Here is a 72089-nt window from a genome sequence, read left to right as displayed (position 1 = left end):
ACCTGCCAGGGCGCATGGCTGTCGTAAAAGCCCATCAAAGCTGTCAGATCCAGAGCACAGATCAGAGAAACGAGAGCTTTTCCCAAAAGATGGTAGTCGCCACACCACAATGGTCCACCCTTAATGCTTTAAGCAGTAGAAGCAAGAAGGCTTCATGGCTGGATGGAGCACAGGGTTTCTTACTGTAGAACATGCAGAAAGTATCTGGAAGCTCAAGCAAGAAACTCTATGGGGTTTTTGGGGGACTAGAAGCAGGATGGTGCAAAGGAAAAGTCAGGCTTTCCTCCTCTTCAGGACACAAGACTAATCTTAACCACATCTGGAAATGGGTCTGGGCCTGCATTGCCCAGGACTGAACTCAATGAAATTCTGAGGCCCCCCACTGTAAGTTGTTCCCAGGACAATGGGCCCGTCGAGCTCATTTTTTCTCTATGGTTCTCTTTGGGACAATGGTTCCAATAAAATGGGTAGTTAATTCTTGTCAAATAAAAATAAATGAATGTTTTAACTCCAGAAATTAAGTAGAATTTCAGAGTTATATTAGATAAAACAAGTGGATAAGTGACTTTAGGTAGAAACCTAACAATTACGTGGCTCAAATAGCAAAGGAATCTGTTCTTTTATGTACAACTCTAAGGTCAGCATTTCAGGCCACAGGTAGTTCTCATCCACTTAGTCATTCAGAAATCCATGCTGATGGCAGCTCTGCCATCTTCCAAATGAGGCCAAGATCACAATTCCTGGAGGAATGGGGAAAGGGTAGAAGTTCAAGGCCAGGGAGTTCCTCACAAGCAAGAGAGGCAGAAGTTGTACACTTCACTTCTGCTCATATTCCATTGTCAAGAGCAAAAATCCTTAGCCACCCCTGGCTACAAGGGGTGCTGGCAAATGCTGCCCTGACTGGGTGGTCACAGGCCACCCAGAATCACTACAGAAAACGATGAGACCATAGATCAGAAGGACAATTAGCTGCTCCCGTCCCAAATGCATTCTTTACCATAAGGTGAACTGGAAAACATGCACCAGGCTACAACAAAGGAAAAGCATTTGTCTGAAGAAATACCAACTCTCAGCTCTGTAAAACAGACCTTGTGAAACCACTACCACCCCAACTCCTCCAACCAAGACAGAATTAGAGAAAGGGCAGGCATTCTCTGAAATTCTCTATGGTGAGATTTCAGATTATCAGTAAGTTTAAGAGCTTGGCCTCAAACCCTCTGGCTCAAGTACACACCCTTAGACCTTAGGATGCCAGGATGAAAGTTTTGTTTAGACACTTAGCCAGTGTCAATATCTATAGTCTGGGTAGCCAACTTAGTTAGGTATATCTGGGGAAACAAATACACACCCACAGCACTAACAAATATAACCAGTAACAGTTGTATGGGGAAAACTTTCTCTTACATACTACTTAAATACACAACAGGTCACCTGACCATGTACTATTAACAAGAGAAGACACTAGTTAAACCAACTGTCTCAGATTAAACTAGGTTATCAAAATACTTGGCCCCTTTACAAGTAACGAGTTTAACTTGCAATAATAGCTCATCTTTATTGAGTGCCCACTACATGCTAACATTTTATATGTATCATCTCATCCTGACCCTCAGAACTGACCTGCAAAATCCTTCTGCAGATGTGGAAACTGACACCCAGAGAAGTGGAGTAACTTCCCTCAGATCTCATAAGTAATAAGTGATTGGGCCAGAATTTGAACAGACTTTTTCACTGTAAAACTCAGGCTCTTTCTTCTATTCTACGCTGCTTCTAACTATGCCAGAAACAATTTGTGTCTGAGTCACATGGGGAGACCAGAGTGTACATGATAAATTGGGATTATCTTGTGGAGCAGAGGTTAGATTATTCTGAGTGGTTTTAGCAGAGCCAGAAAAAGTGGAAGGTAGGCACTGGAAAGGAGATTTATGCTGAGAAGGAACAAGAGCTTTTCGACAGTCCCAGCTGTCTGATAGTGGTGTCAGCTTCCACACATGGTAGTGAGTTTGCAGCACCAGGGTTACTCATGCAGACGCTTGGCAGACCTTCATCTGAGTTTCTTGCAGTGGAATGAAAATTCATTGCTTTCTAAGGTCCCTTTCAATGCCGTGGTCCCTCTTCTCTAACTTCACATGTATAAGATGTCATTTTATCTTCTTTGAAAACTTTTTATTTAGGATAATCCAGCTGGGTTATAGAGAGTTAAATAATTGCTTATCTGCTTTCTGAATGTATTTTAAGTATGTCAATGACTATAGAATATAATTGAGAAGTATTAAAGCACATAAGTTGAGAACTCATCTTTGGATTCAGATAATGACTACAAAACTTACTAGCTGTATCATTTAAGCTCTGCAGGCTTCAGTTTTATTGGTTATAAGTGGGATTAATCCCATGGGTTTCTCTTACAGTGCTATTGTAGTACATAACATATTATTTATAAGATTTCTAGCATAGCATCTGGGACATAGTAAGGGCTCAATAAATGACCATTACTTTTGTAAACAATAATTATCTAGAATTCAGATTGCAATGAAAAATCTTGACCACACCTCTAGTCCCAAAATTCTTACCCTTCTCTTGGAGGACAACTATTTGTAAATGTAACCTGACCACATACATGACACACCACTACCCACCAATGCTTGATTCCCTGGTTGGTTGTTCTCCTGGGTGACTTTACTGCCTTCTGCCCATGAGAAGCAGGATTGTGGTAGTGACAATGGAGAGGGAGGAGGGTTGTCATCCTCACTGCCACCAGTGAGTATTGAAGATGATCTTTCTCATTTATTGCCCCTCTCAGGGGAGAAGATGTGCAGAATCATCTGGCGTAGAGTGACTAGCACCCACAGCTGACTCCCAAGGTTTACCTGGAATAAGCTACAACCTTTGGAGATCTGTGAAACCTGCTCTAAATTTTCAGAGACAAGTTTAAATAAACATCAAGCAGATGGCAAGATTTCAGTTTTTGATTGCTACATAATATTCCATTGCTTATATTTACCACATACTTTCTATCCACTCATCTACTGATGGACACCTAGGTTGTTTCCATATCTTGGCTATTGTAAATATGCTTTTGCAGCAGCACAGATGAATCTAGATGGTATTATGCAAAGTGAAATAAATCAGGTAGGCAAAGATAAACACCATATGATTTCATCTATAGGTAGAATCTAAAAACCAAAAACAAAACAAATAAACAATCAAAACAAAACAAAAACAGACTCATAGAAACAGAGACCAAAGGAATGGTTACAGAAGGGAGGGGTGAGAACTTGGGTAAAAGGGGGAAGGGAAATATAGTCAATAATATTATGGTAAGTTTACATGGTGAAAGATGATTGATCACTAAAATTAGTGGGCTGATCACATTATAAGCTATAAAAATGTCCAATCACTCTATTGTGCACCTGAAACTAATATAACCAATATAAAATTGTATACCAGCTACACTTAACTAAAAAATAAATTTTTTAAAAGTCAAGCAGAAATTTTAAAATGCCAAGGAAGACTAATAGAACATTGTAATCTCGTTGAAAGTTTAAGAATATGCTTTTATATGTAGGCATATTTGAAAGTTGCCCTTAAACCATGTTTTTTTTTGTTTGCTTAAGAATTTTACATGCACAAGTTGCATAATTTGATGTTAAATGTATTTGTTCTGTAGGTGTACATGCATCTGAATCACTGGAAACTTCAAAGAACAGAGCATTTCCTAGGTGCCATTCCTGATGTGTGATTTGTCTCTGTCAATTGAAATAAAATAATATTTAACACTTACTAAGAATTTGCTGTATTCTAGGAACTATTTCAGTACTTGAGAATCATTGATTCATTTACTCCTCATTTATGAGAAAGATACTCTCATAATCCCCATTTTATAGATGAGGAAGGAAGGATGCACAGGAGGTTAAGTAATTTGCCTCAGGTCATAGAGCTGCTGCCAGAGATAGGCTGTGAACCCAGGCAATCTGGCTCCCGAGATCGTTCCAATCCTTATTCTGGTTATCTGACCCTGGCCAGCTCACAGGGGAATCTCCTGCAACATGGGCCAGGCTTGAGATGAGCAGCTGGACAGAGGTCCTGGAGGACCTCAGCTGCAGCCCTGGCTTTGGAGCAGGTTGACTTCCAGCATGCACTGACCATTCCTCATGGCACCTTATGGATGACTCTTGATAAATTGACTCTATTATTTATCTATTTGGTCTCTTCAACTGCAAATCACACTTGCTTATCTATCAGTTACATTAGTAATATGTTCATGAATGTCAGCCCCTGTTGCTATATTGAGCCCTAATCAGGCTTACCTCTCTCTTTGATTGTAGCAGTAGGAGACCTGGGTTCAAACTCATTTCTATAACTAATCACCCATGTGACTTTGGCCAAATGACCCTACTCCCTAAACCCATAGTATTCACATCTCTAGCCTGAAGGTAGTACTTACTGATAGGATAATAAAGGTTTAAGATAATAAATATGAAGCATACTAACAATTTTCTTTCCCCCAGTGCCTAATATTTGAACTCTATTTCCTTATTTCTGAACTGGATTTACTTCTTGCCACATGAGCATGTTGGAAACACAAAGAAAACAGAAATTTTACTTTCAACATTATTTCCTAATGTTGAAATACTAATATTTTTGATAATCATCACTTTTCAGGAAAGACATGCCATGATAATACTAAAGTCTCTTTATGAGCACACAAAGCTGGTAAGAATCTCTGTTATGTAAACCGATTTTTAAAAATTATAGTAAAATACATACAGCATAAAATCTACTGTCTTAGCCATTTTTAAGTATATAGTTCACTAAGGTTAAATACATTCACAGTGTTGTGCAACTAATCTCTAGAACAATTTTTATCTTTCAAAACTGAAACTCTACATCCACAAGACATCAACTTCCCATTCTCTTTCCCCACCCCCACCGGCAACCAGCATTCTACTTTATGTTTCTATGAATATGACCACTCTAAGTGCATCATGTAAGTAAAATCATAGAGTATTTTGTCTTGTTGTGACTGGTTTGTATCACTTAACATAACATCCTCAACATTCATCTACATTGCAGCATGCATCAGATTTTCTTTCCTTTTTAAGGCTGAATAATATTAAATCATGTATATATTAGTATATCACATTTTGCCTATCCATTCATCTCTGAATGAATGAATACTTGAGTTGCTTCCACTTTGGGCTATTGTGAATAACGTTGCTATGAACATAGGTATAAAAATATGTGAGATCCTGCTTTTAGTTCTTTTGTGCACATACTCAGAAATGGAATTGCAAGTTATACGGTAATTCCATTTTTAATTTTTAAAAAAACTGCCATACTTTATTCCATAGCAAGTACATCATTCTGCATCCCCACCATCAGTCACAAGCATTCCAGTTCCTCCACATCCCCACCAACAGTTATTATTTTCTGGTTTCGTTGATCGCATCCATCCCAGTGTTGATAGTAATCCTCCCCATGGATGCTAGATAGTGCCTCATTGTGGTTTTGATTGACAGTTACCTAATGATTAGTGATGTTGACCATCTTTTCATATGCTTGTTGACCATTTGTGCATCTTCTTTGGAGAACTGTCTATTCAAGTTATTTGTCCATTTTTAATCAGATTGAGGTTTTGTGTGTTGTTGAATTGTAGGAGTTCTTTACATTCTGAATATTAACTTCTTTTCAGATAAATGATTTGCAAATATTTCCCCCCAACACACTGCGGATTGCCTTTTCCCTCCATTGACTGTGTCCTTTAAATTTTGATGTAGTCCAGTTTATCTATTTTTTCTTGGTTGCCTGTGTTTTTGGTGTCATATCCATGTGTAAACCAATATTTTATGCACAAGGCTAATAAGACAAAAATCACTACCTCTTTACAGACTGTCTGGGAACCTGAAAACTTAGCTTCAAGCATTGCCTAGGGATGTTTGTGGAACTGCAAGTAAGCAAACAGAATGAACCCTGTTGCAGGAACACCACCAAGGCTACGAGGCATACAATTGGAACTCCTTGTTTGTTTACTTGGCAGCCTACGTGCGGAAGCCAGAGGGCGTTGAGATGCTGGGATCCTGCTTGAGAAGGGCCTGCAGCTCAGCCGTGCCTGCTGTCACACTCGGGACAGACAGCCCATGTGGAGGGTCATGTGTCGGTGAGTAATCACTAAGAAAGGCAACTCTCTGAAAGACTGGTCAACACGTCAGGGTCAGGATGCATCACACGGACATGTGGATGCCTCTGAGTGTGTGCTCGCATTTTAAGTACCTATTAAGATCTGTCAAACATGATCAAGTGTCTTTAATTAAGTGCCTGGGACAGTCTGTGTGCACACATACGCAACCGTTTGTTCATTTCTTACCCACTGGTAACTGGATAAACATTTTCTATGGAATTTCATGTTAACTAATTTACCTAAGCACATAAATAAAAACACATTGAAAGAATTTTTCTCTTTTGCCCACTCTTGGTATTGCAGTAAACATTTTTATATTTCATATACATAAAACTCCAACTATTCATGCAGCCAAATTAGAATTTAAAATCCATAAATGAGTGAGCACTTAACTGTCAAATATCTCTAGTGATTTTTTGTTTGTTTGTTTAAAATGTTCCAGCTAATATTTGAAACAATGCATTGTGTCTAGAACTGCTTCTCTTAATTTTAAATCCTGTGTGTATTTCAAGGGGAATTTAATCCATCTGGTTCTGATTCACTTACTCTTAATTCATCAAAGTGGTACTTTGTAATTGATGTTTGATGTCCAGAATGCCTTGTGGGTTTCTAGGTCATTATAAAGATCCCCCCCCCACTTGCCCATCTGCCCCTCCAGAGCACTGGCCTAAATCAAGAAGTTCCATTTTATTTACCCGCCATCGTTTCAAATGGCCAGAAACGAGCCCTTGACCAAATGTCAAAGCTCTCAGCCCTCTGCAGTCATGGTTTGGGAATGTGATAAAGTGCATGGCTCTAGGTGGCAGGTTGCAGGGGGCTGAGCATGCTCAGTGGAGCCTGGCTGCTCAGGAGGCAAGGCCACACACTCTGTGTTGTCCTCCAGCCTGGAGTCTGTGTCCTCAGTGAATGTCCCTAGGTGCTGTGAGCAGAGTTCTGAAACCTTTCATCTAGCACTCACACGCACAATGCCACAACCACTCCGAGGCCTGTAATGTGCACAGACATAAACGAGCCCCAAGAGAAAGCTTTCTCGTCATGTATACAGTCTCTTTATGATGACTTCAAACAAGCTCTAAACTCAATAGAGCCCCGTTGTATCAGGAAAAGGACACGCTCCACTGCTCATGCTCTCCCAAATTCTAGCAATAGGAAACTTTCTACCAGCTTCTTAAGGCTTGGTGCCTTTCTAAGTCTTACAAAGGAGACCACAGAATGCTTAAATGTCTCTCAGGGTAGGAAGAAAATCCAATCTATCATTTCAAAAATGTTGCAGGATTTTAGCACTGGAAGTGGTCTTTAGGGTCACATAATCTTTAAAATATCAACTATTCATAACTTGCATATGGCAAATTGTCCATTTTATATCTGCATTTGTTCTTTTTTTGAAATGTTTAGTGACTTGTGGCCATGGCTTTAGTTGACTTCTCCATTCACTAGTCACTCAATAAACGTTTACTGACCACCCACATTGTGTGGGACACTCTGCTAGGCCCCGAGGCTTCGGGAAGGCAAACCTAGTATTGCAAGAGTGAATGCATGCATCCCTGCCCACTGAAAGCCCACAGTCCTTCCCTGAAGCACGTCCTCGTGAACCAGCTTCAGGTGTGTACACACAGGGGCAAAGCAGATGAGAAGTAAAGGCTGCCTGCTCATGAGCCACAAATTCTTTTTGCTCCCTCTTAAAAAGTCACCTAAGCTTAAAATCATTCTTCTTTTACAACATCAAAGACCTAATGTATGAACATTTATGTAAACTCTAGTAGTCCAGCTATCACAGCGCTTCATTATATCTGAACCCTCTAAATGTTAGAGACTTTACTTTTACATCTTCATGTGAATGTGGAATTCTTTGAAGTGAAAAGGGAACTTCACCCTTGTGTTATTTACTTTCATCAATTTATAGAAATAGAAACTTTCTTCTTTTTGAACTGACTTTTGCTAGCTTTTTCAGCGCCCTTAACAACTGCAGTTTACTATTATACCATAAAGGAAGAGTTTCCAAGCTACTGATTTGTATTGCGGTGAGGTCATCTGAATTTTCAGACTTGGAATAGGAATCATATTGTGAAAGGAATGGGCCTAGCTCAAACCAGACCAAGCTGAGACCTTATCTTTTGAGGACACAGTCTCCCCAGTGGGTGGAGGAGGTAACCATTGCTGCCTTTTTCTGCATCTCCATTGGTGAGAAGCACATATGGTTAGTCACTGTGCAAGGGAGCGTGTGGAATGTCAGTATTCAGGTTTATGTGTGGCTGCCAGGTCTACATCAGCCAAGCAGTAATTTTTCTGGGAGCCCAATGTAGGCATTAAATTTTACTCTCCCCCACCAAACGGGTACACATGCCCTTTAATCTGTCTTCCTGCAGGAGGGCTCCCCTGGCACCATCTAGCCTGAACTCGGGGCCAAGCTTTCGCTGGAGCCCCTTCCCGTGAATTACAGCCTGCAGCCTGGGGGCTGAGTGGAGAACAGCCTCCAGAAACTCAACTGGAAGGGCTGACCGGAATTCCATCTAATGCTGAGAATGGCAGGAAAGCTTTTATTATTCTACTTCATTCTATCTGCTGTGAGGCAGTGCGGCGCCTGGAGTCTGAGCTTAACTCATTTCCCTGGATTTCCGAGTCACGGCCACAGTGCCTACTAAAGCCAAATATCTAACTCCCGCGGCTCACTACACTTCCTGATATAGGATGTACTTGCCTGTCTCCTGGTGACCTTAAACACTAATAAAGGAGTCATAATATGACCTACACAAGACTTGGAAGCCAACCAGCATGCAAATGATTGATGGGAGCACTTTTAGTTATCTACTTTTTGTTCTGACACTCTGGAGTAGTTCTTCTTATATTGATTGCGGGAGTAGGAGACTTAAAAATATATTGCAGGCATTGTTCTCCGCATTGCTGAACATTAATCCTAAGGTGTGGCAAAAGAAACTCTATGTTAAACTCTGGACACCCATAGGCACCAGCCACAGTTTTTGCTCTCTGTCACCCTGGCTTGCTAGAAGGATAGCCATGGCACTTTGGAAACAATTTTCAGTATGCGAACGGTCTCAATTTCTGGGTGGGGTCAGAGGAGCAAATTCTCCTGCTGATTTTTTTGCATCACTGACTGTTTTGGTCATCTTCACTTGTCCTCCCTCAAATGTTTTTATCAAAGTGATTAGTGCTTCTGCAGAAAGATCATGAATTCACAGCCCCAGCCTTTCTTCTTTTTACTTCTTTAAATTTCTTCAAAAATAAGATACATTTTTGGTTGAATGCATAATGTGTATCTATGAGTAAAATACCTACTCAAATTATGAATCAGGCCTGGGGAGATTCTTGGAGTTATCTCTCAGGTTTGCTGGTTGTCATGTTTTGGTGTCTCTAAGCTCCAGTTCCTCTTTTTCTTCTTTTCTTTGTGCATTTTTAAAATATATTTTTTTAATGTTTAAGCACGTGTTATTGATTATGCTATTACAATTTTCCCAATTTTTTCTCCTCTTTATCCCCCCTCTACTCTGCAACCCCCTGCCCTCCACTATCCCTCCCCCCTTAGTTTATGTCCATGGGTTGTACGTATAAGTTCTTTAGCTTCTCTGTTTCCTATACCATTTTTAACCTCCCCATCTATTTTATGCCTACCAGTTATGCTTCTTATTCCCTGTACCTTTACCACCCCATTCTTCCCCTCCCACTCCCCACCGAAAACCCTCAGTGTGATCTTCATTTCTCTGGTTCTGTTCCTGCTCTAGTTCTTTGCTTAGTTTCTGTTTTTTTAGGTTCAGTTGTTGATAATTATGAGTTTGTTGTCATTTAATGTTCATAGTTTTTTATCTTCTATTTTTTGGATAAGTCCCTTTAACATTTAATTTAATAAGGGTTTGGTAATGATGAAATCCTTTAACTTGACCTTCTCTTAGAAGCACTTCATCTGCCCTTCCATTCTAAAGGATAGTTTTGCTGGATAGAGTAATTTTGGATGTAGATCCTTGCCTTTCATGACTTGGAATACTCCATTCCAGCCCCTTCTTGCCTGTAAGGTTTCTTTTGAGAAATCACCTGATAGTCTTACAGACACTCCTTTGTAGGTAACTCTCTCTTTTCCCCTTGCTGCTTTTAAAATTCTCTCTTTATCTTTAATCTTGGGTAACTTAATGATGATGTGTCTTGGTGTGTTTCTCCTTGGGTCCAAATTCTTTAGGACTCTCTGAGCTTCCTGGACTTCCTAGAAGTCTATTTCCTTTACATATTGGGGAAATTTCCCTTCATTATTTATTCAAATAAGTTTTTGATTTCTTGCTTTTGTTCTTCTCCTTCTGGCACCTCTCTGGTTTGGATGTTATAGCACTTAAAGTTGTCCCAGAAGTTCCTAAGCCTCTCCTTGTTTTTTTTTTTTTTGGATTCTTGTATGTTCATGCTTTTCTGGTCAAACATTTATTTCTTCCTTCTTATCCAAATCATTAATTTGAGTCCCAGTTTCCTTCACTATTGGTTCCCTATACATTTTCCTTTGTTTCACTTTGGGTAACCTTCATTTCTCAACCAAACTTAATCAGTTCTGTGAGCATCCTGATTACCAGTGTTTTGAACTCTGCATCAAATAGGTTGTCTAGCTTCTCGTCGCTTAGCTCTTTTTCTGGACTTTTGATGTGTTCTTTCATTTGGGCCATATTTCTTTGTCTTGGTGCACCTGTTCTGTTATAAGGAGGCAGAGCCTTAGGTATTCACCAGGGCAGAGCAACCCTCTTTGCTGTAGTGGTGTTGTCTGTGGGGGAGGGGTCAGAGAAGGAAGGATGCTGCTCACCTCTCCTCTATAGCCCCACTTTCCAACCAACTCTCCTGTGAGCTGGGAGTTTCTCCTGCTGTGGCAACCCCTGCAGTATTTTACAGCCAGCTTCGGGTCTTTAGTTTCCCGGTCAGCCAGCCCCACCTTGCATGCACAGTCTGCCACTTTGCCTGTGTCCTCTCTGATTGGCTATCTGTCTCCTGTCTCTGCCCCTCCTACCTGTTTGGGTGAATATTTCTTTAACTCCTTGGTTGTCAGAGTTCTGTGCAGTTTGATTTTCTGGCACTTCTAATTGTTTATTTATTTATTTATTTATTTTAATTTTATTCGTTTATTTTTAGAGAGAGGGGAAGGGAAGAAGAAAGAGTGGGAGAGAAACATCAATGTGTGCTTGCCTCTCATGTGTCCCTTACTGGGGACCTGGCCTGCAACCCAGGCATGTGCTCTGATTGGGAATCAAACCAGAGACCCTTTGCTTCACAGGCCCGTGCTCAATCCACTGAGCTATACCAGCCAGGGCTATTTATTATTTTTAAATTGGTTGTTATCCTTCTGTTGGTTGTGCAAGGAATCAAAGCATTTCTACCTATGCTTCCACCTTGGCCAGAACTCCCTATTCCTCTTTCTGGATAAAGGCTTTTCATATTTCCACTAGTACTATCCCTGTCTACTTAATACATTTAGATTCAGAAGGTCAACTGTATCAATCTAGACAGAGAGGCAAGCTGCCCAAATGTTGGTTGCTCTTTTGTGTTTGGAAAGTATCCATTTAACAGACAACATGGAAGCAGTGAAACCTCTAGAACTTTCAGCCTGCCATCCTCGGGACCAATGACCTAAGGTGACCTATCACAGCATAACCAGGAACTGGCATCCTATATGAGCACCACATTCAACTATTTCTCATATAGTAATAATATCTAACACTTATTATGAGTTATTGCATGCCAGGTACTGTTAAAATACTTTATGTGAATTATTTAATTTTCACAACCACCTCATGAGGAGTTTTATTTAATTTACCAAGAATAACCCTACAGAATTAAATTGTTGTCCTCACTATACAGACAATAATTCTAAGGCTTAGAGAATTTTAAGAACCTTGCTTAAAGCCAAGGACTGAGAACCAAGATTCACACCTAGATCCTTATTCGTATATAGCCTCCTCCTTCCCACTTAGCTATATTGCATAAATCTGTAGAAAACTAGTTTTTGTTCTGTTGGATGCTTGCCTCATCTAACTAACCTTTAGAGCTGAGTTGTTTCTAATATTGTATATGGACTTTTTTAAGTGAATGTCTGAATTACTTTGATACTGGTCTGGTGTCCATTGATACTGACACATAGAGAAGTTGACCAGATACAGTATGAGAACACAGCATAATTGTGGGAGAGCAGCTCCAATCATTGAATACATTACATGGTCTACACATCCTTTCATTCTCACCAGCTAGGAGGTTGCAAATTCCATGTTCTATGCAAACAATTAATACAAAACAATTGCTGGTACCTCTGAAACTTAACTTTAATTCTTCTGCTTTGTTTGGTTATTCATTCACATTTTGCTTATGGAAACATTATATCAGTGATTAGAGACATAACATTGAATAAAATTCTCCATAAAATGATCTAGAGAAAGAAGCTCGATGCAGTCTTTCAAATTACTTAAATATTTAAATATGTACACGTTCAAAGGTCTTTTCCTTTCAGTTTACTTTAAATTTATAGTCATTTTCTTAATCCTGTCTTCCAAAGAAAAGGCTTTATTTTTCATCCTTTTAAAGCACCTTTGAATACCCTCCAAATTCTGTTTCTGTCAAGTTGTGAAACCCAGAAATGGATACAACTTATCAACATTGAGTAAGAGATAATTTAAAGATTTTTTCATCTTCTTCTTATATTCTAAATTCCCTATATTGTCCTCAGAAAAGCACCATACTCTAACACATTGCCAATTTCAAAAAATAAATCTCCAAGTTATTATTTATTTCATTGTATATCTTTGTACATACATATTAAAATGTGTAAGTGCATGGTCTGGTTTTCTCCTTGAACCAGACCACCTTTCCTTTTCCCCTTTATCAGAACCTGGGTAGGTTTTGGTTTTGCCTGCCCCTCATTTGGGCGGCATCTGTATGGTGTGTGTTTGCTCTGTTCTCCTATCCCAGACTTTTCACTTTAAACAGGCTCCCAGAATCATAACCTACAGAATCAAGCCATTTCCCCATGATACCACAGTGACCTAGTTAAATGACCCTTTCTGAGTTTACCCTACCACCAAATGTAGCTGGCAAAAATGTTTCATATGGAAATAACATCATCTGCACAGTGCTATGCCACTTGTTTTTAAAATCAACAAGCTCCTAACATAGATTTGATGTCATCTGCAGAAGAACTGGATGTGATGAAGTTGATTACTTCAATGACTCAACCAGTCTTGCCTCAATGCTGCGCTGTGTGGAGGCAGAAGGGCAGAGCCTATAAACACACAGGGTTCCCACAGCTTGCATGTGTGCAAGCAAGAGCCAGCGGCGGCTCTCAGCTTCCCTGGAGGGTGGGGGGAGCTGCCCTGCAGGGTCAGAGACAGCCTGGAATCTCCGCGAGCCGTCTTCTTCCACTAGGCTGATTCAGACACAGAATCTGGCCCTATTTATCTTTTTAAAGGTATATGGATTAGGTAGAAGGCCCAAACATCTCTTGTAAAAATGCCACTGAAATGTTTCTTGGTGATTTTCCAGCAATTACTTGTCTCCTGGATATAGCTTTTTCACTAGGATTTTGCCAGATAATAATTGAAATGCTAAGCTAAATTTCCAGCCACCCTTGCATACACTGATAATGAAGAAACTGATTTCTACTTTTGATTTTATAAATCTGTGTGAAACAGATATATATTTCCAGTCTTGGTTATATAAATTACAGGGATGAGTTACTATTAAACGATGACAAAGTGCAATAATTATTTCAAAGTTGGCCATAAAAATAGAGATTTCTTATAGATTTTTATTATTTATACATATGAAAAATATCCTTTTGATATTCAAATTTGTTAGTGAAGCAAAAATTAGATCTGTCATTTTTAGTTTTTATATATATTTGATTTCTGTTCCATTGTTTCAGACTGTGTTTAATGAAAAAGGTACGTTATTCAAGGTAGGGAGAGGTTTGATTACATTTTATTTCCCCCGAAGCTTATTAGTCTCAGCAATAAAAATTCTATGTTTTCCCAGAAAAAGCTAAAATGTTTGACCTAAAAGAAGCTTCAGAGAGTATCGATATCAATATTCCTCAGATTATGCTCTGGGGAGCCACAGGGGGTCTGCGGATGCCTTGGAAGACGAGGACAAGGATCAGCAGGGATGAGGCGGGTTGGAGTCGGTCCTACTGCCCTGAGACGCTCACCCAGAGTGGCTCCATTTCTGCTCCATTTCACACATTGGACTTCTGTGTGAGGTTCCATTTGAAGCTCCAAGTACAATTAGGAATATTAATAATATTACTAATAATAATGCAGATATGAAATCCAATGGTCAAATGACCAAATTTTCCAAGCAAGAAAACCGAGATTCAGAGAGATTAAATGATTTGCTCAAAGTAACACACCCAGTAAATATTTGGTTGAAATAATGATTCCTAAAACTTAAGTGTATATGTTCCATTTAACCAGTATTTATAAAGACCTACCGAGTGTAAGGCACTATGCTTGGCCTCCAAGGGATAAAGAAAGTAACATATAGCCCTAGAATAAAAACCTCGTCTAAAATGCTAAAGAAAAAAACACTCAAGATCACCCCATCCAACCTACTTTTTAAAAAGATTTTATTTCTTTTTTTAAATTTATTTTTTATTGATTATGCCATTACAGTTGTTCTATTCCCCCCTTCATTCCCCTCCACCCTACCTCCCCGTCCCCACCATTACCCCCTTTTAGTTTATGACCATGTGTCTCAAGTTCTTTAGATTCTATATTTCCCATACTATTCTTGCCCCCCCTATCCATTTTCTACCTACTGTCTATGCTACTTATTTTCTGTACCTTCTCCCCCCTTCTCCTTCTCCCACTCCCCTGTTGCTAACCTTCCATGAGATCTTCATTTCTATGTGTCCGCTCCTGATCTAGCTATCCTTTTAGTTTACTTTTGTTTAAGGTGTGGTTGTTAATAACTATGAGTTTGCTATCCTTTCACTGTTCATCTTTTTTATCTTCTTTTTCTTAGATAAGTCCCTTTAACATTTCATATAATAAGGGCTTAGTGATGATGAACTCCTTGAATTTGGTCTTATCTGAGAAGCACTTTATCCGCTCTTCCATTCTAAATGAAAACTTTGCTGGATAGAGTAATCTTGGTTGTAGGTCTTTGGATTTCATGATTTGGAATACTTCTTTCTAGCCCCTTCTTGCCTGTAAGGTCTCTTTTGAGAAATCAGCTGACAGTCTGATGGGAACTTCTTTGTAGGTGACAGTCCCCTTATCTCTTGCTGCTTCTAGGATTCTCTCCTTCATTTTAATCTTGGCTAATGTAATTATGATGTGCCTTGGTGTGTTTCTTCTTGGGTCCAACTTCTTTGGGACTCTCTGAGCTTCCTGGATTTCCTGGAAGTCTATAAAGCACACATATCTTAATGCATTTGTTTTTATCAGAATGCTCAAAATAAAAAGGAATGAATACCAAAATTTCCCCCCAAATAACCACAAAGGGTACACTAAACCAAAATAATTCTGTAAATCTTGGGAGAGAACCTGTTCTTGCAAGATTTGCAGACCAATTTTTCAAGATCAAAAGTGTTTATACAAGCTCACAAAATCTTGGATTTTTTCCCAGACTAAACCTCCAGCACTTCTGAGGTTGGCCCATCACTAATATTTACAACATTTTTGACATTTCACGACATGGACTCATAGGCGTCTGTGATAGGTTAGCTTCCGAATATGATGGAGTGCCGGAACAACCTGCTGCGTGTGAAAGGCAGTCAGTCAGACGTCACTGGCGTTTTGCAACAGGAAGCAAATGACTTGTAGGGACCATGAGCCTGTTGTGTCCTGTCCACTTCGTTAGTTGAGAACATCACTGGGGAACCATTAGGGCACACAGGGCCCTGCTTTCCACCTGAGAAGGGCTCCGTGCCCAGGGATTTGAGGCCTGCATTTAGGTGGGGTTCCTTCCTGGAGTATCACATTTCCCGACAGAAAACTTTTAGAAACAGGTTGTCAAATATGCTGATAATCTTAACCCTTTACAATAACAACCTAGCTTAGTGCCTTACACTTAGTAGGCCTTTATAAGAATTTTCAACAAATCCATATATTCACCAAGTTGGAACATGTAAAATAAAGTAAATCCTGAGTTCTGTGGTAACATACCTTTAATGATCCATTTATCCGTGGTGATTTGCTATTTTTCCCAAAGCCTGGTTATTCCTAAAAATGCTTCTAAAGATCACATGGATTGCCAATGACAGTAATAGGATAAAGCCACAGATGCTTTTTTACTCACCAAATTAGGATTCTCCTCCAAAACCATCATATTTATTCAGCCCCTTCTCAAGAGATTCCTTCCCCTGGATTATGGGGTGTCACATCTGCAACATTTATTCTCCAAACTCAAGGTTTCTGTGTGTGATCAGTTATAAGAAAATTTATTAGGTACAACGAAAATGGATGAGATAAGTGTCCTATTCTCAGAAATCTTCAGTCTAATTTTGGAATCAAGACAAATACAAACACAGGCAGTAACACTTGCCACCAATTAGTGGTATTTGAAAGCTCTCTAATGGAAGTAGGGGTTTGGATGCTTATATTGAGAATTAAAAAAAAAACAGGACTGGTAGTTGCACGTTTCCATCTGCCCTTTAGAGAATGGTGGGTATAAACAAGGAGACTATCCTGATTCACATGCAATTTAAAGCCCCACTGAGGCTCAGCACTCAAATCCCGCTCCTCCCAACACTGGCATCAAGGCCATTCTTCTGGAGGCCTGTGTGCCCTCCCCTCCATCATCCCAACAGCGTCCAAGGCTTTACCTCTTTCTTTTTCTACCCCGGCCCAGCCTAACTAACTCTCTATAGGAGCTTGATCCTTCATTTCCCAGAGTTCCACAGCAAGATTAGAAAGGGGCCAATTTAACAGGAGAATAGAAGTAGTGAGCACACCTTTAACAATAATCCAACCGGGGTTCTCTTCCCCTAGTTGCTCATCATGTCTATTAATGTGGTTGATAATTTACAACTTGGAGCCCTGCCACTGGACATAGGCTAATTGCAAGGCAGCTCTCAGACAACCTGGGGGCAGCTCTGAACAGTGTGATGTTTAAGGTGGCAGGCCAGACCTGCTTCTCTGGGACTCCCGCCCTCTCAGAAGATGCCCTGTAAGGCAAGGCTGCCAGGTACAGGGAATAATTACAAGGGGCTGCCTAACTGCCGTGGCCATAGAAATTTAACCTGAGTGTTTTCAGGTAACTGCCAGCCCCGAACCTGGCTGCCTTCCATGCGCCCCACAGGCCCCGTGTGAAGTGGGTGTTTTACAGCAAGTTACAGCAACACAGCTGTTTGCACTAGAACTTAACCCAGGTATGCGAGACAGCTGTGCCAAAGCACGTCTTACTATTGCATTAATTCAAAAGCAACCCACATTAAAAAAATTTTTTTTGACTCTGACTGGTGGTTTCAGTTTCTTGTCAAGAGCTGCTTATTTAATTCAATTTAATAAAATGTTTTTAAGTACCAACTATGTTGGTGCTTTTGACATCTGAAAATAATGAAGGCACAGACCCTTCCTCAAAGACAGAGACATCAGCCCAACCCTTGAGCAACATCCTAACTAGTATGGATACACACCCCCCAATGTTATAATGCAAAAATAGGAATAAATATAAACTAAACGGTGATACTAAAATAATGATTATTTCTAACTAGATTAGTCAGGAACGGCTTCCCAAAGGTGATGGCTTTCGAACTGGACTTTGTAGGGTAAATACAAATTCTCTAGGCACAAAATAAAGGAGAAAGGCCTAACGGGGGGAATATAACACACCAAAGTATAAAAATGTGAAGTATGATGGAAGAAACATATGAGCAGATCAAATTTAGGGAGGGTAAATCTTGAGCAGATGAGTCTGGGTGATCAGTTCCTGCTTAGAGACCCCTGGCAGCAAGCTTGGAGTCACAGCCCATCCAGCGCATGTGGGGACCCATTCCAGGGTGTTATACAATGTGTGGCAGGACCAGGGTGGCTTTCTAAAAGCTCACTCCAGCAGCCCCTGCTAAGGGAGACTCCAGGCAGCCGAGAGAATATTGCAACAGTCCAGGAAAGAGAAAGGGAGGATGTGGAGTGATGAAGCTAACAAAAAATAATTCTGCTTAATTGGTTCACGGAAGCTTGCAATGGTTCCGCCCTTCATTCCGCAGCCAGACTTTGGATTTTGGTATACACAGATTTGTTGGTGAGTGAAAAGAACCATCATAGTCTTAGAAGAAGTACCAATAGAAGAGTACTAAAATGCTAAATTATAAAGCATTGACATTTAAAAATATTCTAAAAGGTCTAGTCCAACTCCCTTGTTTTATCTACAAGTTAGTTGGCTAATTCATGGCAAATTCAGCCTGGAAGCCAGGTCCCTAGCGAGGCACTGGGAGGCACTGGGTTGTTTTGTAGGACTTTGTTACAGGTTCAGTTGCATTCCCCCAGAAGTATGTTGAAGTCCTAACCCTCCAGTACCTATAAATGTGGCCTTATTTGGAAATAAGCTTGGCAAATGTAATCAAAATGAGGTCATCAGAGTGGGCTCTCACCCAATATGATGGGTGTCCTTACAAGAAAAAAAGAGATTGTTGTATGAAGATATGAAGACACAGGGAAAGTATCATGGAGGATGGAAGCAGGGATTGAACTCAGCTGCAAACTAAGGACAGCCAAGGATTGACAGCTGTCACCAGAAGTTAGTCAGAGGCAAGGAAGATTTACCCAGAGTCTCAGAGGGAGCTGATCCTGCCAATACCTTGATTTCAGACTTCTGTTTATAACTGTCAGGGCATTGGCTTCTGTTGTTTTAAGCTACCTATCCATACTGGGGTTTTGGGGGCAGCCCTAAGAAATAAATACAGATATTAATATTTAAATGTTTTCTGCATGTATATCTGTGCGTGTAAAGTGCCTCTTAAATGGCTCAAAGATTATGCCTAATGCAGAGCTAACTTAAAAAAAATAAATGAAATTCCATAAGCACTGCCCACGGTAAACCTATTTGGCTCACTAGTAAATCTCATGTTCACAGTTTTTACACAATGAAAAGATTTTAGCAACTAAAATTTGAATACATCTCATAAAGCATTTTTACCCATTATCTTATTTAATCTTCTCATCTGTTCTGGGAGGTGGGGAAGAGTGAGACCATGGTTGATGGCCCAAAGTAATGGAGCCAAAGTCAATAGCAGGGCTTCGGCTTCAAGTCCTGTGCTTGTGCCTGCCTTGTGCCCCATTAGTGCCTTCAGCAGCTCATATCTGGTGAGAATCACTCAGGATGAGTGGAGGTTGTGGGTGAGGAAGACCTCTGCCCAGGAATTGCTTATATATGAAACTCATGAAGAGTGGACTTGAGATATTAGCACAAGTGCCACCAAGCAATTCTATTTCCAGGAGAGAAATGCTAGTGATATAAAGTAATAACGTAGTCTCTTTCATTCCAGCAAACATTTATTTTTGGAGACTTGGGGAGTATAGAAGAGAGCCTATAAAATGACATGTTGTTGCATCTCTTCCCTAGCTGTCTCCTGAGTCCGAAGAAATAAAAGAACCATCTACAGCTTTGGAAACCAGAACCAACTCAGCTTCTCTCAGACGTGCTGGGCCTACTCTTTTCTCCAGCGTCATCCTATCATTTAATATCTCAATTCTCCTTGTGAGATTTTTATGGTTGGTAAGAAAAATCAGATCTTGGCTAAGTGAGTCAGTTCAGTTTTTGTTGTTTTTGACTTGGAGTTTTTGTTTGTTTGTGAGACGCTGGAGAGCTCATGTAGGTAGCGGCAGGGAGACAAATCACTGACCAATTACACAGAAGAGAAGGAACAAACTTCTGGAAAATAATGGGAACCATGACCACAAAATGACATGGATCAGAAATTGGCTAACGGTATTACAATAATTACAGAGGTGCAGCACAGCTGGAAGAAGGAGAGGTAGTGAGAGGAAGAGCAGGAAGAAGAAGAAATCCTCTCCATTTGTATAGGTCAATGAATGACAGTGGTTTTCTAAACCGCCTCATGGATTTTCATTCAAGCAGCAGCAGAGTGACAACCAGTCTCAACCGGGAGACCTTCACACGACAGCATAAAGCACTCCATTTCTAAAAACTTACAAAACTAAGGGTCACTCTCTATTTGTTTCATGTCCTAAACATCCTTAAAAGTCAAGAATGGTGACCCAAAGGTAAACCTCACCCTTCCATCTTTCCTAACTTCATGACCAATTTCCTCATCCAGGCCAGAAATGTGTATAATGTTTCATCTCCAGAGGGACATGAGGAACACAGTGGAGGATGTCTCCACAGCTGCATGAAAGTCCTTCTGCACTGGAGCTGGGACTCCAGGTGCGAGAACGAATTCTCCAGACTGGCGATGTCTGTGCAGCCTGTGGAAGCTGGAGCTGCAACTTTGAAGGCAGTGACACACGCTCACATAGCCTTCTCCACCCTTCACCCACTCATACCCTTAAATCAGAGTCAGGTCAATGGTGCTGCCATGTACTCCAGAGAAACATCCACAGTTCTTCAGTTACACGGGAATGTCATGTGTCCTTTATTATTACAAATAAAGAAGTCAATACTTGCTTTGGAAATCTTTTCCTTTGTTTTTATAAAAAGAATATTCATTTTAATATTTATTGTAATAGGACTTGGATTTGATCTATAGCTTTTTAAAATTTTCTTACAGATTTTATTTATTTTTAGAGGGGTAGGGAAGGGAAGGGAAGAAGAGAGGGAGAGCATCAGTCTGTGGTTGCCCCCATGCACCCTCTGCTGGGAACTGGCCTGCAAGCCAGGCATGTGCCCTGACTGGGAATTGAACTGGGGACCCTTTGGTTTGCAGGCCCATGCTCAATCCACTAAGCTACACCAGCCATGGCTTCTGTGTAGCCTTTAAAGTAAAAATTGTCATTCCCCACCCAATAGCTCCACAGAAATGCAAATGTTTATGAAGGTTTTATTCAAAAGTTCCAAAGAAAGTTAGAAGAGTTTTCAACAGATAATTGAGACTCAACAACTAAACCCAATAGGTTTAATGCAGATAGATTTTTGTGGCTTTAAGAGTTAAAACACCAAGACTCCCACCTCTTCACATCTGTCCCTGCTTTACATATGAGAAACTCAGAGGGCCTAACCAACCTCAAGGCTGTGTAGAGCTGCTCTGGAATGCATGCCCACAGCCGACCCAGCGGCACCACACACAGTTTATGACTTTTCACCCTGCTAGCTGCTCTGCACAGATTTTCAGGAGAAGGGCAAGGCTGGCTGCTTTGCCACTGCCCCGGAGCAGGAGTGACCTCCTAGGAGCACAAAGCAGCATGCAGGGCAGTTGCCCTGAGGCCCGGGACTTCCCCAGCACTGAAGTGGTTAACTTGCAGGAAGACCCAGAGAAAGAAAAACAGACTAAGAACTGCCGTATGCTGGGAGGAAGGCTAGAAAACGAGGCTGTTGCTGTTGTTTTCATTGTGTGCACTCTAATCAGGGAGAGTAAGAACAATGATGCATGTAATGCTGATTTTGGAACGTGTCCATGCAGCTTTTCCCAGGCTAGACAGCCTTGGGAACCACTGATAGAGTGGCAGACCAGGGGCACAGCCTCAATCACCAAGCCCAGGGCAGGGCAGCCTTTTCTGTGGATAAAATATGTGAGGGATGACAAGAATCTTCCCAGCATGGGAAGTGGCAGTAACACAAAAATACACAACAGGGGAAAACTGGGAAGGCTTTGCATCTTGCAGCCCTGGCCACTGGATGTGATATTTGAAAGATAGGAGACTTCTCCTGCCACCCGCCCCAGCCCGTTTTTCTTTTCTGTTTGTTTGTTTCCCTTTCTGCATTCAACTTGCCCTCCCTTTCTTCCCCGCTCCCCTCCCCCACACTCCCTCCCACACACTTTGAAGCCCAGATGAAAGCCCTGTGTTGTGGCTGCTGGCACCAAGCAGCAGGCGCAGGGGGACGACTGAAGTGTGCTTTAGTTTAAGATGCTGTACTTTTTTTCCCAAGAAAAAGGGGGTAAAATCAGCTTGAAACAATACATTGCATTTGGCTGGAAAACATACTTTATGTATCTAGGACTCCAACATGGTCCTAATTTTTCAAAGCTTTTGTCTTCAAGGATAAGAGAATAGCTAAAACGTGGCATCCTCCCTCAAAGTAAATGCATATAACGGCAAGGGTTTGAAAGAGTGGTATTGTTTAATAACATAAAGCAAGAAAGAGGCAAAAATCGGGCACATGAGCTTTTGGTGTTGACACAATAGCAGAGCGTAACTTTCTCAAGTGTTGTTGAAACAGCTCCCTTACTTTTAAAGAGCACATTCAAGCTGGGCTGGACTAAATGATTCTGAAGGAATGACTTCCAAACGTTTGCTTAGTTATTCAGTTACCAGATTTAGCAAATAAAAATTCAGGACACCCAGTTAAATCTGAACTTCAGCTAGACAATGATGAATTTTTAGTCTAAGAATGTACCATGCCATATTTGGAACAAACTTATGCTAAGACATTACTTGCTGTTTATCTGAAATTCAAATTTAACTAAGTGTCCTATATTATTATATCTGGCAACTACACCGGTTGCAACAGTTTTTAAATCAACTCAGCTTTTAAAAAACTTAAAAACCCTGTTACAGCATGACTTCATCTGACAGTCATCAAATTTGGTCATGGGGGCATGGAACGTATCGTCCTTACTACAACAGAGACTGTCCACAGTGAGGCCTCCCCTTGTCCCAGTCAACCCATCCCCTCAATGCACACATACGTGTTACGCCTTATACTCGCCACCCCTGCCCCTACACACACACATACTCCACGGGAGTTTTTAAAGGATTCTGTGTGTATTTTTTCCATCAAAGGAAGGATTGGCTAATGTGTTGCTTTGGAGCAATAGGTCAGTATATAAAGTCGACTCCATGAAAAGTGCATATAGCTCCCACTTGGCCATTACCTAAAACTGCAGTTGCTACGTCAAATAGCACCAGCTCATGAGACATAAATGAGGCATAATTAGTTTTGCTTAAAATGTTTTTCATGCCCTGGACAGTGTGGCTCAGTTGTTTGGAGCACTGTTCCATAAACCAAAAGGTAGTGGGTTCAGTCCCTGGTCAGGAACTGAGAGGCAACTAATTCATATTTTTCTCTCACATCAATGTTTCTCCCTCTCTCTCTAATATGTGTGTGTGTGTGTGTGTGTGTGTGTGTGTGTGTGTGTATGCATGTCCTTGGGTAAAGAATTTTTTTTATTTTTCCAATTTATCTACTCAATGCACTGAAACTTAGTTTGATTATTTTATGTTCAGTTTAAAACCAAACAAAATGTGTTTATAGACATAAAATCAACCCAAAGAAACCACATGCAAAGTTCAGCTGTCTTGGCCCTGGATACTATATTAACAAACCTCTCTTGTTCACATGATATTGTGTTTACATAAATGTAAATAAAGTTGAAGGCCTAGTATTTTCACTCTGATGGCTACTATCCCTTAACATGACAAGTGAGGGTGGTGAGCTTCCGAATGATGGGGACAGAAGAGGGGTAACAAAAAGACTCAGAATATATGGAGCACAGTGTTGGAGGAGAGCATTCAGAGTGGACTGAAGTCTCAATGTACGTAAAAATCAAAGGTGCTTAGAGAAATGGTGAGAGTTGTGTTTAAACCTGTAGCTGGAGGATCGTTGAGGGTCATCTACAGAGTCATGTCTCCTTTGGACAACAGTTTCCTCCCTACCAATACTATTTTTTTGATTAGGCAAAAGAGTTCTATTAAAAATGTGGTTCCTATTGATTAGTTTTTCAGTAAAAGTTCACTTTTGCTCCTTCTTAAATTGGCACCAGAAAACAAATTTCTAGAAAATTTAACTTCTGACCAAGATGGAGGCGTAGGTACATACACTGTGCCTCTTCACACAACCAAAAGAAGGAAACAACAAATTTAAAAACAAAGAATATCCAGAACTGACAGAAAATCGAATTGTATGGAAGTTCAACAACCAAGGAGTTAAAGAAGAAACGTTCATTCGGACTGGTAGGAGGGGCAGAGGCAGGCAGCCACACAGTGAGGATGTGTAGCAAGGGGGCCACTGGAGGACCAAGGCTGGCAAGGTGGTGACCGGAGGACTGGGCAGTCCCACATCCCCATGTGGATAAACCAGAAGGAACAGCTGGGGAGTGAGGCAGACCACACAACCCAGGGTTCCAGCTCAGGGAAATAAAGCCTCAAACCTCTGACTGAAAACACCTGTGGGGGTTGAGGCAGCACCGGGAAAGTTCGTTGGAAAGACCCACAGGGTCCTAGAATGTACACAAACCCATCCACCAGGAATCAGCACCAGAAGGGCCTAATTTGTTTGTGAGTAGTGGCAAAAGCAACTAAAAACCAGCAGAGAACTGAGCAAGCGGCATTGTTCCCTCTCAGATCCCTCCCCCACATACACGCAACACAGCAATGTGGGTTGCCCCACCCTAGTGAATACTTAAAGCTCTGCCTTTTTCAATGGAACAGGTGGGCTGAGACAAAAAAAAATATGGCCCAAATGAAAGAATAGATCAAAGCTCCAAAAAATAGAACGAAGTGATGAAGAGATAGCCAACCTATCAGGTACAATGTTCAAAACACTGGTAATCAGGATGCTCACAGAAATGGTTGAGTATGGTCACAAAATAGAGGAAAAAATGAAAGCTATGCAAAATGAAATAAAGAAAAGCTATCATTTAAAATGGAAGGGCAGATAAAATCCTTCCCAGGTAAGGTTAAGCTAAAGGAGTTCATCATGACCAAGCCCTCATTATATGAAAAGTTAAAGGGACTTATCTAAGAAAAAGAAGATGATCAAAAACTATAAACAGTAAAATGACAACAGACTCACAACTATCAACAACAGAACCTAAAAACAAAAACAAACTAAGCAAACAACTAGAACAGGAACAGAATCACGGAAATGGAGACAGCATTGAGGGTTATCAGTGGGGAAGGGAAGGGGGAGGATGGGGGGGAAAGGTACAGGGAATAAGAAGCTAAATGGTCAGTATAAAATAGACAGGGGGAGGCTAAGAACAGTATGGGAAATGGAAAAGCCAAAGAACTTATATGCACCACCCATGGACATAAACTAAGGAGGGGAAATGCTGGTGGGAGGGAGGTACAGAGTGGAGGGGAATAAAGGGGAGAAAAAATGGGACAACTGTAATAGCATAATCAATAAAATGCATTTTTAAAAGAAAATTTGTTGAACATCACTGTACTTTTCAGTAAACTCACAGGGTTTCAACTTGAGGATGGACTTAACCCTAGACACAGCAACCAAAGCAGTGTCACATGACCTTTAATCATCTAATTTTTCAAAAACAGTCAAGACAACCTCCTTAAATAAGTTAGAATATTTACTTTATTCATTTAAGAAATGGAAGAAATATAGTTATTGACACTCGCATATGCTCATTTGCTTGTCCATCCCTCTGCTTCTACAGAGCGATAACATGTTTACCTAATGAATCCATATATGTGTATAGCTGGTGAAGTAGCATAATGACTGAGAGTCTGAAAAATCTGGTCTAGTTCATCTCTGATGCTACCAACTATATAAACTTGGACAAGTCTATTCTCCATTCTTTGCCAAAAGACTGAGAAATAACAAGATGCTTACTTTTTTTTTAATTCACTTATTTTTAGAGAGCAGAAAACAAAAGAAGAAAGAGAAGGAGAGAAATGTCAATGTGAGAGAGAAACACTGACTGGTTGCCACTCGCATGCCCCCAACCGGGGACCTGGCCCACAACCCAGGCAGGTGCCCAGACCAGGACTTGTACTGGCATCCTTTTGGTCTGTAGGACAACCCCCAGCCCACTGTGCCAAAACAGTCAGGGTGACACTTAAGTTCTTTGAAAAAATAAGAATATAACACCAGATGCTTAAAAATTCCTTTTTCTGAAATTCTATATCAATTTCCATCCATAGGACCCATGTTCTACTCTGAGTATCAAAAAGCAATAATTATATACCAATTAATTCAACTAAATTAAACATTTTTATAGCAATGATTATTTTTGGAAAACGTATCCAAATAGAACACACTTTTGATCAGAATCACGAAAAAAGTACACATACAGCAATGACATTATAACTGTAGGCCTATATATTGCTCTACTTTTGGGAAATTAGAATTCATGACTATTGAATTTTGGTCTCTGACTTTTCTAATAAAGACAATTCACGACTATAAATGAGTATGTATTCATTTGTATGGTGTGCCCACTTGTGGGCATCACAAATTCAAGGCTTTTCACTGCACTGGAGTACAGACACCCAGAGGAAATATACAGAGAAAAATTTTAAAAACATTTAAGAGCATAAATGACACCATCAGTGCTTTCAATAGTGTAATCAAATATAAAAGGACTTGGATCAATTATAGGATTGATATGGCATATGGCAAATTCTGTTCTTTTAGAGAAAAAAATGCAAAATATGGAGACTGGGAACCAGGAACCAATCAAGGAAATATCTGAAAAATGAAACAAACATCTAGTTTGCTGATCAGAACCAGCACCCAAGGATTATTGTGGAGAACTCATTGAAATCATCAATCAAGTCTCAGGAGAGTAAAAATGACAACCTGGATAAAGAATAGAGGGAGAAACTGCACAACAAAAGGATCATGAGGGAGCTATTAGAGCCCCCAAGTCCTTTCTTCAGAACTGCAAGCCTCTGGGATCAGCTTTCTTCTCTCTGCAGCTCCCTGGCAAACGGAATCGGCCAGGTTCCTTCTCACGCTTCCCAAATCCAGACTTCAGAGATCTGAAGGCAGAGTGATATCCAAGGAGAAAACGTATTGCTTTCTCTGTGCTCGTAGATCTCCCCTTCTCCTGACATACCATTCCAAAGATCTTTAATAATGAGATCACTTAAAAAAGACATCACACACTGAGTTTTGTGCATGATTTGACTGCTGCCAGAACTTCACTAGGATTAAAGCCTTGACCTACCTACGTATTTTACCTACATAATTGTGTGTGTGTGTGGGGGGGGGGAAATAGGTTTTCATATAACACACCTTGTTTGTTTTATTTTGCTCATTATTTAAGAATGAATCCTGTCCTCTGAAATATAAATACAAAACAAGAGCCTGTTTACAACAGTCTCTTCCTCCAGGGCAAAGTTTTCTACACTAGATGGTAAAGCTGCTTTTCACATAATCTTCCTTTACTGGGTTAAATTATTACTCAAGTTGGCTTCCTGTTACTAACCAACAGTCTCTCAATATATAGAAAATGCACTCAATATTTCACCTAAGGTGGCTGTAAAAAGTTTATATGTGAAGCCCACTTCCCCACTGATTTCCATGTTCAACTTAGAACTCTGTTTTGTTTTGTTTTTTCTTTTCTATTAAAGGGAGTGAAAAGGGATTCCTAACAGCACAAGCAAGGTGGCCCCACAGGCATTTACAATAAAGGAACCATATAGACTCTCTCCTATAAAGGCTAGCTGGGCTTGGGACATTGACCCCTAAGTCAGACTTCCCTTTTTCTCTGAGAAACTGGAAGTCACTTTTCTCACTGTGACCAGAGCGTGGACATTGCTTTACCCCATCCTCCTTCTCACACTTGCTGACAGAAACTGAAAGACTTGGAAATCCCTGGAACACACAAGCCACCAGCACTGTCCTTTTCCCCTTTGTGAGTCTGAGAGGCATGGAGGTGCTGTATACTGGCAGCCTTCTTCTTAGACTAGAGTCCCAGAAGAACAAGAATCTGTTCACTCCTTTTGCAATTATTTAATAACTATTATGTGCCAGAAAACATACCAGGCAGATACGATAGTGAGCAAAGCACGTGCATGCTGGGCCATCAAGAAGCTTACAATTCAGTGAGAGAGCTGACCGTTAGTCAACTAATCACTTAAATAAATGAATCATATGGAACCGTTAAGTGCAATGAAGAGATATTACAGAATGTCATCAGGATATAAGGAGTTCCCAATATATTTCTTGCTATTGCCTTCGTAGACTGCCATACACCAATTTTTTTTTGGTGGGGTCAGGTGGAGGCAGGGTGTAACTTACATGCTGAATGTGCATTAATTAGTTTAGAAAAATCCCAATACTATGTTCTTCTTGCATTTGGTAAAGCTATATACTCATTGTATATAAACCTCTATTACTATCCAGCAATATCATATTAATTTTTATTATTTTTATGTATAAGAAGAATCAATAAATTTTGTAGGATATCAATTTCCATCTAAATGGCACTTGCCACTCCCAGAAACTGTGATGTCTGTATTTATCACTTTGTTTGTTCCCAAGTTCTGAAATACACCTCACTGGAAGATTACCTTCAGTGAAGTGTAAATAAAATTAGTTTCACTCTCCTCTCACGCGTGCCATAAATGTTTTTCAAAATATATTGATAATGATTGCAGTGTTTCCACAGCTTATTGTTTCCAAATTCTAGCACAAAGTTTTAATAGCTAAAAAATACATGAATATGTGTATATACATATATGTATATATACATATACATAGTTACTACTAGTAACAACAAAAATAAACTCTATCACTTACTGAATGTATAATAAGAGTGAGTAAATTAGTTTTCATCATCTGCAAAATGAATGAATTAAGAATTACCATACAAACTATTGTCAAGATTAAAGATAACATATGAAAAGTGCCTGGGACTTAAAAACACTCCATGAATTGCGATGGGATGATAGTGATTATTGCCAGATTTGAGTGGTTTAATTTAGTGTCCAAATAACAGGGAAGATACCATATGTAAATCATATCAAGAAAATAAGAAAGCTTCCACAAAGTAATTCCTTTTCATAAAATGGGTAGAGCATTCAATAACATAGACAGCAGAACTAAGGAATTTCTAGAGGAAGCCATGCCATTGCAGAATCAGACACCTGGGCTCTGAGAATGAGCCAAAAGGAAATAGACTTAAAACTGTGATCAGAAAGATCTCAAGTTGTAAGACATTAGAGTCAGAGGATAAAACAAAACTGAGGCATTTCCTCAGATGGTTCAGTAAGTGGAAGTTCTGGGTTTGGTCAGCCGACAGCCTAGCAAATGAGTGAGGAACACCTAGGGACTCCATGGAGGTCCCAGTGACCTTCTGGAAACTGTCCAGTCCAACTAAAAATGAAGCTAGACTCAAATTAAAGGGACTAATTGTATGTGCCACAATGCCGATTGTGGTATCATTTGATCCAATAGAATAATCTTTCGAGAGTTGCTGCTACTGACTTACATGTGATTGAGTCAACAAGAGAAGAGGGCAGAGCTACTATCACTGGTTCAATGTAGTATTATTATTATTATTATCCCCTTTTCAAATGACATTTATTCCAAAGAACATTATGCTTTGTAAGATAGTTTATTTGGGGTTGCTATTTGGTACGAACTTCTTAAAGTTATTTTCAGAAACCATGATTCTACCATTTGGCAATATAATTGACTAACACATTTTGCAATTGGTAAACAGTCACTAGTTTCTTTAAAATTGTTTATTCGTTATCAAAAGTTATCTACAAATACAGTCCAGTGGGAACATTAAATTGGAACTCCAAGCACTTTGCTAATAATTTAGAAGCACATGCTTTCTGATTTAACTATCTGGAGTAAACTACCAAATTTTCATTCTTTTAAAAAACTCTTTAAAAGTATTTCTCTTGCAAATTGTATAACATATGTTATACATATAGAACTCTTTAAATAGGATGAGGTTAATCCACAGTTTTAACATTAAAAAGTATTTGACTCTTTGTAGCATGGTCTCCAAATGTGTGAAAGAAACATGTGGACTTATCCTTACCATCATGAAATGCTTAAGAAGTATTCATCAAGCACTTGAACGTCAACTGGATGCCATAGATTTGCCTATTAACATTTCTCATTTTCAAGGAACTTCCTTGTCCTGAGGGATATGCAAGTTGCAAGCAGACATTATCAAATTCAAATATATATATATGCATATATACATATATTATCTGTATGTTGGTGTGTGTGTATATAATCTGTATATATAATGTATGTGTCTGTGTCTGTCTCAAAAGTCAATACATAGAGAACAAACAACCCAATTTTAAAAATAGGCAACAGGTTGAAACAGATACTTTTCAAAAGATTTATGAATAGTAAATAAGCACATAAAAAGACACCTATCCTCATTAGTCATTAGGGAAATGCAAATTAAAACCCCATTGAAATACCACTAACACACCTATTAGAAGGACCAAAATTAGAAAAATTGGCCACACCGAGTACTGGCAAGAACTCAGAGGAACTGGAACTTGCACCTGTGATGGTAAGAATAGATGGTGAAACTGCTTTGGAAAACAGGGTCTCTTAATAAATCCATGAGAATGAGTCTGAAAAGAATAGTAAAGGCAAGCAGCTGTGCACAGCAAACTTCCAAGGAGCACCATTCACATCCTAGTCCATGTGTGTGGTTTGCCCCTAGAAACGTAAAAAGCACTATCTGCCTGTCCTTATGTGGCAAAGCATATCCAGGAAGTTGGCTTTGAGGAGTGGAATAGGATGTGGCTGGGGGTGGGGCAGGTGGAACATTGTATCTGAAAGCTGAAAAATAACGGCCACTCTTGAGGAACAAAACATCAGTTTTGCCACTGGCGGCTGTATGGAAGCTAATGGAAATGAAAAGAAGGACATGTGTGATTCGGTGAGCAGGTCCTGGTAACATTTTCCTCCAACACTGGTGATAAGGAGTGGAAAAAGTCGCCCAACAACACAAACCAACACGGGAGTTTTCAATAGAGAAAAATGAGGTTGGATAAGTGAAATTGCTATAATGGGCAGTTTTTTCATTAAGTGACTTTGACCTTCAGAAGAATCAGCCATATAAGAAAGTGGCAGAAATTTTACAGGGATGGGGAGAGGATTGGTGCATGCAGAGGCCTGGGGTTTCTTAAAGAGAATGCAGGCAGGCAGGAGGATGCGGGGGTCAAAATATTAACTTCCCTCCCACTTTAGAAGCTCTTCTAGCTGGGCTAATAATCAAATCAACATGAGACAGATTAAAGGAGAAATGTCCAAAATTTATTACGGATGTACATGTGGAGGTGCTATAAGAGTATGAAGCTCAAGGAAACACGGGGAAGTTGAGGCTTATGCACAATTGTGGACAAAAGAGAGGGAGGCAAGATCTGGGATTTAAAAGTGAAAGTAGGCAATTTACAGGTAGAAGACAAAGAGCAAACATGTGGTAAACAAACTCTTGCTGGGCCACCCAGAAACAGTGGGACGCAGAGAGAAATTCAACACAAGCGCTTTGCTAGGTTTCTCCCTGTCCGCCATATTCAGTTTACATTACGATACTAGGGTAATTATGTTACCCTTGTATCATAAACTAGGTAATTAAACTAGGTAATTTACTTTATATTATGATACTTCTTTTCTTTACATAGGTTTCTCCATCTGCATTCCTTTAAGGCAGGTGAGGGGGGAGCGTCAAAAGTTCTTTTTGAGTCTTTCATTTCTTAATAACCAGCTTAAAATTGCTATCTCAAGAGGCATATTTTGGGGTGGCAAAATTTTGGTCCCCCTCAAGGACTCTGAGGAACTAAGATAGTTGAGCAACTGTCTGCTGTACGCTGATTTACTCTAGTGGAAAAGCTAATAAGAGCAATGACAGCTGCTACTTATATTATTGTCCCCATTTTATAGGTTAGGACATCAAAGACTCAAGATTTAGGAATTGTCCATTGACACACACTATGGAAGAAAGGAAAAATTCCTCTTAACTTAAGCTTTCATATACCCAGAACTGAGGTCAAGGATATAAAACTCCATTTAATGAAAACAATAAATAGCATGATTACAAAAAAATTCTACTTAACAATTAATGTCATTAATTAACGGGAAGAGAAACTGAATCTGAGAGACAGGATGAGTAAAACAGTAGGGGATAATTGGTTAGCCGTCTCCACTTCCCAATCCTTGGCCCACCTTGCAGTTCTCCAGGGTCATTCCAAGACAGCACCGTAAATTATCAGCCATTTAATTTGCCCTACACACGGATTTGCAGTCTTGCAAATCAGAAAGCAGTCTTGTTTCCTTTTTAAACTTCAATTTGCACTTTGGAAATGAAGTTGGATATTCCCTAAAATCTTAGGAATTTTGCACAGATAGGAAGGAATGACATCAATTTAATTTTTTCTTTTACAATTTTTTTTTACTTTACAGTGATTCTGGACCCAGTCTCATATTAGAATCACCTGGGGTACCAATGCCTAGGGCCTCACCCCAGATTACAATCTCAGTTTCCATAGGGTCGGCCTGAGAATTACAGTTTTGTTTTGTTTTTTTTAATGACTCTTCCCATGAGTGTGTCTGATGTGTGTACAAGTTTGAGCACAGAGTTTGAAAATTTCCAGGCCATAGCTAATTTATTTAAGAGCTATCCCTCAAGTCATCTGACATTAAAAGTCCATGCGATGGCCTCATCTTTGTCTTTGAAAACTTGCCTCATCCTTTTATGCCTGAATGTCTCACTCAGGAGGAGACTAACTTCTCCCAATTTTTTGCACACAGCCTACCTGATGAAATGCATCCCAGCTCAAGTCCCCCAACTTGTGTATCAGTGACAGGGGCCTGGGAAAGTAGTGGGACTGGATAGGCTCTACCAAGAGCAGGCCGAGTGACAATTTCTCAGTGGTTTGGTTTTTACGTGAACGTCTTTTGCAAAAGCTCAGGAAGAAAATATACATGTATACTTATCTACACCAGCAATTTTTACCTGGTTTGCCGCAAGAATTTTAAAATATGCGATGCCTGACTATTTAGTGAAGGGCACTGACTTCTTTCCCCTTACAATGCTGAATTTTTAAAAAATTACAACAGCCAAGATAACAATAGTCATCTGGTATGAATGACTCCAAAGTATACCTTTTTTTGTCAGGTCAGCAAAAAATATATCTTTTGGTATGCCTCAGAAATTTAGTAATGAGTTTATGTGTGTCATGAAATGAAAAAGAAAAAATGCAATAAATATTTTAAAAATAAATAAAATAAAATCAGGTATGTGGCTTCCACTATATTTCTCTCATACAGAGCTAATGTAGATCTTTGCTTCCCCCTCAGGAAAACTACTCATGATTTTCTAGTTGCCTCTACACGGTTCACCTGGCTAGAGTGTGCAATCTTAAGAACACAGCCATAAACAAGAAAATGCACACTAAGTTGTCACTAAGTGTCCATGTGTGGGTGGGCACGGGTGTGCAAGTAGGGCCACAACTGTCCATGGTAGCTCAACATAAGAGCACCTCAACTGCTAGAACAGTAGGGGCGAGCCACAACTAGTAGCTACATCACCTGGGAACATGTTAACAATGCAAAGTCTCCGGCCCCGCCCCACCCCAACTGAAACAGAAACTGCAGGGAAGTGAGAGACTGGAATCTATGCTTTAACAAGTCTTCTAGGTGATTTCAGTGCATACTAAAGTTTGAGAACCACTGTCCTAGGCAAACCGAAGCCCGAGATCCAGCATGTTTGATTTTACCAGAGCCTGCCAGCATCCTCTAATACTTAGACTTTTTGTCAGAACAGCCCATCGCCCAGACACAGCAAATAATGACTTAAAAGGAGATCACTAACTTCATCAGTTTAGTAAATGATCATCATGTGGCTAGGTAAACAATTCTCTTTTGTTGCTAAATTTAAAAATATTGCACATAATAAACACTTATATACTTGATGAGTTAGTGACTTTCAAAATTTTGAGAGATCTATTCTATTTGAACAGAGAAAGAACTGTGTTGTAGTAGATACTGTTGGTGACCTTCCTGTATCAGACCAGCCAGTGTGCCCATTTCCCCAACTGCGGCCAGGGACGAGCTAATAGCGTACACCTATTACACGCTCCAGAAACTTGCCCCGGGCTGAATACAGCCACTTCAGTGGAAGCCTCAGGAGGCTACCCGCTGCCGTGACCACCGTTGCACCCATACCTTACTCTCACACCAGCAGGTGACCAATGAGTGATAGGAAGATGCAAAAGCCCTGTCCCTTCACCTTAAGGTAGGGCAGCTTTGCAGTGACATTTAAACTTTCCACAGTCAGATCAAGCTCCTGGCTCCTTCCCCTTATTCTGTTTCACTCCAACCACAACTACGGTTTTCTGAGAAATGCCCCTCAATAAATTGCACAAACTGAATACCTGTCTGAGGGTAACTCTTTAGGCATCTTCATTGGACATCTTTATTAGAGTTACCTTCTTTGTGTTTTATCTACTTAACACTTTTAAATAGTCTTCTACTCATCACCCACCCAACTGCAGAATGCTGCTCCCTATCATCAAGCCACTGATTAGGGAAAAATGCAAAACAATTTAATAATACTCCAAGCAAAACATATATAGCAGGGTAAATCTGTGCATATCCAGCTATTCTAAAACACATGTCAGAGAGGCAGCTAGAGAAACAAGACCACCATCAAATCTTTCAAAGAAGCAAAGAAGAGGTGTATTCATCTGCAGAGGTTAGAAAAGCGGTTTAAAATCACTTGGAATCCAGGAAGCGTTTAAAGCGTTGATGAAAGGGAGTCTCTCCCACAAATAGGCACAAAAATACAAATACATACAACGGTGAATGCATTTTCAGAAATTTGGTTAGCTCTCTGAAGTAAATTCTAGATTCCAAATAAAGAATTTATGGTCTGTAATAACATGACTCCATCACTTAAAGGATTGAAAAGTACTTGTATTTAGTGCTGCTAAATTAGTGGTGACAGTATTTTACATTTCTATTTGATTTTGCATATTTAACGAGTGGGGGAAATTTACTAGCATTCTACCCAAATGCAGGCTTTTCAGTTTCTCGTCCAGGTACTGCGGGCCCACCCCTCCTGAGAACCTACCTGTCCCTACCGGAGACTGTCCCCAAAGCCATGAGCTGACACCAGGAGGCCGAGACTGCTGGTTCACAGCCACCTCAGCCCACCCAGCCACACAGAAGGCTGACTCTAAAGCAACTAGATGCAGCTGTAACACCATTTGTTACCCCCCAAAACATTGACACTCTACAGAAGTGTTTTAAAAAACTCTCATCTCCATTCGGTCCTTGGATTCCTCCGCTGTCTTCTCTCTGATCCTCCAAGCTTTCCACTCTTCTCTCAGGATCTTCTACACCAAGGAAAACCTCCCGATTCCCTTTACCTCTTCATTGAATGCTCATGTCCTTAACACCTTTGCCTTAACTAGACTAGTCTTTTCCTTCGGACACAGCCAGAGCAGATGCTTTTTCTGTTCAGTCTCTCATGCTTCACGGGCCAGGAGGAAGAGTCAGCAGAAGTGGATTGTTTTGTTTGCCCAGAGCAGCACCACCACCTTCTGGCACGTCCCCCTACCACCTGCCCCACCTCACCAGTTCACCTACCTATTGCTCAAAAAGAGGCTGTATCTTTATCAAATTTTAGGAAATATGTTATATTCCTACTTTGGAGGATAAGACTTTATTTGAATGTTTTCAGTTGATAATACACAAAACAGGTAATTTTAATAAACAGGTAATTTTAATGTATTAAGTCAGGCTTCCTAGAAGCAGATCCTGAGGCTGGGACTGTTATGTCTGATCTACCCGTGGGGGCATTCTCAGACAATTCTTGTAAAGGAGAGACCGGAGCAGACCGGGTGGAGGGGTAGAGCTGAACAGAGGTGTGGGCCTTGCCTGCTTTTGAGCAGAAGAGCTTTGCAGCTTAAATCTCACTGCAGAGTTGTCTCACCTTGAGGCAGAGGGGGTCAGTCAAGGTGCTGAATATGTAGTGATAAACCACATAGACAAAAACCTCTACTCCCAAGGAACTGCCATTCTCTCAGGGGAGGCAAGATAAATAAATATCTAATACTTCGGGAGGTAAGAAATGTTATAAAGAAACAGGCAGGAGAGGCTAGAGATTAGATGGGCAAGGGGTATTGTATTATGTAAAATGGTCAGAAAAGACCACTCCGAGGAGTGATATGTAAATTGATTGCAGAATAAAGTGTGAAATTGAATTGTACAGACATCCAGAAGGAAAGTTATTTTGTGGAATAGCAGAGGCAAAGATGCTAACGCAGAAGCACATTTGATATATTCAAAGAGGGGCAGGGGACTAGTGTGGCTGGAATGGGAACACAGTTAAAACAGCTGGTAGGGAATCTGATAGATAAGCACAGGCCATGCTTTTATTCTGAAAATAGTTTTACAGGTCCCACCACTGTAGGCACAGTGATTGGTTTAGGGTTGGACTCTTGATCATACCTGGACCAATCATAGCCTTCCACAACATTGGCAACAGTATGAGAGCCAACAATGAGCATGTAACTGGGCTGTTTCAGAGTGCTCCCTCAAAATGTTCACATTAGAACTTAGAGAAGACAAAGTTGAAAATAGGAGCTATCATATTTTTTCAGAATAGAAGCTTCCATTTGGCCCCAGAGAATGAGCTCTCTCTATATGCCAAACTCCTAGTCTTGATCCAGTTCTCCACCCTGTTCCTACCACTTTCGCTGAAAAACCCCATCTCAAAGGTGTTTGCAACATATTCAATAAACTGAATGTGGCGTCACCCATCTCATCAGTCTCCTTACTCATTCAAAGCACAGTCACCAGCCAGCAATCCTAGCAACGCATCTCAATCCTAGCTCTGCAGATTCTTTGTTCTTTAAATGAGCTCCCTTCCTCAGCCTAAAGCATGCTCATTCTTTTTTTTATTTTTATTTAGTTATTTTTCAAGTACAGTTTTCTGTTTATTTCTCCCATCCCAGCCCACCCCTCCCCCATGCACCCCACCTCCCTCCCATTTCCACCCCCCTTAGTTATTGTCCCTGTGTCCTTTATACTTGTTCCTCTAAATCCCTCCCATTTTCCCCTTAAATTCCCTCCCCTCTCCCCTCTGGTCACTGTCCCCTTGTTCTCTATTTCAGTGTCTTTGTTTTTATTTTGCTTGCTTGTCTGTTTTGTTGTTTAGCTTCCTGTTAAAGGTGAGATCATATGGTATTTGTCTTTCTATGCAGCAGAGAGAAAGAAGGAACTACTACCCTTTGCAACAACATGGATGGAACTGGAAAGCTTTATGCTGAGTGAAATAAGCCAGGGGTTGAAAGACAAAGCATGCTCATTCTTCTATCACCCAGAAGAGCCCCTTCACTCTACGCTGTGTCCTCCAGTTCTCCTCTCCCTCCCAAATTACACACTTAATCTACTACCCTTCACAAGTGAGCTCACCCACATCTCACCTATGACTAACCAGCTATAATCCGGCAACTGACAAATTTTTATACAGCTCAGAACTCTGCCCATTGCTTCAGAATAGTAAGTCCAATACCTCCTTACAATTCAATGGCTAAGTTTTCATGTTGGAGCCAACATGTCTACACCTGAGTTAACCATCTTTCTCATTCCAAACCTGCTCTTCTTCCTGTATTCCTTACCTTACTTTCTATCACTATCATGCACTGTTTACCCACGCTAGCCAATTTTTCCCTAGTCCTGATCATTGACTTTCTAAATGTTTTTCAAATCTGTACCTGCCTTCCCACCTCATCACCTAGACCAATGCAGTAACCATCTAAATCAGGGCTCTCTCCACTGCTGCCACCACCTCCTAACCAAAATGCAAATAAGACCATGCCATTCTCTGCCAAAAGTCTGTCAATATTGCATGGATCTAAATGAAACTAAACTAGTGTTGCTGGGCATGCTCAGTTTCATCAACTGATAGAGACCATAGTAATTCTCAAGCCAAATGGATTTTTCTGCTTTTTGCCCAGTTGGAATGGCCCATGTCACCTTTGTCTTCCATTAGAATGTCATAGAAAACTACACCCAGCTTTTGTCCATCAGAGGCTAAGAGTGTTCTTGTTTCTTTCAAATTTCAACTCTATGTCCCTCTCTCCATAAATATAGTGAGCAACAATTTAGAAATGAAGAAATGGGTTGGCACAGGAACAAAACTCATGGGATATAAAATTTGGACCGATACAAAATATTTAGCAGTGATGAGAAGCCCAGTATCCAGTATACTTGGTCTTAGTCAAATACAGCTTTCCATGAAAGCCCCCCAAATGCTTGAAAAGTTTCCATAAAGTGGATTGAGAAAGCTCTTCAGGCTTCAAAGGGCTGTTTAAATTGTTTTGATAAGTTATGTGTAAATGAACATGCAGATTAAATTTCATCTGAGTCCACATGCTTTTAAAACATAGAGGGGGAAGTGCTTTGCCAAACATGCTCTGGGTTTTCCTGAGCTCAGAGGAGTTTGCAATATATTCAATAAACCAAATGTGGCGTCACCCATCTCTTCACCAGTCAGTCTCATTACTCATTCAAAGCACGGTCTCTAGCCAGCAAGTGTCAGTAAGAAAGGGAAATGTATACAGAGGATTAAAATAAATGAGACTGATTTTCTGCTCATCTAATGGAGGAAGTGACTATCTTGGAGCTATGAAAATTACTTTTGCAGATTTTACTTGATCAATTACTTATCGAATTAATAAGAGTTTTTTAACACCTACTATATACCTTGCTCCATGAGGAAATCAAGAAGTTATATAAATTTTTCCTTGACTTTCTTGGGTTCTCCTCTCCCTCCCAAATTACAAACTTAATCTACTAACCTTCACAAGTGAGCTCACCCACATCTCACCTATGACTAACCAACTATATTCTGGTAACAGACAAATTTTTATTCAGCTCAGAACTCTGCCCATTGCTTCAGAATCTAAGTCCAATACATCCTTACATCTCAATATAAAAAAAAGTTTTCCAATCTAAATACAACACCACTGCCTGGAGGAGTGTCCGAATGCACACAAGCTACAGGAAAAATGGAGTAGGAGGTAAAGAAAAGTGTTCACATATACACAATTTCCAGCCTGCAGAAAACGAAACAGGCATACTGAGTTTGATGAACTCCTGAGGTAGTTGAGGGGCTGGAAACCACATCCTCAGCCCTGCCCAGCATTGCTGGTCTTGCATGTCCTGGATCCAGGGTCTCAGCTTCCTGGTTAATGCTTTAACCAGTTGTCACTGCAGTTATGGAAAATTAAGATTGCTAAATACTGATGACTGCCCCAAATGGAGAACCACCTGGCTTAGAAATCTACTTGGTCAGCATACAGCCTGGTGACAAAACCAAGATGCATAATTTGGGATTTTCTAGCTTAAAAAAAAGTTTCCAGCTCTCCCTTGTTGAATATGCTGCTCAAAAATTTCTGCTACCCAAGCTCTTGGTCCCAAAATCATATGAGAATCTGCCTGATTCAAACGTGGCTGCTACTACTTAACATTTTTGAAGTTTCTGAGTTCATCTATATTTTTCTGATTAGAAATAAAGTGTGATCATCACACTGTCCCCTAGGGGAGATCCACAAAAAGGAGTAGGACAGTTGAATGATTATTCTTCAAATCTTCAAAAGAGAAAGAAAAATGATTACAGGATATGGAGCCCTTTGATTATAGGCATTCTGAGAGGAGGGACCTCACTTCTATCTCTTTTTTCTGCTTCCCTATAACGCATAACTGAAAAACCACCATTCATGAACTAGCAACCCCCACCCCAACACTAAAATGGAGGCTAAAGGGGGAAGAGCCGAGTAGTAGAGAAGATTGGGGGAGGGACATCCCAGGGGTAAGACTCCCTGGCGACAAAGTGCAACCTTCTCATCTTCTCCTGGTTTGTACTTTGCTAGTCATTCTTGGCAAGGTAGGAAATGAGAACATTCCCCATTTGAGTGAAAGTCCATGTTTCTCTGCAAATCTCTAACATTCCCTGTGCAGATCAAAAACAAACATGACAAGAGAGCGAATGAAGAGACGTTGCCCTAGTAGTGGGAGTGGTGGCTGTCAGTTCTGTCTCAGCAACTGCCCCGCGGTGACTGAGTTCCATTAGATATTGTGGGGGTGAATTATTATGCGGGCAGCAGCCTTGTGTTACAGAAACTCTTCCCTAGATCAAGGGTTGCAAAATTGAATCAGAAGAAAATTGCATCAAAAAGACTTTCAGAATGTGGAGGCTTTATTATTTCCATTTTGAGTACTGTTGCATCTTTGCCACATAGTTCAAGGTCAAATGCTGAATTCTCAATGTTTGACCTGCTTCTGAGCTTCACAGAACAAAGGCTCACCAAATCAGACTTTCCCAGACATAAATTATGTCCTGGGAGTAAATCAGGCACCTCTGGAAGCAGCACTGACTTTTTTAGGCCACCATGACAACTATAACCGAATTACTGCCTCTGTGGAATAGTAGACTCTTGTCTTGATCTGAAAGAGCTAATTCAGTTTCTTAAAGGGCCCAACCTAGTATTTTTTTTAAATGTACTGGAAAACTAGGTTCAACAGGATGAGTCAGAGTGCTATACCTGAGGTTGCATAGGTTCATGCTGAATCAAAGCTAGACGATCTGGTGGCCAGAGAATGTGATCAAGACCTATTGTAGAGTCAATGACTTTACCGATAGACATATTCCTGAAATATCAGTCTTGTCTTATCCATTAAACACAGTGGTCCTGGGTGGGACAAGAGGGAACAGAGCAAGCAGACAGGTGCCCAAAAGCTCCAGCCTCATACAGTAAAAACTGGCTGAGAACAGTAAATACCTATGGACTAGGGGCTGGAAGCTGTCTCTTTTCCTGCCTTAGCCCCACCTTGACCACAGAAATGTTGTGTTGTTAATTTGCTGGCTTAATAAAGAATGTTAAGTACTATCTATGTGCTCAACTAGATACTAAATGAATCAAGAAAATGATGTAGATGAGTATACTTTTAATTATATATTAAGTAATTAAAGGTTTTAGGGAAAAATTAATTTCACCAACATTTTCAAATCAATGAGCATCTTCAAATATCATAACAATAAAAAAGTGTCTATGAAACAACAGGATACACTAAATGATACAGTTAAATTTCTGGATAAGAGTTACATGCTGTAAGTGCATAATGCATTCAAGAAATTGTTTAAGTATTTATAGTTTTAAAATCTTAGTAATTTTCCACACAGAAATGTATATTGTCAGAATAATAAAATTTGAAAGTATCTAGAGATTATTTTACCTGATCCCTTAATTTTTATCCATTGGCTTCATAAAATACTGTATTTTTCAATATTCTTATTTAAAAAATATTCTTAAAAGAGGCATTCATAATTCCACATCTTCATTACCTCCCTGAAAAATAATATAAAGTAAAATATTAAAGCACAACTCTCTTACTCCACCACCCAGAAGTAGTTTGGAGCCTTCCCTTGCTGGTTATTGCTTATGTTTATCAAGATAGCTGTACATTCAGAGAGAGAAAGGTGAATGTTTTTTATCATAGTCTACCTTTTCATTCAGAGAGTGCTTTGGCAATTTACAATAAATCATTAAAATTATTCAAAACAAGTAAAAATAGTCTTCTTTAATTATTCATTAGTACTTCATTGTATTACAGTACTCCATTGTGTCTAGTCCTTCCTTTCTGTATTAATGAACAGCTAAGTTATTTTCTACTTTTCTCCATCACGACCTAAACTAAAACGGAGAATCTTACAAGCATATTCTGAAACACTTTTCTGGGCTCTGGGTTAGATGCTGAGGGAGAAGATGCTAGATCAAAGACCTCCCGTTTTGCTTACAGAGGAGTGGATGCCTCCAGTGTGGGTCTACAGAGATTAGTTTGATACAAATTGGAGGGCTCCGTGCCCCAAAAATGGGGGAGGAAATGTGAACAGAGAAAATGAGGAATTAGAAATCAAAGACTTATGTTTCATTCTGAGAGTTAGGAACCTGTTTGGGGTGACGTGTGTTACTATCAAAGCCTTGTTACGAAAGGGGGATTTTGTGGTGTCAAGAGACTGATGGGATGGAAGACCCACCATAATGAAACCAAGGAGCCTGGGCCGATTGTTTGATTGCAGCCACTGAGAACAGACACACAGGGACTGCAATTCAGACCAGAACAGGAAGAAAAGAACATCACAAGACCTAAAGGGAGAAAAGCCCAGCCCCACTGCAGCTGATGAAGGCCAGATGACAACATGCTCTGAGGTATTTCAGTTATTGCTCTCCTTTGTCCCCAAACCTTCAGTGAGAATTCCTACACACCAAACCTTTGTAGTAGCAATGCCTTGGGGAACAGAGCAAGAGAGGGGTTATGCAAGAGAGTTCCAGCAATGGAAAAGGCAGCAGAGGCCAGTGGTCATGTGGGGAGATGGAGGCAACAGCAGAGAAGCAAGCTGGTGCCCGGCTGACCCAGAGCAGAAGAGACCAGCCTATCTTACTCAGAAGTGCTAGAGGAGGGTGTCCTGGAAGAGGAAGCCAGAGCCCAGACCCTTCTTTTCTACTAGAGAGAGTTGCCCTGCAGCACACCATGAACCATAAATGTAGAACCGTGTAATCTTAAGTCTTTCCCATTTCAGCAAATGTCTCAGACACACATTCACCTCAAAATCCAGTTGCAGCTCTAAGGGGATTTTTAGTCACTCATTCCCTACACCATAGATCTTTAAGTTTAATTACCAATCTCTGTGCTAGCACCAACAGTTTGCTTCTAACACCTCTCTCTCCTGCCAGCCCCTCACCTGTGCTCAGCCCTGTGCCACGCAGCCTGCCTCCTGCTGGCCTGAGCACAGCTCTCCTCTCCTGCTGCCTCCTGCTGCCATGCTGACTGAGCCAATCAGCCAAACGCTGAGCCACAGCACACACCCATTTGGCATGGAGGGGGGGCAACGAGACATTTTTTCCCTCTGTGGGATCCCTTTTTCTCTCCTCTCTCCTCTCCTCTCCTCCTTCCCCTCTCCTCCCTTCCCCCAACTACCACCCTCAGCCCTGCCCGGCCCCTTCTCTGTCCCTGTCTCTCTGCAGTTGCTTTGCAGTCACACGGCAAAACACATTTTTCTTTAGCTCCTCCAATAGCTCTCCAGGCACATATTATTCAGAAAAATATTGCCCGTTAGACTTTGAGGTAGTGAAAAGACAGAAAAAGAAACTGGTGGATTCTCTAGGGACAACCATGTCCAAAACTAAGATTCCTGCAGTTAATCCTTCCATACGTCCTTGCTTAACAAATGTTGCAATAATAATTACACCATTCCTGTTTAGCAAAAGAACCCTGGAGAATATTAACTTGAACACTTTCCCACCACCAAAAAACATTTGATTTTTCTGATACTATAAGATTGTTTTTATTAGAATTAGAGCTTGGGAAGAACAGCTCACTCTCTTGCTTGTCCTCTCTACATTAAGAATTAATATTTAGGGTGCAGTTTGCATGCTTCCTTTTTAGGGTCACTCTGCACTGTGAAGCAGAATATCTGGAATGCTCGCTGCAACCAGGGGGTTTCTGGGCAGTAACTGGCACCCAGGAAAAAAAGATTTGTGAAATCAAAGGGTTTGGAGGAGGCAATATGGCATGTGGCATACTAGAAAGGGGACAGATTCTCTGTACTTGAGCATCAGTTTCTTTGTCACATGTGAAGGGTCGCCCCCCATCAGAGGATTAAATATGTAATGTGTGCAATGGGAGCAGTAAAACATCTGACCCGTGGAGAGTCCTCCAGTCTGTGAATGCTTAGCATTTTGGCCTGTGAGGCATGGGGATTTGTGACAGATTACCACACTCTCATCCTTCCCTCTTACCAGGATGCATTATATTATGGCTATTGGATAAATGTTTACAAGATTACAGACAAGGGCTGTGGTTTCAAGTCAAAACTAAATACTAGGAAGTAGAGAGCCTGACACTCACTGGGTCTCTTCTATGCACCAGCACAGTGTGGGGAGCTTAGTATATTGTCTTCACTTGACTTCCTTGGAAACACAGTTTGAGATGGAGAATTGCACACAGAAGGTACATTGGGTAGTGTTCTTTGGAGATATACCTGTAAGGAGAGGAGGCTAAGATCATGAAGAGAAAGAAGCTGACCTGCAATGGAGTAGCAGCTGAGACTTCAGCTTATCATATGGGAAGCTTTGGAGCTGAAATGCCTTCACAATTATCCCAAACTGAGGCAACAGACTGGATTTTGGATGTCCACTTAAGCCAGTCATCAGCCAGAGACCACCTCTTGGGGTGGGAAATATAACCTCGGGTGAGGTGCTTACATACTGGTCAGGGCAACTCCTTTAAGGACACAGATGTGAGCCCTCAACAGCCAATATTCCCAGAAACGCAAAGAGGAAGGGATGCATCAGCCGTGAAGAGGGGATCTGGGTAGAGCACCAGTGTCCACTACAGGCCATTCCTAGCACCATTCAGATCCACTTGCTTGTTTTCATACATTTCTCCCACCTGGAAATAGCTTCTCCAGGTGCTGGCTGATCTTGTTTCCTGGGGGAAGGACAGGGGATGAAACAAGCCACTGCTGCTGCAACTGACCGCAAAGCTGTAACTGATAGTCACCATCTTCCTCCACCTTCCCTTCTAGATTCTCTTCACTCTCAGCTAGCATCTCTGCTGGACCAGTCAATTTGCCTGGGATGGTGACCCAGACCCTTATCCCTGGTCACCAAGCATTTCCTAGGCCATGGCTGACATACTCACTCATTTACTGTTACAACTCGATATGGAAGCACCGAACGTAATCTTCCCTGTGCTCACTGTCTAGCAGAAGCACTAACTTCTCCTGATGGTCAAGCTCAATTATTCCTCCCAGTGTGGTGGCTTTTCTGCTGACCTCTTGGCAAAAGAATCCTGAAGTGATCAGATGGCAGCCATACTTTCAAGTTTATGGCACTTTTAGCCTTCCCTAGTAAAACCATTCTCCGTCTAGGAACTAGGGCCTCTAGACCAACAGAGCCTAAAGCTGAAAATGGCAGAGCTGAAATGGCATGCTACATTTTGGAAGTTGGAGCCCTATCCTCAGATAGAATTATCTCCAAGCTTGCATATCACTTGTATATTAAAAGACCATCATACCACTCTGTCAAGTCAGCAGCATGTGTGATGGGACCAATGAATCCATAATCATGTGCCCAGTGATGCACATCCTTTGCTGTAAAGTGGGCCCACCGGTCCATGGCAATGTTTTGCAGTATTCCGTGTTGACGAATAAAACCCTCTGAAAGTGCTCAGATAGTGGTGTTGGGCATAATCTCTGTGGACAGGGAAGTTAAACTCACCCAAATTATGTGAAGATTCCAGTAAAAATGAATTGCTACCTTTTCCAAGATGAAACAAATCCAAAGTAATCAACGTGCTACTCTTGATAAACCTACAGTGACACATCAATCGCCAAAGTCCACAGTTCACCAAGTGTTCACTCATGGTGTTGTAAATTTGACAGTTTTGGATAAAAGCACAGTAACATGTATCCATCATTTTTGTAACAAGCAGGATTTTTACCACCTAAAAATCTCCTTTGCTCCACCTATTCATTCCCACTCCCCACCAACCCTGACAACTACAGATCTTTTCACTGTCTCCATAGTTTTGCCTTCTCCAGAATGTCATATAGTTGGAATTATACAGCATGTCAGGTTGGGTTTTTTCACTTAGTTATATGCATTTAAGGTTCCCTGTGTATTCTCATGACTTAATAGCTCATTTCATTTTAGTGCTAAATAATATCCTATTGTCTGGAAATGCCACAGTCCATTTACCTACTGAAGGACATCTTAGCTGCTTCCAAGTTTTGCAATTATGAACAAAGTTTCTACAAGCATTCACATACAGGTATTTTTGTGGGCATGAGTTTTCAGCTCTTAGGTAAATACCAATAAGCATGATTGCCGGGTTGTATGATAAGAGATTTGTTTTCATTGGTTTGATTGCCAAGAAAGGAAGGGAGGGTAAATGTGGGGGGGCAGAGGGTGGAGGGTAGGGAAGAATTTTCTTCATTGCCGAGTCTCTGCATGATCTTCAAGCAAAGTAGAGTTACTATATTCCAGTAGGGAAGACACGCTATTTCTACAAGCCCGGCAGATCGAAGGGAAATGGGGATTTCAAAGTTCACAACTGCATTTACCTAGACATCCTCAGCCCAAGTGCCAGGATCCCACTCCTCTCCTAATGAGGCACTGGCATTGGCTCAGAAGAACTTCCAGGATTCGAGTTCCACCTTCTCTGAAGCTCCACTACTCTTTTGATTAAGCCCTGAACTTGATCCTCTTCTCTGTCTTCCAGCTACAAGAGATTGGGATTTTTCTGAATGCTACCAAGAAACTCCTCTAATTTTTACATTCTGCCTTGCATTGGTAATTAATCACCTTAAGCCTGTCATTATTTCCTCTTTGACGAATCAGTGGTGCTCAGCAGCAACCATCAATGCCAAAGTCCCCATAGTTAGAATTCTTCAATACAAGCCAGTATACTCCTTCCACCACTATCCCAATTCACTTCACTACTAGTCAAAATTTCAAGCTACACAAGAGCAACAGAATAGGGACTATAGATATTCTACTTAGAAGCAGCAGTGGGGTCCTCATTTCCATTCAGCCAGCAAATGATTCTTCTCTTAGAGTCTGTTTCCTATGACGATTCCTGGTACCAAGTGTCTTCACCTGGGTTCCCTGAAAATAGATTACGAAATGGAATGCTGCATGCAGAAGATTTTTTGAGGCATGTTCTCAGAAGGGATACCTGGCAGGAAGTGAAAAAGGCAGGACTGAACAGAGGTAAAGGCTGACCCCTGAGGGGTTACAAGTGAATTTCAGCAGATTCTACAGTGAGCTCTAGAACTAGATGGCCCTTACAGAGTTGTCCCGAAATAAAGTAAAAGGGACAAGCCTACAGATCCCTACAGATGCCAAGCACTGGTTGCAGCTGTGCCCTTAGGAGGAACGGAACCTTGGGTTAGATGTTTTCCTGCTGCTGAGGGCAGTACCCAGTGAGGACCGCAGCTTGGGCCCGCAGCATCTGTTTTCCCAGGAGGTGGCACTGGGCACATCTGCCTTGAGGAGGCAGTGCTTTACAGTATATACTACATACACATCATTTTATCTACACTACAACCATGAGCAACCAACCACAAGTTATAATCCTGACTGCTTTTCCTGCCTCTGGAAGAACAGTCTTTTTTTTTATTTTTTGCATGAGTTGCAGAGAAGGAATTGAAGTTCAGAGAAATTAAGCCGTTGGCTGGGGTCATATGAGTTTGTGAGTGACAGAGAGGCAGGATCTGGCAGAAAGTTAGGGACATCACTCTGAGTATCAAGTCATCCATGGAGGATCTGAGCTGTGCACAGGGAGTCTGTAGAAGAATTTCAGCATTTAGAGTCTGAAAGTTTTATGAAGTTTGGTGTAAGAGCAACAATGGAAGCACAATTTCTCAGACATCTGCAAGAGGGCTTCTGCTTGCTTTTGAGGGGTCGTAGCCCAGGCTAAGCTACCCAACTCATCCTCCCAGAAAAGACCTACTGTCATTAAAGGCTCCCTACTTGGCTCTGTTTCGAACTCTCCACTACCCATCTTCTGAAAGTATTTTGTTGCCTCATGGCCTTTGGGGCCAAATATCTAAGAATCTCCCATCTCAGACCCCACTTTGTTTTCTTATTTTCTCAGCCTTGGACAAACATCATGGTCATTGTCAAAGTCAGTGACATAGCCACAGTTCTTACTCTAGGAAAAGCTGTTTGCAACATTACTTTCTCCCTCACTATTACCTAGTGAGATGTTCATGGGAGAAGATCCACCTATATTACCACAGCTACTATCAGATATTCCTTCAAAGCGTATAAAATATAAATTAGACTCAGAGTTTGCCACAGATTAAGTTTCAGTGGCCAGTCTCTCCTTCCAAATCATTGTGATCACTTAGTTGGTGCTAATGAAGTTCAGGACCACTGATTTTGTTGCAGCGTGGGTCTGGTAGGCCTGTTCTCTTCTCTGACTCTAGGCCATACTCCAAAACCCAAGCAGCTTTGTGCCAGATGTGGACTGGACCATGGGGGAACAGACCATGCAGGTAGGTGAACCACAGAGAACAATCACAGCCCAGAGGAGAGCCTCCTGATAGCAGGCCAACTATCTTGACCTCTATAGGGAAATAAAGTCACTGTGAGGGACTATGAGTGCTTAATAACCATTTGTGGAGGTCATGGACAAACTCCTTAAATGGAATAATTGCTCTCAGCATTTCACATGTCTGCCCATGGCTTGTCTGTTTCTGTGAACTAGAAACTGATGCTGAGCAGAGCTTTTCCTCCACTTCATCCACTGGCAGAAAACATATCATGTCTCAGCACACCAGGGGATACCTAGTGACCTGCTGGGGAGCGTGAGCTGGAGCAGTTCCTATGACAGCATGTGCCACTTTGCCTTAATAAAAATTACCAAACTGAAAACAGATGATAACTGCAGATGCTGAGAAACTGAAAGTTAGAAACAGTCTCTTTTACTTGGTGCAGTTATTTTTTCAGTGGGTCGGTCTTTTTCCGACCAGCTGGGGGTGAGAGTTGCCCACGTGTTAGTGATGACTGTGGGAGGCTCTTGGCCCAGTGCTGCGCACAGGGCTGTAGCCTGAAGACAAAGCCCCCGGGACAGGGACCAGGCTTGATTAACGGCAGGGTGGTCTGCTCTAGAAGAACCCGCTTCACACAGGGGGCCTCCTTTGATTATTTCTACTTTTGTCATCAGAAAGAAACATGGGAATCTAGTCTATTTTCCTGAATCTTCCTGTGCTATACCAGGTCCCCTCATCTTAGGCTCCATTTCCCCTTTAGGCCACCCTATGAGTCAGCAATACGTATTAAAACCCTGTTGTAGGTGGAACACCAGCATTAGATTCCATGAAATACAAAGAAATAGGTAAATGAACAGTACAGGAGAAACCACCAAAGCATGAAGCAACTTGACATTTCATGAAGGCAGTAGTAAACCACAGTGTAAAATGTCATTATAAATTGGAAGGCGATAAAGCACAGGCAAAAACGGAATTAAGCAACATTCATGCAAACAGCCCTCTTAGAAGAGGAAAGTTTTGAAGGAGTCATTTTAACACCTCCATATATTGTATCCCAAGTTGCAAATAATTCAAATTATCAAGTTCCTTTGATTCTACCTTTGAGTTTTTTATTTTCTTATTTCACCTCTAATTTCAAAACAAAAGTTAGATAATATAAAGTTTAAATAAAAGCAATAAAAGTCTGAGAAGGAAATGTGCAAAAATATTCTGTGAAACGGGAGAATATTTTTGTTTTATGAGGCTAGTATTATTTCCCTAATGCCAAAAAGAGGCAAAGATAGTATAAAAAAAAGACAAAACTACAGACCACTATGTTCCAAGAATATAGACACAGTATCCTCAATAAAAAATTACCAATATCTGAAAAGAATTGTACCCCATGACCAAGTGGATTTATTCCAGACATATAAGGAAGGCTTGCTAAATATTTGAAAATCAATCAGTGTGATCCACTATAAGAAAAAGAGTTTTAAAAATCACACAATTCTATCTATTTATGGCAGAAAAAATATTTGATAAAATTCAACACCTGCTCATGGTGAAAATTCCGAGAAAACCAGGAATAGAGGAGAACTTTCTGAACATGATGAAGGACATGTACAAAAATCCACAGCTAACATTATACTTAGTGAGCAAAGGATATCCACTCTTATTTAACATGGTACTAGATGTTCTAGCCACTGAATAAGGCAACAGAAGTAAATAAAAGGCATACAGATTAAAAAGGAAGGAATTATGCTCTCCCTGTTTGCAGGTGACATATGTTCCTATGTACAAAATCCCAATAAATCTTTAAAAAACCTAAAACTAGTGAGGATATAAGATAAATATATAAATATGAATTGTGTTTCTATATGATAGAAATTAACATGTGGACACGAATTAAAAATACAATATCATTTATAACCACTCATAAAGAAATGAAATATTTAAGTGTAAATGTTAACAAAACATGTGCAGAACTTGCATGCCAAAAGCTACACAAAGCCAATGAAAGAAAATCAAAAATCTAAATAAAAGGAAAGCATTCAGGGATTGAAGGATTCAATGTAGTAAAGATGCTAATATTTCCCCCAATTAATTCAAAAAGTTAATACAGTTTAAATCAAAATCTCAGCAAGATTTTTTATAAATATAGATAACTATTCCAAAATCTATATGGAAAGGCAAGTGAACTTAGAATAGCTAAAAACATTTTGAAAAAGAGTAAGTATGAGGAGCCAGTCTATTCAACTTGAATATGACTTTATAAGCTAATCAAGGCAAGGTGGTCTCTGACAGAATGACAGTGGAATGGAATGTACCCCCTAGAAATAAATCCACACAAATATTTCTTACAACACATTTCTTACAAAGGTGAAAAAGTAATTCGATGGAGGAAGACGTGCTTTTTAAAAATAAGCGGTGCTGGAGCAACTGCACGTCCACAGGCAAAGCGTGAACCCCAACCCAAATTTCATTCCCCATACCTCAAGGAAAAAAATATATACGTAAACTCAAAGTGGATCACAGGCAAATTAAAACATAAAACACTTATTAAAGACATAGGAAAAGTCCTGGCCAGTATGGTTCAGTTGGTTAGAGCGTTGTCCTGTAGCCAAAGGTTGCAGGTTCAATTCCCTGTCAAGGCACATACCTAGGTCGTGGGTTCAATCCCTGATCTGGTGCAGATGGGAGGCAACCAATTGATGTTTCCCTCTCACATTGATGTTTCTCCTTCTTCCTTCCTCTTTCTCTAAAAGCAATGAAAAAAATATCCTCAGGTGAGGATTTTTAAAAAATAGGAGAAAAGTTCTGCTATCTATAACCTGGTAAAGAGTCCTTAAATTTGACATTAAAAAGAAAATCCTTAAAGGCAAAAATTAAACTTCATCTAAATTAAAAACTTTTTCTCTAAAATACTCTGTTAAGAAGATAAAAATATAAGCTATAGGCTGGGTGAAAAGATTTGCAACCCACGTATCAGACAAAGGGCTATTATGTAAAAAAAGAGCTTTCAAAATTTAACATTTAAAAAAATGGTGCAATTAGAAAATAGACGAAAAGCAAAACCAGATATTTTATCAAAAGAAGATAGCAGGTCTTCAATAAAGAGCAACATCTCTTAAAAAAAAAAGAAGATAGCAAATAAGCACATGGGAATAAGTTCAGGATGCAGTTAAACATAGAATCCATAAAAGACTGATAAATTTGACTTCAGATTATAGATATAATTATAACATATAATTATATATAGCATAATTATGTGTAACTATATATTGTATATATCATATATTTCTATAATATAATATTATATATAATATAATTGATACAAAATTCTATGTAATAATATAGTATATATTTTTATCCGAAGTCAAATTTATCAATATTTATATATGGCAAGGATGATATAGGCATAGAATAACAAACAAATAAAAACCTGGGGGGAATTTTTGGCAAGACATGTGAATTACAAAATATGCTACCAAATATAAGTTTCTTTTAGTTCCTAATAAAAGAACCCCAATTTTATTTGAGGCACCATGTGTTTCTCCAACATTTTTAGCATTTAGTGGTGATTATAAGACACAGTCAAGCCAATAAAATATAAGCAAAGTCTCCTGGGAAGACTTCCTCTCGGAAAACAATAAAGTGTGGCACAAAAATGCTTCTACATTCTCACTGCCTGGACTGGCTCTCAGGGACTAGAGGAGCATGGCCATCCTGTGGTGTGAGGACAAGGGCCATAGAAAGACCTGACCAGTATTCTCCTTCATCTGTAGACAAGAAGGACATCTTCTAAGAAGCTATTTTGGTAATTCACTCGAGGGTGCCTCAGATCTGAGAAAATCACCCATAACACACGTTACAGTGCCATAACCTGTCCAAAAAAACCCATTCCAATTGCACAGTGAGTAGAAGTAGACTAAGCTCCTTTCAAAGGTGGGACAGATCATGTGATGGCAAAGTACGTGTTTCTATACAACATTCAAGCCTTGGTTCTGACTCATCCTTCACAGTCATCAAATAATCTGATTCACAAACATTTGACTCATTTCTTTCTTGACTTTAACATAATTGATACATTTTTATACACCATACATAGCACGGTCTACATGTAATGGCAAGATTTAAAAGATGATATAGATTATTTAGATAAAGATTTCAAGAAACACAGGAACTATTCTTTCATTGTTCTCCATCATTGCCTAGTCTTTTCTGGTTTTGGCTACCAGTTTAAAATACTTTAATTCACCATACATTTTTCTTAGCTTGCCTAATTCTGGTTGAGTCATTACCACATCTAGAGAACCCCTTAGCACATTTCCCAGGTACTGAAATCTCTGAGCATTTCTTCTGATGTGGTTCTAATGGCCCTAAAAAATAACTATATATGTATTCATTTTCTCTGTGGTCCAAGAGAAGCTTTATGCCTTTCCTCTACAATTAGCACCTATCTAAACAATCAGCTTTTCTTCAGTTTTCTCTTCTATATCCACTGGCTCCAAAAGAAAGAATGTAGTTCGTCTTATTTAGTATTTGTCTGGTGACTGGCCTATACCAGTCCTTTCTTCATAGGACACACATCTCTCCTGTCCTTGCCTTCCAGTGCTCTGAGCTCTCATCCTTGGAAAAGCTTCCTGTGTGCCCGTAGAACATTCATTCAGCAGTTCCCCGGGCAGTGCCTTTCATTTTCTTACTCATATTAAAAAAATTTGATGTTTCTAAAATCCTGGCCAATATTCAAACTCTGATTGTTTTTCAGTCAACCAGAACATAATAAACTCTTTAAATGGAAATATGAAAAAACAGATTTAAATCTGGAAAGAAGTTAGATAGAATCTATAATTTTAAGAGAAAACTAGCCTGATTAAGGCCACTCAGAAAGTTTTCAGTAGGGTCAAAAGAAAGTGTTTTTACCTACACTATTTTCTGTTGCAAGCTACTAAACACTTTATATTTCCAATGTGTATCTCCGTTTTGGAATCATAATACAAGCAAGGCTTTGAAAGGTGATAATAAATCTCTTGTCACATCTGTTGAATCCCAAAAGGCAACTTTTAGATTTTGAGAAGTATACTAAGTACGTTTTTATTTTTTAATTTATTTTATCTAACATCATAATATTAACTTCTTCTGTTAACTATATGCTTTAACAAGGATGTTAAGTTATTTTTATTGTAAAATGAAACCAAAGCTATTTATATAGTCATATATATCCCATATTGTTAGTATCTGTGGGCTTCTTGTGTCTTTGGGATCTAAGAAAACATGATTTACATTGAAAATTTTATTTTGTAGTCAATTCTTCAGGAAACTGAAAGAGTCAAAGGGAGACATACCTGTAAATAAAAACAAATCTTTTAAAAAATACAAATGAAGAATTCAATGTCAGCTCAAAGAACTAGATACAAATATTGTAGTTCATAATCCCTTAGCTGAAATCCATATGGCCCTGTGTATTTCAAAGTTCAAAATTTGGGGATTTGACAAAGGTGATACAGCACATCTGCTGCTCATTATATAACACGCCAGCAAAATCTGGCACTGTTCCCTAGAATCAAACACATTAATATTTCTGCAGTGAAAAGCATGAATATTCACACTAAGTAAAGTAAATAAGTCTATAAATAGACTCACATCAGTTCTAGCCAGGTTTTCTACCAAATTTGTTCAGGCCCGCTCATGTTTTGCCACCAAAGTGAAGGGAAAAAACTAGTGTTCCAAGCTCTTTGCATTTCAGAATTGTGTATTAGAGATTATGGACCTAATATATTTTCATTAAGGATCAGTTTGTCTTGAGACTCTACATATAATTACTTTACTAAGCAATTTTATATTTTAGCATCTCTGAGTTTTTGAAGGGGCTTTTTGGGGGGTTGATTTTGTTTGCTTGATTTTGGGGTTCTTCAATAAGAGATTACCGTATACTTCACTTTAAACAGTAAATGTGGTAGGCAAGTCAAATCATACTTTCTATGTGTTTACAAGACTAGCTATGTAAAGCCACCTTTTCAAAGAAATGATCGTTCCAGAACTGATGTTTTCACAGTAAAGATTTTCACAGATTAGAGTTTCTTAAAGTAGATCTAGTTGTATGATGAAAATCCACAAAAGGCCAACCAAAGTCTGTGATCTACAACACTAAGAAGGAACTATAATGCAGGCATGATTTATCAATTCTCTCTTTGTTTAGAGCAGAGGAACAAACACAAGCTCACACACACACTGATTCTTCTGACTTGAGTTTTTAAATTCCCTTCTTTTCTCTAGAGTTGTGATAACATACACCTCGTTTTATTTGTGTTTAGCATGATATTAATAGTTTATTCAATCACTCTAGATATTCCATGTCCTGGCATTTAAAAAACAATGTTTCAAATAGAATGACTCAGAGCTTAAATGCCAGTGTGAGCTAAAAATATAAACCTAAAGAGTTTCTCATCGTTTAAAGTTTGCTAAAAACTTAAGGAGACCAACCTTCTTTCACTAGAAAAATCTCAGTTGAGATTTTTACACAATTATGTATATTATGCTATTTATATAATATAAATAATTCCTTATACTGTATAACACTAGTAGATTTTGAAAAAATATTTTGCATATAAGAACTTCCAACAATGTCTTCACCACTGGAGAAACTGAATTGTCTAATGTAATGATAGGAAGTACATTCAAGTTAGAAGGGCATTTGGAGATTAACCTCTCATTACACAAATAAGAGAACCGCAGTCTAGTGATGGTGGAGAAATTGCACAATATCTTCCCAAAGGTGAGAAGAACAAATAACTAGGCCATTTCAGGAAGCCCTCTTGATAGAAAGCATCAAATGTAGGCTGAAATTTGCTTTAGGAGGTGTACTGTTGAAAAAGTGGTGGAGCGTGGAGAGCCCTTTGCCTCTCTCCAAACAAACATCACAGTTCACTTCCCTTGAAATGAGAGGTATGGCTTGTTCTCAGAGCTGTTACCACAACATGGTCTTCTATGGGAGAGGGAGCACTGGAATGACTCACTTAAGCTTTATAACTCGGATCTGTAAAATAAGAACAAACTTTGTAACGACTTTAAGATAATCATGATGTCACCGTTAAGAATCGCTGGGCTTTAAAATGCCAGAAACTTCACATATTCTGCACCATTTTACCATGTTCCATTCCCAAATTAAGTTTAATATTGAATGCTAGAATATAATACCATTAACAGGCATTTTACCTTGCCTGTCGACAGAGAAGCCAATCTTGAACAATGACTGTGGAGAGAGAAGGAGCGATACCTTCTAGACTGAAACATCACTCCTGAAAACATCTCACCATTTTAAGTAAAGAATTCAATTGTTACTTTTTAAAAAGTTTTCTTGTGATATAATTTTAAATGTACAGAAAAGCTATAAAAATAGGTAGGACAAGGAATATATCTCCATATATTCTTTACCCAGATTTGCTAATTACTTCAATTGTTTACATTTTCTCCCTCCCTGTCTTTCTCTCCTCTTCAGTATGCATTTCCTAAGGGCGATGGCGTGCTCTTACATGCCTATAGTACACTTACCAAAATCAGGAAGTTTAACATTAATAGGGCATGAATTAATTGTAGTCACTTTTTAAAAAATAAAATGCTGACTTTATATGCTTTCTTGGAGACTACAAATTTCAAAATGATGATGGTTTTTAAATGTAATGTTCCAGCTGATTGACTGGTCCTTAATGCAAGCCTGTCACTTTTTTAAATGGCATGCCTAAAAAGTTGTAATTTAAGTAGGATGTAGAAATGGGTGCATGTACAGATTCACACATTCCCCTGCATGCTGAGCATGCCCTATTGGTCCTGGTCCAACCACTCCAGCTAATAACTACTAATGGACCTGATAATAGTGGAAAAAGGAAGAGGTGTACAATGATAGTATGTGGGTCAAGTCTTAAGAACTCAGTGGAGATTAGGTGGCAAATGGCATGCTTGGCTTTCCTGCTCACATTTATTAAGTAGGCAAAATTAAATATGGGAAAGATGTGTAAGACTGACTTATATCAGGACGAGCTCACTACTACCAAAGAGAGAAATTTCAATTTATAAATTCAACAACCTTCTCTTTCTCAAATTTTAGCATTTAGAGAATCCAGATTTCAGTTCCCCCACTACTGTACTTGGAACTTGAAATTATGCAATTACCTGGGTGATCTGTTTACTAAATACTTTATCCTTCAAATGATCACTTAAAATATACCTACAATTAGGCATGAACATAATCCCAACAGCAATATTATTATATCCTATTTTATTTCAAAAATAATTCATGAATGCTTAGATAAAAACACAAAATATAACAAGAAAATATAAACTTAAAAAGTATTGGATAGAACAAAAATGTAACGAGTTAAAATATAGCCCAAAGTGAAGCTAGGACACCATTGAGATCTCCCTTCCCAGTCTAGCATTTAGCAAACAGTAGGTACTTAATAATTCTTGATTGGTTGTAACAGCAAAAAATGTATTGTTTTTCATATATTAGATCCTACCTCATGTACTAATCCGGGGGAAAAAATAAAGCGTTATTCATTTAATCCTAACATTCATGTCTGGGGTGAGTTCTATTATCATTCCATTGTACAGATGCTTACACTGAGCTTCAAAGAAACTAATTGTCAGTAATGGCAAAGCTGGGCTACAAGCGCAGATAGTCTAAGTCCTGGAATTTTCACCACTGTATTGTGCAGCCTCCAAAATTAACTCTCCATTATCCCTGCTGGTGAAAGGCTTGGTAAAAGGGCAGAGAAAGAAGGCTGCCTCAGCATCATCTCAGCTCTGCCAAATGAATGAAAACAAGAAAAGTATGTGCTAGGCAATACATTTTGTTCTCAGCTTTCTAACAACCAAACCAATAATGGAAACAAATTTAATTTTATGATTCACAGTGTCTTCCAGAAAAAGAGCCAAGCAATTTCTTTGGAGAAGCATAAATATAAATTCATAGTTTGCTGATACACACAAGAGCAGAAGACAAAATGGAAAGCCCAACAGTGGGAATACCAGGTGTACATAGAAATATAACCAATCACATATTTTTGTTTAATTATGGAAATTTTCAAATATTAATAGAAAATAACAATGAACCCACATGTACCCATCACCCAAATCAACCATTATTAACTCACAGCGAATCTTGTTTCTTCTGGACTTACCCTATCCTTCCACTTTGCACCCCAACTACATGATTTGAAGCAAATCCCAGGCATATTTCATTCATTGATATTTCACTATGGATCTCAAAGACAATCTATATATTTTTAACATAACAATACTATAACCACATCTAAAAACATATTAATTCTTTAATATCTGCTCAGTTTTTTAATTTGCAATCATCTCTTGAACCTCATCATTTTTTAAAAAAAGTTGTTTGTTTGTTACTTAGAATCAGAATCCAGATCAGGTCCACACACTCAATTTATAATCACTTCCTTTCAACACACAGAAATGAGTGGATTTCACTGCAATATGTAATACAAAGTGCATGACTCCAGGGTTAAAAAGGGTTGTGGTGAAAGAGATGTGAATTCAGGCCCAGTTTCATCTGCTTGACCTTGAACGAGTCACATTCCCACTGTCTATAACATGAAGGGAATAGCAAGACAATTTTCAGAGTCTCCTTCAATGAGATGACTGGTGCTCAGACTATTCTACTCCCTGAATGAGGAACTCAGATCAGAGACCTAAATGGATATCAGATGTAAGTTTACAACAGAAAATTTAATCACTTGATATAATTGATCAACTCATTCATAAATAATATTTCAAGAATTGCAAGCGATATCCCTCAAATTACTTGGAGTTTTACAGTTTGCTTTTCTTCAGTGACTAATTTCACCCATTAGTTTCACAGGCTCAATGTTGTAAGGATTAAATGAAAAAAAAGAAAACATTTTAAGTGCTTCATAAACAATAAAGGGTTATGCACATATACAGCAGAGACATGGTTCCCTAAAAAACATTTTACTTGTAGCTTTCTAACTTTCAAGATGGCCAGGCTCAACATTACCACACAGAATATATCTGGTAGCCTCTGTATATTCCTAAATAGAGTTCTGCAAAATGCATGGGACATTCTTAAAATTTCAGTCCCTTCTCCCTTCCACACACACCTCCATCCACAAGCAGCTGTCCTGTCCCAAACCACATTTGTCTTCTGTGTCTCCAGAACCGCCCCGTGCTATAGAGAAAGAGGCTATCAACTGCTACACACGGCCTGCTCAACATACAGCACGAGACATCCAGGAAGTACTTTTCAAGACATTTGATTGCACTAAAATCATCACCCTTCCATTTCTCTATAAATTTAATTTCCTACACATACAGCAAGCAAGCTGCCATAAAATTTCAGACTCCATCTGGCAAGCTCAGCATTATGTATGGATTTCTATACCATAAGTGAAGGGTATTGTCAGGTTTGAACCTTCCCCAGAGAAACTGGGACACCAAACACAATTGGAGACAGGAGCAGCGCATGCCAACCTGTGGTGTTCATTCTAAATGGATGACACATGAACTTCAAAGAGCACTTTACGATGCATTGCATAAAAGAATCCAAGTCAGGGGTGACTGAAATTGAAAGACAAACATTTCCATTTGCTAGGTAGGGAATGAACCAATTGCAGTGAGATCCCTCGTTAAAATTAGGGCCTGGAGTAAAAAGTGTAGTGAACATGCAGAGTTCATTATTGCGTTTCCTAGTAAAGTGAACAAAAAGCATATTTCTGACATGATGTTTATTACCATATCGTGTATTCTCTTAAGAGGCTGAACAGCTGCTGTCTAACCACTGTCTTAATGGAAAGCAAATTTAGGACTTTGGAAGCTTTTGATGGTATTGGGGACTGGGGGGCTCACAAGGAGAGAGGGTTTCCTTCCTTTCTTCGCTTCCTTTCTCTCACTCCATTTCTCTCCCTCCTTCCTTTCTCCTTCCCTTTCCTTCTTTTCTTCTGTAATTTTGCAAAGGTTTTAACACTGTATTATTGATTAGGTATTAATCACTGTGTGAGCCTCAGGTACACCAAATATTTAAAAGGCCAGCATTTATGCACCAATGAAGGATTTTTACTTTGCTCAAATGACGAAATCACTCACTGCTCCAAAGCAATGTCCTCAAGAAGAATGTTGTTACCACCTTAACAGAAAGAACAAGGAACTGACAAATACCATATGATCTCACCTTTAACAGGAAGCTAAACAACAAAACAGACAAGCAAGCAAAATAAGGGCAAATACACTGAAATAGATAACAGGAGGACAACGACCAGAGGGGAGAGGGGAGGGAATTTAAGGGAAAAAATGGGAGGGATGTAGAGGAACAAGTATAAAGGACACAGGGACAATAGCTAAGGGGGGTGGAAATGGGAGAGAGGTGGGGTGCATGGGGGAGGGGTGGGCTGGAATAGGAGAAATAAACAGAAAATTGTACTTGAAAAATAACTAAATAAAAATTTTAAAAAAGAAGAACAAGGAACACAATTTATTTTTCAGAACTTCTCTAAATTCACTGAACACTGAATTTGCAGATTCACTTTGCAAACTCACTGAAACACAGGATCATCAATAAGCAAAACTTACATTATTTTCTCATCCCATTCAATACCCAGAGATGCTTTGGCACAGCAATATTCCAGGTTCTCAACACGGATCAAAAGCAAACTGCTCAGAGAACACAACAAAGATTCATCAACCTAAGCCAAAAATAGACACATACAGAGTCTAAGAATGTCACAGCACACAACAGAAGAGTGAGTGGTCACGTGATAGGTATGATAGCTAAATGATGCTGGGCTGCCTTGGGAAAATGGCACAAACTCTGAAAGAATGGCTGGCTCCTGTGGGCTGAGCAAAGAGCTCCCAACTGCATTTCCAGTGACATGATGCCACAGGGTCAGCATGGGCTGAAGTGGCTTCCCAGGAGTCCCAAAATGTTATTGAAGGCACAAATTTCGATTATATCTCAATAAAGCTGGGGAGAAATTAATTTATAGAAGAAATACTAGCCCACCAACCCAAACACACAAAAAATTTAGTTAAGAAATGTTAAGCACAGAACTTTCAACCTCTGCTCTCAATACTAAACTTGCAGTTTTTAAGCACTGACTCTATAAACCTATAAAGTCAAAAGAAAAGGCAAAGAAACAGAGCAAAGAATATACGATGCCAGTGTTATTAAAAGAAGGCTCTCTGGGAATATCAGCACTTTGACCCAGAATAACTCTTCATGTTACTACAGATGGTCGTGGTGGCTACCATCAAAGTAAAAGTGTGTTTGAGACTAATGAAGTGATATTATACACTTTGAGAGAAACTAATTGAGGCTCCTCAAACCGTGGAATTTTAGATTGATCCCACTTCCTGATGTCTGATTATTGCTTCTCATTGTCCAACTGTAAAGATCTGGATCATCCTTATTACATTTTGGAGTTACAAGGGGCTGACCACATCTGCAGTGCAGCAGTGAACATTGTAGACCTCAAAGGAAAATCATCCACATGAGATCCATCAATGTCAAATGCAATTAATTTTTAAATGGATACTTGGGTTTTCAGAGCATTTACCCAAGGCTTTCACTGGCAATTGCCTGAGTGATGACTCAGTTCTGCTCATCCAGGACAGCTGCCCCCTCCTTCCCCACACTCCAGGAACAACCTGACACCCACCCCAATCTGCTTAGCCCATATGGACAAGGGTATCAAGTCTATGCTCATTCATAATCATCTCCCAAGATAAGAGGTTACTGGGATCGAGAGAGAGAGACAGTGTTCGTGAGAAAGATCTCTATTATCGTACACCATGATTAATATTTTCTTAATTGCCTTTTGAAATTCAGAGATTTTAGGTATAGTAGATATCACAGCATAGAATTTAGACTTCTCTATCTTCTACATCGGTAGTTTTCAACAGCTGTGCCGCAAGAATGTTTAAAACATGTAACACCTGGCTATTTAGTCAGGGGAACTGATCTCTTTTTCCTTAGATTGCCAAACAAAAAATGCAACAGTTAACACAATAATAGCCATCCAATGTGAATGAAACAAAGCTATACCTACTTTTTGGTCAGATGGGCAAAAAATATAATTTTTTGGTGTGCCGCAGAATTTTAGTGCTTAGCTGATGTGTGCCATGAGATGGAAAATGTTGAAAATTGCTGTTCTAGGTCACTGTTCACCATTGTAACAATATGTAGCATTCCACTGACACTTTCATTAGGCAGAAGCTTCATTTACACTGAATGCAGAACAATTCGTTTTCTACTATCATTACTTCATCATCCTGAAATTCCATACCCAGTACCCACCTACCCCAACCCCTAAAACAAGAGGATTTTCAGTTGAGAAGGGGAAGTTCTTTCTCTGAAACTTCTGTAAAACTTTGCATCACCAAAAATGTTGCTTTAAGATGCCGCTAGCCCAGTACAACACAACATTCTCCTCCCTCACAATGGCATCTCATAGGTAGGCACCACAAGGATTCAGAGAATCTGTGACAATACCAAGCAGAGCAGCATGGAAACTGGAAAGGGCTGAGGTAAGGTAAATTCCTGTGCAACACCCCAGGACTCCAGTGAGCTCTATGGGAGCGGGAAGAGACACACATCAGCAAGTGAAGAAAGCTAGCAACTTTCATACCCAGGTGGTAAGACTGGAAGAGACCAGTTTATACTGGTTGATGTTCTGTAGGGGGTTTGCCTTGTACTTCAACATTTAGAGATATTGACAATGAAATAGGTAACAGAAAAAAATACTACTTAAATTCAACTAATTTTGAAGTTTAGAATTCAAGGTTAAGATTCAAGACAACCATAAGGTATGAGCAATGGTTCCACTACATTTGTCTGGAACTCAGTGCCACTGTATAATGAGTGGACAGGTTGGTTACAGGTTTTCGAGGTGCTCTGTACAAAAGGCCAGATAGAGAAATATACATGTGAATGAATGAATTATGAAGCAAGCCTGTGCTCCAGGTGATCTTATGGTTGAGATTATGAATTTTAGATGTGTTTAACGTTTACCCTATAATTTTTCTCTTGCCTCTCAAGCCCCCAGCTCCAAATGTATTGGACAAGCCTACCCTTTCATGAATGGCTTCCAGGCCCCCGCTGCTCCAAGCCACGAGGGAAAAAGTGCAGATACAGACAGAGAACAACTCTTTCCAAAACCCCTGTCTTGAAATTAAGCACCTTAGGAATGTGACTGGTGCAGGATTTCAAGTATAAGTTAAAAATGGGGGAATAACAGCCACAACAATAGTACCAAAAGGAAATAGCACAGGGTTTGTTTTTATTCCCATAGTGTACTTTTTATGGACAGGAATAAACGCAACAAGTTTCTACTTTGAAATGATTTCTTAGATATAGTCAAATTCCATGATAAGTGTGTTTAGGTCAGCTAATTAGGCAAAGACTTCACAAGAATTTGTTTCCAAATGTAAAGCCCAGAATGGGCAGGGCCAGGCCCCAGTCACCAGTTTCCGGTGGCCACGTCCAGACTTCACCCAGGCCTGACTGCATTCACTGTGAAACAGAAGACAGCACAAGCCTTCCACCAAAATACAGGCTGATGTAGAAGTACAATTTTAGTTATTTTTTAAAAATAAGGTATTTGGGAAAAATCAAGTTTGAGACATAGCAACACTTTTGGCAAGATAGCAACCAACACGTATGTGTTCAAATGTAAGAGGCATTAAAGAACAAGCCATAGTATAAGGAAAATCCACACTGAAGAAAGACACAGAATGTTTATACATTGCAAAATTGTCAATTAAACTATAAGAGTAAAAGCTAAAACATTATGATATTTTGCTAGAGATTAAGTGCATCTTTTCCTTCTTCCCCCAAATAAAGTTACAGAACTTACTTTGGAGTCTTTAATCATATGCCAAAGCTCAAGAGTTTTCTCTCAGCACAAAGCAACACCTACTAATGTAATAATTCTCCTGGCTACTTCAGTGTGCAACACACACAAATTCAAAGACTATAAATAAGGGCAAGTGTACATAAACAAACAACAAAAAAAGAAGTTTCAAAACCTCCTCCTAAAAGTATTGATAGGACACTCAGGTCATTTTTACTCTTAGTAAGATAAAGGTGTACCACTGTCCACTGTGGCACAGTAAGAACGTACATCACCAGATGCCAGTTTGAGGGACTAAGATAAGACTTAAAAAGTAGTGTATTTCTTAATGGCTGAACAAGGTACTTACAAATAAGTTTACATTTACATTCTGCTGAAGACCTCTGTGTAGCCTCAGCACCTAACACTTTTAGCAGGATCCAAAAGTCCTGCCGGGTTAAACGATGGTGGAGCTCAGTGAGCAGTGGGAAGGGGCTGTTCCAGCGAAGCCCAGGGTCCACACCTTTCAGCACCAGGGGCCTGGAGACATCTGGAATGTTCTAGCTCTGTGGCATGACACTTAGAAGTCATTTACCAAAAGAAAGGTGCATTAATCTAGATTAAATAGCCCTCTTTAAATATTATATACATAAATAATGGTCTTATGGGAAGAATTAACCAGGTAATATTTCATCCCACTGCTTTTAGCATGTGAAAGAATTTAAGTCAGTTTAACACATACTGAGTCACCTAAAAGCACCACATTAAGCTGTGACTTGTCAAGTATATGTGAGATATTTACACTGTACAAAAGGAAGGGTTTTGGCACATGTATGTTATTAGACAGTAAAACTGGTTGTGAGGGAACAAAATGAGTATGAAGAATCTTTGGTTGACTTTAAGGATGAATACCAACCTGTCTATAGAATGAATCTATTTGGCAATAAAGGAATCTACCATATCACCTCTCATTTAATCTGTGACCTTTTTTAAAAAAATTAATTCTGTTTAGACTTCCCTGAATAAATTATAGTTAGAGTATAACCCTAAAACGTTCGATGTGCCTGACGTATGTGGTGCCCTGTGGTCATTTCTGTGCCTTCAAGGAAAGGACAGCAGATTCTGGAGTGAAGGCCCTTTCTTGCTACAGACAGTAATGGAAGCAACACTGGGCTTGGTGGCAAGGGCCTGAATCAGCATCCTGGCTCCGCCCCTTATCAGCCGGGTGAGTGTGAGCAAATCGTATTTATAATTTATATTTACATATATAAATTTACACATATATAATATGCAGTGGAACCTCAGCTCTCAAACTTAATTCATTACAGAAAACTTAAAGAAGCGATTCATTTGCAAACCTTTGTTTGTCACCTGAGAGGCACGTGAGCGATCACAAGGTATCAGCACGAAAGGGCTGTTGGGTCAGGAATTGAGGCCTGAAGTTTTGTTAGAAAACCAAGACCTCTTTTCAATGAACAACTTGGTCAAGAACCGAATTGTTGGAGAACCAAGATGTTTGAGAACGAAAGCTTGACTGTCTATGTAATCTATAATTATAAAACCCTCCAATTCTCACTTTCACATGTAAAATGCAGATATTGCAAATAATCCTCTCTCAAGGGATTACCCTGGAGATTAAATACTTCCTGGAATATAAGCTTCCAGCACCTAGATCCATGTCTGACCCATAATATAAGTTTAATAAATATCCACTACTTTATAAGTGATCCACTATACTTTGCCATAATCACTACCAAAAAATGAAAACTGACATAACCTCCTTGGTACCAAATATACTTCTGTAAACACAGCATCTTTCTTAAGGATCTTATAAAATGTGTAATAGGCAAGCTTTGTACTGCATAATCAAAATCCTTCTTGTTATTCCTATCCTAGGTAGCATTTGTTGAGACTTACTAGGTGCTAAGCCCTGTACTAAGTGCCTCCCATTCTTGTCTCATTAGCCCTCACAGTTATGCTAGGAAGCAAGCAGAATTATTTTCCCCATTTTCTGGATGAGGGGACCAAAGCTTCAAAAGGCTAAGTAACTTTTGCAAAGTCTCACAGCTGGTTAGTGGTTCTCATTCTTGTAAAATGAGAATACAGATGTACAAGTCCAGAGCCCACACTCACAAAAAGAGCAAGAGTTTGGAGCAAAGAAGCCTAGATTTGAGAAGTATAAATATGAATATATTATGCCCATATATGAATATGAATATGAACATATTGATATAAATACATTATGAACCTGAAAGTGAAAATATGAACATGCAAATATTGATATAAACTTAACTTCTGCCAGGCTAAATAATCATATGAGAGAAACAAATCCTACTTTATAAGGTTATTATGAGGACCAAATAAATAACTGTAATTTGCTTCCCTATAAGTTTTGTGAGAGTGCAACCACATCTCACTAATAATTAAGTCCTGAGTACCTAGCATACTTAATAGAAAAACATAACTTAATAGAAATTTAATTTAATGGGAAATTCTGTTGTTGGACAAATTAATATTAACATAGTTCTTAGTATTTACACAACACTTTACAAAATCCAATTATCATCATTATCAAATTTATCATGTATTGACCAAGAGCCTCCAGATGGTAGATTCTAAGTGATTCCCAAACTCTTCCAATGAACTTAGGCTCCTCTCTCATACAAAGGTGATGTTGAATGTCACTATCCAAAAATCCTGATCTAGTCTTTATGATAGAAGACAAGTAGCTGGTCACCTTAATTACCAACAGATGATTTCAGAAATGACCATTTTTTTCAAGGAAGTAGTTGAAAAATCATTAGAAAAACATTCAAAATGTGGTCAACAGCAGGGACCCAGCATGAGGCTTGAAGCAAACAGTGGGCTCTTTAGAAGCCGACTTTGTGTTCCCAAGGTCAGGGGGGCAGACAGAAAGCATATTGCAGCACTTGGACACCACAGGGGCCCAACACAGTCCTTCAGCCATCTCAGGTTTTATAATAAAAACACAAGGAAAGAGATATTGCCCATATTATAAACATCACAATCATGGGTCTTATCAGAAATGGCATCTCAAGCTACTTCGAATAACACACTTGCAAAACAAAGTGTGTCCAATGTCTCTTATTCTGAGAAGGGAAGATGAAACTGTGGCTGGCTAACTGTATTCTGAGCTGGATACCTGGAAAAGCGCAGGCTGCCTGCCGTGAAGCTGCAGTAAATACATCACTGGGCTACAGCCCCGTGTAGTTTCTTTGAACAGCAGATATTCTTAGGGCTTGGCAAAAGCTAGAAGAGAGAGACAGCCCCTCACCGTTCTATTTATGTCAGTAAATATGCCAAACAACAAACAGGCTGAAAAAATAGCAAAAGGAGTTCAAATCTTAGCTCATGAGAGGTAACTGGCATATGGTTTCACTTGTAAATGCATTAGTGTTAGTCAATTCTTTCACTTAAAAATATCTTTCATGATATGACTCTGAACACAAAATAAGGCAGACTGGCAGGGTGGGGGAGAGAAGCTTTATCGGGGTCAGAAATTCCTTTTGACCTGAATTGGAAAAGCTACTTAAAAAATAATAATAATACACTACACCTAAATCTTTTCTTTCATGGCATTAATTACAGTATACGTCTGTGTGTGTGTGTGTGTGTGTGTGCGCGCGCGCGCGTGCTTATAGAAAGAATACCAGCCTAAAGATGAGGCCCCCTAAAGTTCTGTCCCTGGCTCTAAGTCAGCCTCTTTCAGTCTCTGCATCCAAGATCGCAAGGGCGATCTCCAAGATGGACATGTATTATGGTCCATACACTGCCAAACAGGTTACCTCATTTACTCTACTCATTATTACCTTTACCTTGTAAAGCAAAAAACTGATCCAGAAGAAGCCAACTGTTAGATGTAGAGCAAAGAGCAGAAGATGTGGGGTGAGAAAATAGGTCTGAGTCACCGCCCCAGCATTGTGTGGACCCCTAGTTTAATTGACTTACAGTGCGTCTTGGCACACCCTAAAAAGATGGCCTCCGCTTCCTGCACTCCCCATGCTCAACGACATGAAAAACTGTCCAGTGCCAAGGCTAGAATTCAAATTCAGATCTGCTGGTTTAAAAGTCAGTAAATAATCTTTCTTTTTCTGAGGAGCAGGTGACAAGGTCTGCCCTGGGCAGGAAAGTGACATAGAGCATGCCAAGAAGAGAATGAAGGGAGCCCAGAGGCAAGGACCCAGCAAGAGACTGCGGCCCGCCCCGGGCAGTCCTGCCCACCCCCAGTGAGTCATGGTCTAACAGCTTGCAAGGCGCTAATTAGAAAGCGCTTCATTTCTCATGCCTTTCTTTTCTAATTACAAAAGTATGTCTAGATGCTGAATATGAAGTAGCAAGGCTTGCAGAGGCTTACACTAAGGAGCTCTCCCACTCTAAAATACACTCGAAATATAAATTGCAGGGGCTATCTCCCAAAGACGTTTCTCCCCAGACAATGAAACATGCCATCACTGAAAATGGAAAAATTAAAAGTAATACCTGCTATTAATAGAGAAGAGGATCAGCCATAATGTCACTATCCTTAGAGAGCAACTGTTAACACTTCAGTGCATTGACCTCCAGTCTTTTCTGATGCAGATATTTTATCTTCTGGTTACAGTACATGGAAATGTGAAACAGGGATAGCGCTACACGTCAGCTGTGTACTGTGCTCTTCTAAATTAATTCAAATTGCTTGTTAATGAAAGTTTACAGACACTGATCCCCTGTTGTTGGGTATGCTGGTTACTTCCAACTTATTTTTTACCATTGTAATCAGGACTGCAAAGAGTATCCTCGAATATAAATTTGGCATAGCCTTTTTCAATTTCAGGAAGATGTTCTAGGTAAACTCGGGGCATGTGATGAGTATTTACTGTGTGTCAAACACTGTGCTATAATTCATGAGCATTATCTTCATCTTCCCCAAAGTCTTATGAAATAATCTATGATTAATCATCCCTTTTACAGATGAGTTGAGAGAGATTAGGTAACTTGCCCAAGCTCACACAGAAATAATAGAGCTGTGATTCAAACACCTCCAGTCTGCCTCCGGAGTTGAAACTTCTTATGAGAAATGTTGCTAAACTTGTCACTTCTAGCATTCTCCCTCCCTAAAATAAGATTTCCCTCCATATCAGATGTAGTATATACAATCTGACCAAATAGAGAGTCCAACTTGACAACCTGGACGTGCTCAGAAATCCGGAGTTGCCCTCGGTTGCTCTGGGCTCAGGGGATCATCAACACGCAGACACCTAGCCCGAGAGTTGCACCAGACAGCCCCTGAGTCCACCCTGCTAACGACAGAGAGGGCTTTCATTTCAAGGTCCCCAACAGCACACAACCTAGTAAAGGCGCACTGTGGAAAATTCTGCAGGCTCTTCCCCTAAAGCTGACTTTCATCTTGTTGCTTAAGAACATGTATCATTCCCAACTAGATTTATTTCTCTCCCATTTCTGCGCACAAAAATTTGTCGTGTCAAGCATTTCACAAAGTTTAAGGTTAAGTGAAGATTAAGCCAACTGAGGAAACACACAAAGCTTTACAACGATTTTATGGAGAAAAAATAAAAACGACTGTAGTTATAAAAATAAGTTTTTAATAACACCCCACTTTATTATGAAGATTAGACTTCGGTGCTCAGGTACGCAGAAAGATGAAAACAAAATACAGTAGGGAGAATCCCAGCACGCGCCTCTGCAGTGTGCAGAACTGAGGACAGGAGGTGTAAAGGAGAGCAAACAACATGAAAGGGGCTTTAGTAGGTGTAGTTGCAAAGGCGGAAAACAGCATGCAGCCCAGAGCGGGAGGCTCGGTACAAAAGCAGTGCCTGGTGGTAATGAGATACAGCTGAAGAAGGGAAAACTCGAGATGAGTATCAGAGAAGACTTCCTGGCGGTGAGAACTGCTGGATTAGAAAGAGGCCTCCCCAGGGAAGGGCGGGAAGCTCCCTCACTCAGGACACTGGAAACCGAACAGAGCCAGACAGCACCAGCCACGGTGAAGGGAGAAACCCTGCACTAACAGAGGATGAACCGGATAACCTGCAAGGCCTTTTCTATCTGGAGTCACTTTGATTACAGTAATATAATCCTTCAGGGGTGTAGGAAAGATGGTAGGGGGTGGGGTGCTTTACATTTTTGAGTGAACTTAATTCTGATGGAAGGTGCTGGATTGACATCCTAAGAGACAAAAGCTCTCTATTCATCTGAACAACATCGACAGAGATACGATTCCCCACTGGACTTTAGCAAACGTGTCCCCAGTCCCGGCATTAAAGGAGAAGGAAAGCCGTGTCCTTTCACCCCTTGACTCCTGGCTTCTCCACATAGCTTCATAACAAAGAAGTTATTAGTTTTAAACATTGGCCCTTAGACCGAGTCCCCCACTTCCCCCACCCTAACAACAAAATGCTACATTTTGAAGGGACCACATAGAATCTGTTAAAGCATCCATCTGGGAAGCATTAAAATAAGCAACACAATTTCTTTTTTTAACATTTTATTTATTTATTTTTAGAGAGAGGGGAAGGGAAGGAGAAAGAGTAGGAGAGAAACATCAATGTGTGGTTGCCTCTCCAGCGCTCCCTACTGGGAACCTGGCCTGCAACTCAGGCATGTGCCCTGACTGGGAATCAAACCAGTGACCCTTGGGTTCACAGGCCCGTGCTCAATCCACTGAGCTACACCAGCCAGGGCACAACACACTTTCAAAGGATGGTGTATGGAAGCAAGACTTGATCTTTCTTATTCTCTTTACTACATGAGTAGATGGACAGATGGGTAGAGGATTTTGGATATAATTCCTACATATCCTCTGCATCTAAGTCTTTCATGGGAGCTTTTAATGTAGCTTCCTGTTCCCTTTCCTTTCTTCTTTACCTTTCACCTCCTTTCATACCTTTCCTTCCAAAGAATAGTTTTCGTCTGTCTAAATTTGTTTGGAACATGCCAGAATAAGGGATCTTAGTTATAGGAAGTTCAAGTATAGATCTTAACCCACCAGACACTAAACCAGTTCATTTAGATCTCTTGAGCTCTCCTGTGCATCTCTCCTTAGTTGCTATTTTTTTATTTTCTTTACTTGAATTTTTGCACAAGTAACATCAAAGTACTGGCAAAGTTCTGTACCTACACCAAATAGCAACATTCATCTGAGACCCAGCTCTTTGATCTTTTTTGAAAAGCATGTGTAAATGTGGATGTTTTGTTCCCTATATCTCTCTGTTGCCTGAGCCAAACGTCATTGGCATGTTCACATAGTCACCCACCCCCCGGTTACATGAAGCCTTGGTCTCACTAAGTCTCCAAAACGGAGAGTGTGTCTACTTTTCTAGAGGCCATGAGAGCAGAATACATGCTGCCTTTTTATTGTGCATCAATCCATGTAGACCTGACCACCCCCTTCTCCCATCCAAGTGGATGTAAACCTCAGAGAGTCAGAACCTTCCATTCAAGCAGTAGTATAGGAGGTGTGATCAAGCCTGCCCAGGATCTCAGCACTGCTCTCCAAACTATTAGGCATAAAAGAAAATTCCAGTATTGACAGCCACCATCCCCCCCAACCATTTTGTGACTGTTAATCAAATTCTGTGCATATTCCCACGATGAACACATCCAATTACTAATTTTCTATAGAAAGTTTCTCTTACACTTGAATGGACTTGTGTGAAAACAAAGCTTCATGAGTGATCCCGAAGGGTGCAGTGTCCTAGCTGATGCTTGCCAGCAGAGGTTGGAACTTGTTTTTCGCCTCTATGTTTAAGTAATCAAGCATCCACTCAATAAGAGAAAGAGCTGAATGTGTCAGGAAGTGGTTGTTACCTTGATTTCCTGCTCCTTCATTGCAGACAAAAGCCTGCTATATAGTTACCTCCAACTGGCGTGTGGTGTACATTGCAGACCACAATGTAGGTGAGTAATGAATCCTGTAAGAATCTGAGTGACTTGACCCAAGACCCCACTCACAAGTGAGCAGACAACGAGGAGCCTATAAACACATTGTTTTCAAGTCAGTGTAAAGCAATTAAAAAAACCTAAATTCACAGAAAAATAGAACACAGTGACTCCCCCGTGGCGACTGATTATTTTCATGTTTAATAAGAAGCAAGTGATTCAGCATATACAACGCCCAAGGGTAAATCATGGTCAAATATAAGAAATACAACTCAGTGAATAATTGCCTCCTTGTATCCGCTTACTGCCCAAAGGTCTCCTGCTTCAGTACTTGTGTACCTCCATTCCTGAACCAGCTAGCAAAAGACAGTTTCCTTGAAAAAGTACCTGACGTAAACGTGTAATATAGTAGAGCGGTGATAACCTCTCCATGACCCCTGGAATAAATGTATCACTCTATCTGCAGACACTCAGCACATTGACTTCCTTGTACTTCTAACATTGCAGCTGACAGATTATCGCTAGGTTAGTCCTTCAGTCCTTAAACAGGAATGCAGTTTGCCAAGACAGTGTCTCCTGAACTACCAGACCACAGCCTTCCCAGGGTACAGCTCGACTAGCACAGCCTGTGCTCTGCAGGTCAGTGCGCTCTAGTGCATGTAATAGTAGGCCGTGGCCTTGAATGTCCATGGCTGATCCACTGGCCACAGCATGGCTGAGGTTGTGTCTTGGGTCTTTTACACAAAGACCACATCCTTAGTTAAAAGGACCTGATGCCTTTCTTTATACTCAATCATTATCATGTGGTTTTTATTTTCAACTCCCTCATAAGGTGACCTTCCACTCAGCTGCATCTCCTCTGTAGTAAAGAAGGTCTAATTCTGCACAAATAAAGCAAGTAATGGGCTGTAAAGGGTCCATGTGTTACTCCAGAGCTCCTTTGCATCCACATACTGAACCCACATCAGTATAACCCCATTCCAGTGTAACTTGGAATGCCAGGACCAATTCTGGGACTTGCAGGAGCTCTCAAAGGTTCTTTCAAAGCCTTCTCGGTTTGAACTCTAAGGGAATCTATGAAAGCTTACCCATAAGCCTTCCAAGATACCACTTGTCCCATGTCTTAATTTGAAAGTTCATCCCATGGAAGCCCAAGGTCATGGTTAAACTGTTTGTAGCTGGCTGACCGACAGGTCACCTTCATTTCCCACTAGGGCTTAATGTAACCATCCCCACACGAATATAGTTTTTCTACATCATTTCACAGATTTCACTTTAAAATTCATTT

General features: G+C 40.0%; 1 long non-coding RNA gene across 1 annotated transcript; it reads right to left on the bottom strand.

Annotated features, from left to right (window-relative positions):
• Positions 1–16508: 16508 nt before the first annotated feature.
• LOC128627349 (uncharacterized) lies at positions 16509–59700 on the bottom strand. The gene is made up of 3 exons (XR_008391519.1): positions 59646–59700; positions 50701–50799; positions 16509–16560 (listed from the first exon to the last, which is right to left on the bottom strand). It is a non-coding gene; the product is annotated as an uncharacterized LOC128627349 (long non-coding RNA).
• Between the last annotated feature and the right edge of the window lie 12389 nt (positions 59701–72089).

Source organism: Artibeus jamaicensis, unplaced genomic scaffold (genome assembly GCF_021234435.1).
Source record: "Artibeus jamaicensis isolate MK-2021 breed Jamaican fruit bat unplaced genomic scaffold, CSHL_Jam_final contig_387, whole genome shotgun sequence".
In the NCBI taxonomy this organism is placed as follows: Eukaryota; Metazoa; Chordata; class Mammalia; order Chiroptera; family Phyllostomidae; genus Artibeus; species Artibeus jamaicensis.
Note: the sequence above shows the minus strand (reverse complement) of the source record. Positions and strands in the feature narration are given on the sequence as shown.